The sequence below is a fragment of the Lithobates pipiens genome, unplaced genomic scaffold (genome assembly GCF_037356315.1).
Source record: "Lithobates pipiens isolate NorthernLeopardFrog02 unplaced genomic scaffold, aLitPip1_a1.2 Scaffold_8, whole genome shotgun sequence".
Taxonomy (NCBI): domain Eukaryota; kingdom Metazoa; phylum Chordata; class Amphibia; order Anura; family Ranidae; genus Lithobates; species Lithobates pipiens.
Window position 1 is genome coordinate 324,782,929 of NW_027507903.1, and position 72,089 is coordinate 324,855,017.

Below are 72,089 nucleotides of genomic sequence, written 5' to 3' on the forward strand. Positions count from 1 at the left end.
TCCGGCGTACTAAGTATTTCAGATTTTTCGAAATACTGTCCGTAGTACTCGCATTTTGGCGGACAATCCGCCCGTGTGTATGTCAGTCTGCCGTACTTTTGAAATGAGCGGACTTTTCCCGCCCGGAGAAAAGTCCGCTCATTTCGAGCGGGTATCCAGGTAGGCGGGGCCCGCGAAGGAGACGTCGCTGGCCCCGCCGCCTGGTATGGACTTAAAGGGGAACCCCAACGCCGAAAAAAATCGGCGTGGGGGTCCCCCCAAGTCCACAACAGACCCTTGTCTGAGCACGCTACCCGGCCGGCCAGGAAAGGGGGGCGAGCGAGCGCCCCCCCCCTCCTGAGCCGTACCAGGCCGCGTGCCCTCAACATGGGGGGTGCCTTGGGGAAGGGGGGGCCGCGCGGCCCCCCCACCCCAAAGCACCTTGTCCCCATGTTGACGAGGACAAGGGCCTCTTCCCGACAACCCTGGCCGTTGGTTGTCGGGGTCTGCGGGCGGGGGGCTTATCGGAATCCGGGAGCCCCCTTTAATAAGGGGGCCCCCGGATACCGGCCCCCCACCCTATGTGAATGAGTATGGGGTACAATGTACCCCTACCCATTCACCTGTAAAATAAAAGTACAAAAAAACACAACACACGAGATAAAATACTTTATTGCACAGCTCCGGGGGTCTTCCGTCTTCGGGGGTCTTCTCGCAGGACTCCTCCGCTATCTTCTTGTAGCTCTTTTGCTAGCGGAGGAGTCCGGCTTTCTTCCTCGCCGCCGGCCTCTTCTCCCGACTTCGGGGGTCTTGTCCCCCTCTTTTTGTACTTTTATTTTACAGGTGAATAAAAGTCCTGCGAGAAGACCCCCGAAGACGGAAGACCCCCGGAGCTGTGCAATAAAGTATTTTATCTCGTGTGTTGTGTTTTTTTTGTACTTTTATTTTACAGGTGAATGGGTAGGGGTACATTGTACCCCATACTAATTCACATAGGGTGGGGGGCCGGTATCCGGGGGCCCCCTTATTAAAGGGGGCTCCTGGATTCCGATAAGCCCCCCGCCCGCAGACCCCGACAACCAACGGCCAGGGTTGTCGGGAAGAGGCCCTTGTCCTCATCAACATGGGGACAAGGTGCTTTGAGGTGGGGGGGCGCGCGGCCCCCCCTTCCCCAAGGCACCCCCCATGTTGAGGGCACGCGGCCTGGTACGGTTTAGGAGGGGGGGCGCTCGCTCGCCCCCCTTTCCTGGCGGGCCAGGTAGCGTGCTCGGACAAGGGTCTGTTGTGGACTTGGGGGGGACCCCCACGCCGATTTTTTTCGGCGTTGGGGTTCCCCTTTAAGTCCATACCAGCCGGCGGGGTCAGCGACGTCTCCTTCGCGGGCCCCGCCTACCTGGAGACGCGCTGTGTGCTTCCTCCGTGTGTGTGGGCGAGTCCATTCATTTCAAAAGTAGCAGAAAAAGGGAATTGTGGGAAAAAAAAGGGTCCATACATGGAACACCATAACCATGATTTACCTTAATATCGCCCAATAAAGTGACGGACTGTCTTGATACCAAATTATATAAAAATATAAATGTTTATTATTAAATATAAATATAAAAGATTTTTTAAAGAAAAAGAAAAAACATATAAACATAAAGTTTCAATGAATACATAATATAGTTGTAACATAGACAAAAATGTGTTACGACGATATTTAGTGTCCAATTCGGTCTTTGTTTTCTACTAGTTTCGCGACTTTTCTGTCGCTTCTTCAGGAGACCTTGTTTGTCTGAAATCGAACATACCACGTCAAAAGGTTATCATAACCAACTTTAACAATGTTAACAAAATTAGCATAATTCAAAGTATTTGGTGTATTGTTTTACAGAAAAAGTTAGAGAATAGGCAGCTCACCACCATGGAAACATCAAATCGCAGAACACTTGGAGTAAGGGCAGTCCCCGCCAACCAGGCTTTGACCACCCTTTGGGGCGGACACGGGAGGTTATAAGAATCAGCTACAAAACAATAATCAGAAGTAGAAAATATTTTACCAAAAAGTTAATTATGAGTACAGAACATAACATTTGTGTCCCAGTACGAACACAGAGTCCATATACCAGTACATCCAAATGCTTTCAAACAATGCAACATAGATGAAGATGCATCGGATTGGCAGAGATAGGGACGGAGTAAAGATAGTCAAATGCAGAGGAAGATCTTGTCCTTCATCTGGTTTGCAATAGGTGCTATGCTGGTATCAAGTACGGTGGGGGATCCTGTCGTTCGCCTAGCTCACCACAGATACTGTGTTGGTGTCAGCAATATTGATCCTGATAAGGATGTATATAAATTAGCCGAATAAATATATTTTAAGTCTGGCTCTAATTGAATGGCCAAAATGAAGGGGTATATAAGAAAAAGCTAATTACCAATGGGCGGGATCCCTCTTCGTTCCAAGTCTTTTATTTAAACGACGATTCTGGCACAGAGACCGTCAGTCGTCCGTTCTGCCGCTACGAAGGGACGCCATAATGGCACACCTTTAACCTCCAACCCGGCGGCGTCAGAGACTCGGCGCAGGCGCCGAGCTATGACGTCACCGGGTCCGCCGCTCCTAATTCGCATGCGCCAACCGTGGCGGCGCGCATCAGCTTCGAGTCACCATGGGAACCATTACGTGACTCATTGCTAGACGGACCCAGTACCTCCCACCAGTGGGAGCCATCCAGGGCCGCTGGAGAGGCGCGTGCCCGCCCCTGGGAGTTTCCTCCTGCACTCCATTATCTGCATAGATGCCACATGGCTTAGACGCTGCATATTTCATTATTACAACACAGAAGTTAAATTACAGAAGGTAATAAGTGAAAAAATAAAACATTAGATCTATTTAACTGACAACAATTTATATATATTTTGTTATTCTCACCATATTGTTGAACTTGTCTGCAAGGAAATATACGGACAAGTTAAAGTTACATGAAATTATATTTGGATATAGTAGGGTACTTATGTCAGACTGGACTGTTGTCCATATAATAGAGTCATAACTAGTACCAAAAAATCGCAGCAATATCGGTAAAGTTGGGGAATCAAGCTATCCAAAACACCAGCAAAATAAGGGACAAAAATAAAAAAAAGGGGGAAAAAAGGGGAAGGAAAGAAGAAAGGAAAAGGGAAAGCAGAGGGGAAAGGGAAGATCAAAAGATCAAAATAAAAAATAAAAAAATATAAGTGGAAAATACGAGGCAGGCGAGGGAAGGGAGGGAGGGGGAAGGAAAAAGGGGGGGGGAAAGGGGGGAAAAGGAGGGAAAGAAAAAGAAAAGGTTATGGTTATTTATCTTCCATAAAGGCCCATATAGAGTTTATTTTTACTTAAGGAAATATTTATATGTTTTTGTTTCATTTAATCCAGGAGGGATTAAAGCGTCTAATCGTTCTATCCATAGGGTTTCTCGTTTTAGAATTTCCCTATCCCAGTCCCCGCCACGAGTGTCCTCGTGGATCACCTCAAGAACATAGAACTTCACCACTTGTGGCTGATATCGATGGTGAATGCCGATGTGGCGACCCACCGCAGTGAGTTTGCCACCCGATGAGTAATAGAGGTGATCCCCTATACGCTGGCGCAGCTCTCTAATGGTTTTGCCCACATAGAATGCCCCGCAGGCACAAACCATCAAGTAGACAATGCCTTTCGTATTGCAACTGGCATGGAAAGATGGAATAAGAACTTCTCCGTTTGGGAGATTATACGTTGTTCCCTCTAGAATCCAGGGACAACGTGGACAGCCACCACAAGGGTGGGTGCCACGGAGGCCTTGCCGGTTTTGTGCGGTAGTTTGATAATGACTCCTGGTGAGTTTATCACCCAGAGTGGCAGCTCTTTTAAAAACCAATTCCGGGGTCTGTCTAACATATTTACTTAAAGTATGGTGATCCGTTAATAAATGCCAGTGTTGCGATAGAATATTTCTGAGGGTATTCTGATGCGTAGAGTATTTTGTGACGATCTTAACTGTGGAGGGGTAAGCTGGTCTGGGGGGGCCATAAAGCAGGGATTCTCGTGTACGCCCGTACGCTTTATTAAATGCTTTCCTTAAGTTGGATCGTGAGTATCCTCTATTCAGGAGGCGCTCTTGTAGACCCTTAGCTTGAAAAAGGAAGTCCTGATCTGTAGTACAGTTTCTTCTTATTCGTAGATATTGGGCGTATGGTATACTACGTATTAGGGGGCGGGGATGCGAGCTTGTAGCATGTAGTAAAGTATTGCCGGCTGACGGATTTCGATATAGATCGGTAATTAGTTTGCCCGAATTATCCTTAGTGATGTTGAGATCCAAAAAGGCAATTTTTGTTAAATGATATGTGTATGTAAATGTTAAATTAAACGTATTGACATTTAATATTTTGACGAAGTCCTCCAATGCCTGGACAGTACCTGTCCAGATAATTAGGAGGTCGTCTATGAACCTATGCCAGCAGAGAATGCAGTCAAGGTAGGTTTGTAGAGATTCATCGGCGAACACCGATCGCTCCCAACCCCCCAAGTATAAATTTGCATAGGATGGTGCACAAGCTGTCCCCATCGCCACACCCTGAGTTTGTAAATAAATTTGGTCCATAAATGTGAAGAAATTTTTGCTAAGGATGAAATCTAGGAGGTGCAATACGAACTCATTTAGAGGCCAGGTGGTATGGTCTTGTTTCTTGAGGAAAGTGCTAACCGTCCGGACGCCCTGCTCGTGGGGGATGCTGGAGTATAGTGCTTCCACATCTAATGCCACGAGGAGGGCGTCCGGAGGGACTTGCACACCCTCAAGATGTCGCAGGAGATCAGTAGTGTCTTTTATGTATGAGGGTAAACTTGTTACATGAGGTATCAGATAAGAGTCAACTAGCCTACTTGCGTTCTCGGTCAAAGAGCCCATCCTCGAAACTATAGGACGCCCCGGGGGATTTTCTCTATCCTTATGTATTTTTGGGAGCGCGTAGAAAGTGGGCATACGGGGTTTAGCTGTGTTTATAAATTTCAGGGTTTCAGCATCTATCAGACCCTGCTCATGTGCCCCTATAACCAAGGCCCTAAACTCAGTTGTAAATGTCTCGACATTTAAATAGTTTATGGGGGTATACCACGCCCGGTTACATAGAATCTTTAGACACATTGACTGGTATTTGTGGTGGGTCATTAAGACTAAATTACCCCCTTTGTCTGATTTTTTTATAATGATATCGGTTTTTCTCTGCAACTTTCGTAACGCCTTCTTCTGTTTATAATTTAGGTTAGGTTGAATGTCAGGCCAGTCCTGTTTTTTTAGGGATTTTATTGCTGCAGTCAGAAAAGCCCAGATCGTGGGACATGTCATAAGATCGGGGAATGCTCGTGAACCGAGTTTGAATATGTTTCTTTGTGGCTGGGTACGTTCAATTGGGGGTTGAGACGTGGGTACAGGAGTTGACGAAGCCTCCAGAGTTGATTCATCCTCAACCTGTCCCTCGTCATACAATAACATAAGGTCGCGTAGGGCTCTAAATTCTTGCATAGAATAATGCTTTGTTCTTTCGGCTAGTTCTTTTTCTAGATTTAAGTTTCGTCTATCCTTGTCATACATAAATTTATAAGTTAAATTTCGGGCGAATAGGTATAAGTCTTTGATAGTTTCATAAATATTGATGGGTTCAGAGGGACTGAAACCAAGTCCCAATTGAAGGACTGCTTTCTCGTCTCGAGTTAGGGAATACGGAGTGAGATTTACAATATTCAAATTGTCAGTGTCTACCTGGGATTTAATCTGTGAATAACTTTCACCTAGTGAGGCAGAGGGGTTTTTAGCATAAATGCATCTAGACTCCCTCGTCGGTGTGGATCGGGTGTGGCCGGTGGAAAAAAACCACTAGGGTTTGGAAGTGAAGCCTTTGTATTGGTGTGTAATATTTTCGGAATAATATTGTGTAGGGTCGATATTTGTGTACTAGTGCTAGGACCTTGTGTGTCCGAATGCACTGGTAGAGTTGTTTTAACGGTTTTACCCGTTTTCTTGCCTTTTTTGGAGTCCTTCGTTGGATGGTCTCCACCAGTAAGTGACCTCTTGCGGGGGGGACCCGGTGCGCGTGGATTCGTATTAAGTGAAGTAACCTGTGAGGAGAGAGATGAGATTGAGGAATCAGATTCAGTATAGTCTGTAACAGTAATTATTTCTTTAGATGCTCGTGTCCGTGGAAATTTTCTTCTTATCAATTTATTACCCCATTTATAGGCATAACCTTCAGAAAAGGCAAGTTTGTCTTGAACAAACTTGCTTTGTTTTTTGACAATGATTTCCTTGTTTAAAATTTCAATACGTTCCCTGACCTCTTTCCATTTTTCCTTAAAAATAGGCGATTCCATAATCTTAGGAAATTGTTCATTGAGTCGTTCGATCTCACCGTCTAAAGAAGCCATATCTGCATGGTATTGTGCCGTTAATTTAGTCATTAATTCTACACTGCATTTAGTTAATGTATTTTCCCAATCCTTTTTAAACTCAAGGGAAGGATCCTTGATAGTGGGAAAAACTTGAATTCGAAGGCCTAGTGGGCAGATTTCTTCCCTAATGTACTGTTCGAAATACTGCGTATGCCAATGCAGATGTGACTTCTTTTTGAGCAGGCCAAACATCCTTTCCAAGAACATTTTGGTTTCATCCTCAATTTTATAATTCGATAAGCAACCTGTTTTAATAGATAACATAAATTCCGACCAATCTGAACCAAGCATGTCCATCACTTTGCTGGCTTTATGAATTCGGGCTGGATCCCCGATCTTAACCGCTACTGCGAAAAAAAGAGAGATTTTTTCAATTAGTGTCACGTTTGGTGAGATTGAAAGTATTGCTGACACCAACACAGTATCTGTGGTGAGCTAGGCGAACGACAGGATCCCCCACCGTACTTGATACCAGCATAGCACCTATTGCAAACCAGATGAAGGACAAGATCTTCCTCTGCATTTGACTATCTTTACTCCGTCCCTATCTCTGCCAATCCGATGCATCTTCATCTATGTTGCATTGTTTGAAAGCATTTGGATGTACTGGTATGTGGACTCTGTGTTCGTACTGGGACACAAATGTTATGTTCTGTACTCATAATTAACTTTTTGGTAAAATATTTTCTACTTCTGATTATTGTTTTGTAGCTGATTCTTATAACCTCCCGTGTCCGTCCCAAAGGGTGGTCAAAGCCTGGTTGGCGGGGACTGCCCTTACTCCAAGTGTTCTGCGATTTGATGTTTCCATGGTGGTGAGCTGCCTATTCTCTAACTTTTTCTGTAAAACAATACACCAAATACTTTGAATTATGCTAAATTTGTTAACATTGTTAAAGTTGGTTATGATAACCTTTTGACGTGGTATGTTCGATTTCAGACAAACAAGGTCTCCTGAAGAAGCGACAGAAAAGTCGCGAAACTAGTAGAAAACAAAGACCGAATTGGACACTAAATATCGTCGTAACACATTTTTGTCTATGTTACAACTATATTATGTATTCATTGAAACTTTATGTTTATATGTTTTTTCTTTTTCTTTAAAAAATCTTTTATATTTATATTTAATAATAAACATTTATATTTTTATATAATTTGGTATCAAGACAGTCCGTCACTTTATTGGGTGATATTAAGGTAAATCATGGTTATGGTGTTCCATGTATGGACCCTTTTTTTTCCCACAATTCCCTTTTTCTGTAGCTAATATATAAGGATGAGGATACCATATACCCTTTTGTAATTTAGGCACAACAATATAACTCATTTCAAAAGTAGGGCGGATAGTATGGCGGACTTAGTACGCCGTATTAGTCCGCTCAAAAAGTGGTGTGTGTGGTCAAGTCCGTTCATTCGAAAGTATGACGGACTGTCCGTCGGATTGTATGACGGACTAAGTAGGCCATGCAGTCCGCCCGTGTGTACGCGGCTTTAAGCAACGCAGTGTGCTTTAATGCATTACAGTGTCTTAGGCCGCGTACACACGGGCGGATTGTCTGTCCAACTTAGTCCGCTGAACCGTGTTTCAGCGGACAATCCGCTCGTGTGTGGGCTTCAGCGGACTGTCTGACGAACAAAGTCTTACGGAATTTCTGAAATTTTGTCCGTTCAAACTTGGTTTTGTCTGTCCAAACTTGGTTTCAGCGGACAGTCCGCTCGTGTGTAGGCAAGTTGCACGAACTAAGTATGGCGCATGCTCAGAAAGGATTTACACGGCCGAAGGTTGCATTGCAGTGTATAGGACGTTGTTTTTCTAGTCCCGTCGTACGTGCTGTACACGTCATCGCGCACGCTTTCAGCGGACTGTCTGCTCATCGTGTGTGGTCAAGTCCGTTCATGCAAATTTTGAACGGACTGTCTGTCGGATTGTCTGACGAACTTAGTTGGCCAGACAATCCGCCCATGTGTACGCGGCCTTAGAGCATGCTGCACTGTGCAAAATAGTACATGTTCTACTTTTCAGGTGTTTCCCGTGAGCAGAAACCATAGGACATAGGGTAAATTGCCTTATTCTTGCATTAGGGCTGCTTTGATCAACCCTGCCCAACACATCCCAGTGCTACTTGTGTGAACGAGTCCTAAGATTACCATGTTTTGTTCCAGTGGAAAGCAAAAATTATGGGGAAGGCATTGCAATGTGGTTAGATTATTGTGACATCATCATCATAATAAGCATGGGTATAAAGAACCAACATTTTCTAACCAAAATTGTCTCTTTCATCTCGGGACTAAGGCATCTTTTAACTCATCCAATAAAAAAGCAAAAAAAAAAAAAAAAAAAGCTAGGGGAATAATGTAGTGAAAGAGTTAATAAAAGTAATGGGTTTAAAATTCACACAGAACACTATTTTATAAAAAAAAAAAATGGCTAAAAATGTAGCCTTCATTCATAAAATAAGGAAGAGCGGGACTGACCTGTCACATTCAAAATGAAGCACTGCACTGGGAGATCTGTTCAATCAATTGAATCAATAGGGGTCTGCTATGCATGTGACAACTCTCCTCTACCCTCAGGTATCGGGAGCATCTGATAAAGTCCAGGTACAGCTGTCACATAGACAGCAGAGTCCTGTTGATTGTTCTCCCAGTGTAAAAAGTCAGCAGGACTGATCTATATTTTGACAGATTAGTCTTGCAGAGTGCAGGAGTTAGCCAGAGAGCAAAAGTATGCCAGCCTCCCACCCAAGTGGCACCATCTCCATCACAGCGCTCAGAGTGGATGCCTCTCCTGCCTGTGTGTTAGCCTGATTCTGGTTGTCAAGCAAGGTAAAAATGATTGAGAGAATTTCCCTTCAGCATTATAGAGCGTTTAAACTGTTGACGTTGGTATTTTTCATGAAAAAAAACAAAGAATAATTTTAACTTTTTATTAAAAAATGCCATTTGAAATTGTAGTTCACCAAAGCATGAAAATATTAATAGAATCAATAGCAGCCTGAAGCAGTCTTGTCTGCGGAAAATTCAGACTTGGCATTATGTATCACATACAAACTCGCTTTGTTTTAGAAAGTTTGTTTTGGCCTCTCAGTGGTGTTATACAGCATGTTCTGTGAAGATGGATGGATGGATTAATAGACAGAGGGCAAATACTGTCTTCCGGTGGTTGCATAGTGTTCTGGAGATATACTATATATATATAAATTCTGAAACTGTCTGCATTTAAATGTCAACATTTGGTCAAATGTCAAGCTTGATCTCAATATGTCTAGTTTTGCTTACATGATTGTTGTTCTTTTGTCTGCTAGGACCATGTAATTATTCTCTGTGATAGGTTAAAGTCGAAGCATACAGAATTTGACCATGTAAATTTTACTGCACTTAGAGTACTTAGTGGGGGAAAAAAACAGTCTCTGAGTGAATATACAGTACAGTGGTGTGAAAAAGTGTTTGCCCCCTTCCTCATTTCCTGTTCCTTTGCATGTTTGTCACACTTAAGAGTTTCGGAACATCAAACCAATTTAAACAATAGTCAAGGACAACACAAGTAAACACAAAATGCAATTAGTAAATGAAGGTGTTTATTATTAACCAGTTGCCGACCGCCGCACGCCGATGTACGTCGGTACAATGGCACGGGCAGGCATAAGGACATACATGTACGTCCCTTGCCTCCCGCGGGTCGGGGGCCCGATCGGGCCCCCGCCCGGTGCCTGCGGCGGTCGGTATTCGTTCGGGAGCGATCCCGGACGAGGGGACGGCCATTCATTCATGGCCACCCCCTCGCGATCGCTCCCGACGAATAGAAATCCCCGGTGACATCACTTCCTCTCCTGTAATGTAAACACAGGAGAGGAAGTGATGTATTCTCTCCTCCGTGTCGGTATTTTTCGTTCCGACACGGAGGAGAGCGGATCAGTAAGTTGCACCAACACTCACACACACAGTAGAACATGCCAGGCACACTCACACCCCCCCTTTACCCCCCGATCACCCCCCCAATTACCCCTGCCCCCCAGTCACAGTGACACCAATGTCATTTTTTTTTTTTTTTTTGCATTGGTGTCATTTGTGACTGTAATAACTGTTAGGGCAGTTAGAGTTAGCCCCCTTTAGTTCTAATGTACCCCCCTAACCCCCCCAATAAAGGTTTAACCCCGTGATCACCCCCCGTCGCCAGTGTCACTAAGGCTGGGTTCACATTGCAGCGGTTTATGAGAACGAATGTGATTCGCACCGCACTGCAGTGCAAATCACATCCGATCTCTGTGCGATTCGAGTTCAGCCATTCGCCGCACCCGCCGCACCCGCCATACCCGCCGCACCCGCCGCAAATTCGCACGGGACCCTTTTTTTGGCCCGCAGCAGAATCGGATCGCATGGGTGTTCACACCATGCGATCCGAGTTTGCAGATCGCACTGCGATATGCGAACTGATCTGGGGGTGTCAGTAACATTTCACTGACACTCCCAGCAGTTCGCATAGGGCAGTGTGAACTGCCGCCGGGAGGCATGCGATGCGGGAACCCGCCGCGGATTCGCGGCGTTTCCGCATCGCTCCAGTGTGAACCCAGCCTAATAAGCGATCATTTTTCTGATCGCCGTATTAGTGTCACAGGTGACGCTAGTTAGGCAGGTAGGTATTTAGGTTCGCCGCAGCTTTTTATAGCGCCAGGGACCCCCATATACTACCGCATAAAGCCCCCTGATTGCCCCCTAGTTAACCCTTTCACCAGTGATCACCATATAACTGTTGCAGGTGACGCTGGTTGGTTAGTTATTTTTTTATAGTTTCAGGGCACCCGCCATTTATTACCTAATAAAGGTTTAACCCCCTGATCACCCGGCGGGTGTCATTTGTGACTAATAACTGTTAGGGCAGTTAGGGTTAGCCCCCTTTAGTTCTAAGGTACCCCCCTAACCCCCCCAATAAAGGTTTAACCCCGTGATCACCCCCCGTCGCCAGTGTCACTAAGGCTGGGTTCACATTGCAGCGGTTTATGAGAACGGATGTGATTCACACCGCACTGCAGTGCAAATCACATCCGATCTCTGTGCGATTCGAGTTCAGCCATTCACCGCACCCGCCGCAAATTCGCACGGGACCCTTTTTTTGGCCCGCAGCAGAATCGGATCGCATGGGTGTTCACACCATGCGATCCGAGTTTGCAGATCGCACTGCGATATGCGAACTGATCTGGGGGTGTCAGTAACATTTCACTGACACTCCCAGCAGTTCGCATAGGGCAGTGTGAACTGCCGCCGGGAGGCATGCGATGCGGGAACCCGCCGCGCATTCGTGGCGTTCCCGCATCGCTCCAGTGTGAACCCAGCCTAATAAGCGATCGTTTTTCTGATCGCTGTATTAGTGTCACAGGTGACGCTAGTTAGGCAGGTAGGTATTTAGGTTCGCTGCAGCTTTTTATAGCGCCAGGGACCCCCATATACTACCGCATAAAGCCCCCTAATTGCCCCCTAGTTAACCCTTTCACCAGTGATCACCATATAACTGTTACAGGTGACGCTGGTTGGTTAGTTATTTTTTTATAGTTTCAGGGCACCCGCCATTTATTACCTAGTCTCACTAGTGTACCCCTAAATTTAGGGGTGTCTACTTTCCAAAATAGGGTCATTTGGGGGGGTTTGTGCCATCTTGGCATTTTATGGCCTTCAAAACTGTAACGCCCTTAGAAAGCCTGAAGGCGGTGCTTGGTTTTCGGGGCCCCGTACGCGGCTAGGCTCCCAAAAAGTCCCACATATGTGGTATCCCCATACTCAGGAGAAGCAGCAGAATTTATTTTGGGGTGTCATTTCACATATGCCCATGGCATGCGTGAGCAATATATCATTTAGTGACAACTTTGTGAAAAAAAAAAAAAGTTTGTAATTTTCCCGCAACTTGTGGCAAAATATAAAATATTCCATGGACTCAACATGCCTCTCAGCAAATAGCTTGGGGTGTCTACTTTCTAAAATGGGGTCATTTGTGGGGGTTTTGTGCCATCTTGGCATTTTATGGCCTTCAAAACTGTAATAGGTAGTGAGGAGTGAAATCAAAAAATTACGCCCTTAGAAAGCCTGAAGGCGGTGCTTGGTTTTCGGGGCCCCGTACGCGGCTAGGCTCCCAAAAAGTCCCACATATGTGGTATCCCCGTACTCAGGAGAAGCAGCAGAATTTATTTTGGGGTGTCATTTCACATATGCCCATGGCATGCATGAGCAATATATCATTTAGTGACAACTTTGTTAAAAAAAAAAAAAAAAAAAAAAAGTTTGTAATTTTCCCGCAACTTGTGGCAAAATATAAAATATTCCATGAACTCAACATGCCTCTCAGCAAATAGCTTGGGGTGTCTACTTTCTAAAATGGGGTCATTTGTGGGGGTTTTGTGCCATCTTGGCATTTTATGGCCTTCAAAACTGTAATAGGTAGTGAGAAGTGAACTCAAAAATTTACGCCCTTAGAAAGCCTGAAGGCGGTGCTTGGTTTTCGGGGCCCCGTACGCGGCTAGGCTCCCAAAAAGTCCCACATATGTGGTATCCCCATACTCAGGAGAAGCAGCAGAATTTATTTTGGGGTGTCATTTCACATACGCCCATAGCATGTGTGAGCAATATATCATTTAGTGACAACTTTGTGTAAAAAAAAAAAAAAAATTTTTTTTTTGTCATTATTCAATCGCTTGAGGCAAAAAAATAAAATATTCAATGGGCTCAACATGCCTCTTATCAATTTCCTTAGGGGGTCTACTTTCCAAAATGGGGTCATTTGGGGGGGTTTTGTACTGCCCTGCCATTTTAGCACCTCAAGAAATGAGATAGGCAGTCGTAAACTAAAAGCTGCGTAAATTCCAGAAAACGTACCTTAGTTTGTAGATGTGACAACTTTTGCGCAAACCAATAAATATACAATTATTGACTTTTTTTTTACCAAAGACATGTGGCTGAATACATTTTGGCCTAAATGTATGACTAAAATTGAGTTTATTGGATTTTTCTAATAACAAAAAGTAGAAAATATCATTTTTTTTCAAAATTTGCGGTCTTTTTACGTTTATATCGCAAAAAATAAAAATCGCAGAGGCAATCAAATACCATCAAAAGAAAGCTCTATTTGTGGGAAGAAAAGGACGCAAATTTTGTTTGGGTACAACATTGCATGACCGCGCAATTACCAGTTAAAGCAGCGCAGTGCCAAAGTGTAAAAAGACCTCTGGTCATTTACCAGCAAAATGGTCCGGTCTGAAAGTGGTTAAAGGTGAAAAAAAATCCAAACCATCATGGCCCTGTGTGAAAAAGTGATTGCCCCCTAAACCTAATAACTGGTTGAGCCACCCTTAGCAGCAACAACTGCAACCAAGCGTTTGCGATAACGTGCAACGAGGCTTTTACAGCGTCCTGGAGGAATTTTGGCCCACTCATCTTTGCAGAATTGTCCTAATTCAGTTACATTAGAGGGTTTTCGAGCATGAACGGCCTTTTTAAGGTCATACCACAACATCTCAATAGGATTCAGGTCAGGACTTTGGCTAGGCCACTCCAAAGTCTTCACCTTGTTTTTCTTCAGCCATTCGGTGGTGGACTTGCTGGTGTGTTTAGGATCATTGTCCTGCTGCAGAACCCAAGTTAGTTTCAGCTTGAGTACACGAACAGATGGTCGGACATTCTCCTTCAGGATCTCTTGGTAGACAGCAGAATTCATAGTTCCTTTTATCACGGCAAGTCTTCCAGGTCCTGAAGCAGCAAAACAGCCCCAGACCATCACACTACCACCACCATATTTTACTGTTGGTATAATGTTCTTTTTATGAAATGCAGTGTTCCTTATACGCCAGATATACTTGGACACACACCTTCCAAAGAGTTCCACTTTTGTCTCATCGGTCCACAGAATGTTGTCCCAAAAGTCTTGGGGATCATCAAGATGTGTTGTGGAGAAATTGAGACGAGCTTTGATGTTCTTTTTGCTCAGCAGTGGTTTTCTCCTTGGAACTCTGCCATGCAGGCCATTTTTGCCCAGTCTTTTCCTGATTGTGGAGGCATGAACGCTGACCTTAACTGAGGCAAGTGAGGCCTGCAGTTCCTTGGACGTTGTTGTGGGGTCTTTTGTGACCTCTTGAATGAGTCGTCGCTGCGCTCTTGGGGTAATTTTGGGTGGCCGGCCACTCCTGGGAAGGTTCACCACTGCTCCATGTCTTCGCCATTTGTGGATAATGGCTCTCACTGTGGTTCGCTGGATTCCCAAAGCTTTGGAAATTGCTTTATAACCCTTTCCAGACTGATAGATCTCAATTACTTTCTTTCTCAATTGTTCCTGAATTTCTTTGGGTCTCGGCATGATGTGTATCTTTTAAGGATCTTCTGGTGGACCTTACTGTGTCAAGCAGCTCCTATTTAAGTGATGCCTTGATTGTGAACAGGTGTGGCAATAATCAGGCCTGGGTGTGGCTAGAGAAATTGAACTCAGGTGTGGACAGCCACAGTTATAGTATGTTTTAACAAGGGGGGCAATCACTTTTTCACACAGGGCCATGATGGTTTGGATTTTTTTTCACCTTTAATAATAAACACCTTCATTTACAAATTGCATTTTGTGTTTACTTGTGTTGTCCTTGACTATTGTTTAAATTGGTTTGATGTTCCGAAACACTTAAGTGTGACAAACATGCAAAGGAACAGGAAATGAGGAAGGGGGCAAACACTTTTTCACACCACTGTATATATACAATCTCAGCAATTACTTTTTCATTAACCCCTTACCGCCTTCCCTGGCCCTTCCAGAGGATCTAAATGCCAGGAAGCGGAGGTGGGCTTTCAGATCCCTTGTGATTGGAACACCTCATAGGAATGATGGCAGGTGGATCTTAATGTTGCGCATCTAGCGCAAATAAGAATCGAGAGGTTGACAAAGATATGTGGAATTGCACCCCAAAATATATTCCGCTACTTCTCCCGAGTATGGGGATACCACATGTGTGGGACTTTTTGGGAGTCTAGTCGCGCACGGCACCCCGAAAACCAATCACCACCTTCAGGATTTCTAAGGGTGCAAATTTTTGATTTCACTCCTCACTACCTATCACAGTTTCGAAGGCCATAAAATGCCAAAATAGCACAAAACCCCCCAAAATGACCCCATTTTGGAAAGTAGACACCCCAAGCTATTTACTGAGAGGCATGTTGAGACCACTACGGGAGGTTTATGCTTTGCGTGTGGGTGTTAGCGGTACTGGCACTAACCTAGCGATGCCTGGGGCGACGCAGACCCTGACCCTAAAACCTAATTGATATCACCCACCGGGTGATCAGGGGGTTAAACCTTTATTGGGTAATAAATGGTGGGTGCCCTGATGCTATAAAAAGCAAACTAACCAGAGTCACCCGTAACACTTATACGGTGATCAGTGGTGAAAGGGTTAACTAGGGGCAATCAGGGGGTTCAAATTTTTATTAGGTAGTATATGGGGGTCCCTGTCGCTATATAAAAACCTGACGGGGAACCTAAATAACTAACTGGCTAACCAGCGTCACCAGTGACACTTATACTGTGATCGCTGGTGAAAGGGTTAACTAGGGGCAATCAGGGGGTTAAAACCATTATTGGGTAGTATATGGGGGTACCTAATGCTATAAAAACCTGGCGGTGAACCTAAAAAAAAAACTAGCTACCTTGCGACACTAGCGACACTAATGCAGCGATCAGAAAAATGATCGCTTAGTGACACTGGCAAAAGGGGGTGAAAGGGTTAACTAGGGGCAATCAGGGGGTTAAAACCATTATTGGGTAGTATATCGGGGTACCTAGCGATATAAAAACCTGGCGGTGAACCTAAAAAAATAACTAGCTACCTAGCGACAGTAGCGACACTAATGCAGCGATCAGAAAAATTATCGCTTAGTGACACTGGCAAAAGGGGGTGAAAGGGTTAACTAGGGGCAATCAGGGGGTTAAAACCATTATTGGGTAGTATATCGGGGTACCTAGCGATATAAAAACCTGGCGGTGAACCTAAAAAAATAACTAGCTACCTAGCGACAGTAGCGACACTAATGCAGCGATCAGAAAAATGATCGCTTAGTGACACTGGCAAAAGGGGGTGAAAGGGTTAACTCTAGGGGCAATCAGGGGGTTAAATCTTTATTGGGGGTGATAGGGGGCTACCCTGGACCTAACACTAACTTCCCTGACAGTTTTTACTGTTACAACTGACACTGAATGCAGTGATCAGTAAAGAAATGATCAATGCAATCAGTGACACTGTGACTGGGGGGGGGGGGGGCAGGGCGGGGGGGGATCGGGGGGGGGGGGTTGTGTGCCTGTGTGTACCTACATGTCAGTGTAGTGTTGGTGCACACTTACTTTTAGTCTTCTCCTCGTAGTCCGGTCAAAAAGACCGCCCCGAGGAGAATGACATCACTTCCTCCTTCCTGTGTAAACAATACACAGTGGGAGGAAGCTTCTCATTGGCCAGGAGCAATCCAGAGGGGGTGGCCAGAAACCAACGGCCATCCCCTCATCACGGATCGCTCCTGGAGCGAACCAGACCGCCGTATCCAGCGGGAGGGGGTCCGATCGGACCCCCCACCCGCTGAAAGGCAGACACGTACATCTACGTGCTTGTGCCTGCCTGTGCCATTGTAATGACGTACAATGGCAATACGGCGGTCCTTAAGTGGTTAAAAGAGTATTGTGCGAAATATTTCTAGTTTAGGTAAACAATCTACTTTTTTGGCTAAAACATCACAGCTATATCTATGTCTATAATATACTATACTATATATAATATTTATCATATATATATGTATCAATATTTATCATGACCTTCTTTCAGTTACTTCATTTAAAGTAGAAGAAAGTGTTCATGATATAAGCATGAGGTTTGGGCCTGTAGAAGTTTTTCGTATAAGGTTCAAAATACTAACCATCCACAATTCTGCCCCCAGCTACATCACTAGCCTAGTCTCAAAATACCAACCTAATCATCCCCTTTGTTCCTCCCAAGACCTCCTGCTCTCTAGCTCCCTCATCACCTCCTCTCATACTCCCCTCCAGGACTTCTCCTGAGCCTCTCCCATCCTCTGGAATTCCCTACCCCAATATGTCAGACTCTATCCAAATCTGTCCACTTTTAGGCGATCCCTGAAAATGTTTTTCTTCAGAGAAGCATATCCTGCCTCCACCAACAACTGTAGTTTAATTTTCTTCATCAGCTCATCCCACACAGTTTTTACCCTTTTGTATTACTTGGCCCTCCCTTCTAGATTGTATGCTCTAACTAGCAGGGCCCAATGATTCCTCCTTTATTGAATTGTATTGTAATTGTACTGTCTGCCCTAACAATTATACTGCCTGAGCAAACTGTTGGCGCTATATAAATCCTGTATAATAATAATAATAATAACACTGTGTCTTTATTTGGAAGAAGAAGGAAAAAAGTACTGAGATAAGTAAGGGAAGATAGAACCCAAGGTGCGGGTGCATAGAATAGTGGATGTTTTATATACAAATGCAGATCTACTGACTTAACTCAGTTGTTTCACCTATGCTGAAGTCTTCATCTGCCTCACTAGTGGAAAGCAAAGATGTGTGAGATTTTAGTATTGGACTTCTATCCTTCCTCTCTGGAAGTGATAGGTGCTTTGCCTAGTTCATGCATTTTATCTGACAAAACAGCTTCACTTGTTCTTGCAAAGATGTCAATTAATTCATTATTAATTGTATGTACAAAGTCTCTGGCAGACCAAGGAATGGAGATAAGTAAAATTTTACATAATATATTTTCATGCCACTTTTCTACTGGCCACTGCTTGATACACTATTATGAACTTGCCTTTTACATTGATTGGTTATTTCATTCTAATCAGAGCTTGCATGCTTACACTCTTCTCTGCCACTACCAGTGCTGCGTCTCTCTATTAGCGCTAGTATCCATCAGATTTGGTGACCAACAGGTAGATGTACAGTATTAGTCTGGCTAGAATAGAACCATGGACCCTTGGGTTAAAGTTTGCATCACAAATAGTCCAATGTTTTGAAAGGGCCCTTAACATATGAGAAGCATATGTAATTTTTGTGGAGACCGAGTGCTAAAAGAGGACATTGTCTGGATGTACTGAGAGCCACGGCCATGTGCTTATCTGCTGCTGTGTGGAGGCTCAAGCAGCAGAGACCAAAAAGCTGCAGGTATGCTGTGGACTGTGAGTTATCCTATGTGCCAAAGACTGACTGCAAAAATCTACAGTGACAGAGAGATTTATGGCAACAACATAAGGATTATTCAGAAGCAGTGGCCTATCTGCCACCAAAGCCATCCATGAACGGACTGCACCTGGCAAATTTTCAGAGCACTGGTGTGGTGAATAACCTATGGGCCACCACCTTTTGTTGTTTAATTGCCATTTGCTTATCCTGTGAGTGGTCCTGCCAAGTGGGACAAAATTGTTTCACTTTGCTCTGTGGAATACAAATGTTCTGATCGGAGAATGACTATTCCATCTAGAGAGTTAAAGGGCCCCAACATCAAAAGGGAGTAGTTAATATGTTATTGGCTCGTGGTTTAGGTAGAGCCTTTTCATTAATATATAGGACATTCTCCATTAAGACTGCTTTCATATTATGCTAACATTTACACTGATAGAAGAAATGCTTAGATTCAAATTCACTAATGTTCTAATGCTGAGCAATACTTTATTTGTGTAAGGGAACTTCCCTTTTAAGACTTTTGGGTGTTTATTAAAGCCCATTCCACAGTTCCAGGTGTGTCTGTATCTGTCAGGCCCAGGTACAAGATGGGTCATCACTAGGCCGGGCAAGAGGACTCCAGACAAATCAATTGATTCCACAGAGGGTGGCACTAGACAGCACTTAAGGAAACAAGGAAAATGTTGCAATTACCGACCAGACATTTAGAGCAACAATCAAAAAAATAAACAGATTACATGATAGATACACATATACACATAAAGAGAAAGACCCCGGCAATATAATTGATAAAAAATGATAATAAAATTGAAGGAATAAATGATGAAGATGATAAAAATGATAAGCACCAGCCAGAGGCGGCTCTATAATTAGTCAACTTAGGCGGTCGCATAAGGCCTCGCACGCACAAGGGCCTCGCAGCCACCTAATTTGCCTATGCTCAATCACTGATGTGGAGGCCGGCGGCTTAGCCTACCCTCGCTGGTACTCTGTGGCCCAGGGGCTGACTGACAAATTGGGTACTGCCCAATAAATAGTGGCCTCATCATGGAGAGTCCCTGTGTGGTGGCAGCAGGGACTGTAGAGTCCTCTAGGTGGCAGCAGCGGCTGGATTACAGCACCTGACTTCATGTGCCATTTCTACAAGGCGTGTGCGTGCGGCATGTCCATGTGGGACCCGCAGCTGGGCTGCTCCTTCAGCCTGCGCCGCTCACCCGACCTCTCCGCACCTGCCTCCAGCTGAGCTGCCCTATGACTGAAGATGAAGGAGCTCCGCCTCCAATCTCTGGATACTGCCTGGTCGACAAGAGAGAATGTGAGTGCCCGTGCAGCCTCCCTGTGTGCCTGGATAAGGGGAGCAGTGAGCGGCTGCATTTAGACAAATTGATCTTTCCATATTCCTCCTGCAGCCACTGAATGTCTGCAGGAGGGAGAGGAGAAGTGAGCATTTATCGGAAAAATCAATTCCTCTATTTGCAGCCGCCCACACTCCTTCTATTGAACTTCTTCTGCACCCCCGTGCTCCCTGACCCCTCCTTGTGCTCACTGGCTCTGCCCCCTTCTCTCCGGCCCCCAGTGTGCTCCCTGGCTCCGCCCCCTGCTCGCCAGCCCCTCATTGTGCTCCCTGGCTCTGCCCCCTGCTCTCTGGCCCCTCCTTGTGTTCTCCACCCCCCTGCTCTCCAGCACCCCTGCTCCCAACTCCCATTCATTCTGACTCCCCTCCTTCTCTCAAGCTCCCCTCAGCGCTCTCAAGCCCCCACCCCTCTTGTGCTCTCCACCTTCCCCAGTGCTCTCTGCCCCCACCCCCCTAATGCTCTCCAGCTCCTCCCTGCTCTTTGCCCACCAGTGCTCTCAGCTGCCACCCACCCAGTGCACTCAGCTCCTCCCTGCTCTTTGCCCCCCCCAGTGCTCTCTGCCCCCACCCACCCAGTGCTCTCTGCCCCCACCCCCTCAGTGCTCTCCAGCTCCTCCCTCCTTTTTGCCCTTCCCAGTGCTCTCTGGCTCCTCCCTGCTCTTTGCCCCATGCTCTCACAGACTGGGACATGGGGCACAGGAGGGGCTGCAAACAGGGACATGGCTAGGGATCTTTCTCACCCCCCTTTCCCTCACCCCCCTCTTTCTCACCTCCTCCTATCTTCCTCTCCCCCTCGCTTCCGTACTCCACCTCCCTCCCTTCCTCTCTCTCTCTCTCTCTCTTGCTCCTTCCCCCTCTTTTTCTCTCTCTCTCTCTCTCTCCATCCTCCCTCTTTTTGTTACCCTCCTTTCTCTCACTCAGTTCTCTCTATCACCACACTCCTCTCTCTCACCCCTTCCCACCGCTCCCTCCCTTTCCTCTCCTACCTCTCCCTCTCTCTGCCCCTCTCTCTCTCCACCCTCTCCCTCTCTCTTTGTCTCCCTCTCTCTCTCTTCCTCTCTCTTTCTCTCCCCCTCTCTCTCTTCCCCCTCTCCCTCTCTTTCCCCTCTCCCTCTCTTTCCCCCTCTCTCTTTCTCCCCCCTCTCCCCCTCTTTCTCCCCTCTCTCCCTCCCCCCTCTCTCTTTACACCCCCCTCTCTCTGTGCTATGCTGGGATCCCCCACTCCCTTTCCTCCCAAGGCATGGGAAATTCTTCGAGGGGTGGGTCCCAGATGTTTTATTGACTGCATATGTCTGATGGGTTAGGAGGGTGCCCTGGAAGTGGTGCTGATGAACTATTTGTTAGATCTGTGCATCTTTCTGTAGCCATTATGGGCGTGAGTGGGGCCTCATGTGGAAGTTTCGCCTAAGGCCTCACAAAACCTATAGCCGCTTCTGGCACTAGCGGCAGCTCCCTAGGGAGCAAAGCAATTACTCTGAAATACAAATGGAAATGAGACAAGGTGCGCCAATCTAAGTGCAGTATCAATAACAACTTTAATGGGAATATTTAAAAGGTGGCCAAATGGCTACTTACAATTTCTCAATGAGAATTAGGCATGTAGACATATGTATAATGTCCATTATGGAAATCTGCAGCTGTTCACAGTGGAGCGTTCCAGCGATGTTGAGAAAGACTGTCCAGATGGTGATGGAAAAGGTAAGGCGGTCTGTGGTCTTTAGCTGGTGCCGGTGAGAACGCTGTTGTTGGAGGTACAGAGGGACTAAGAGGTGCATCTGTAAATGAGGATTCCATTCAGGAACACAATGGCTCTCTGCACACCCTTACAGTCAAGGTGAAATCCCAGGAATCCTGAATAGAGGGCATTGAGAACCAGAATCGCTGGAATAATCATTTGGGTGGTCGGTTTACCAGAGGGGGGCTAAGGGCCAGGATCCAGCGGCCTTCACAGAGCACTTACTGTGCATGCTCCTTCTTCAGGTGCCATTTTCTTATTTCTTTGAAGTGAAGCAAGCTCACAGGTACAGCCAACCAAAGGCCTGCCATTTGCTCTGGCACACACCATCATCTTTTTTCTGCTGAACTTCCGTGATCTTGACATGGTGCTGTGAGAGGCACAGAAACTGGAGGTGTTGCACTATGAGAACACCAAACTTATGCTATTTTCCAATTATTGGTGGAAACATAGAGGCTCCGTAGAACATTGGACCACATCAAAACCCTACTTTGCAATCAGGGAATAAAGTACAGCATGTTATTTCCTGCCCACCTAAGAATGGAGGATGGTGAGTCTAGCTGTTATTTCACTTGACCTGAGGATGCCTCACAATGGCTTCAGACTTTGCCATGTGCCCGCTCATCGGGCCTGCATGCTTGCGTATCACTGTTATTTCAGTTGGAACTGTATCTTTGTTATCTCTCCCTCTTTTTTATGTCACATGCTGTATAAATACAGCTTAGCCTCTTGCTCCTTCCACTGTGCCTTGATTGATTATATGGACTAGGGGTGACCTTGCAATTGGGCACCTGTTTTATAACACTTGTGAAAAAAAAATAGTTTTATAATCAATATATATGAGTGAATATCCTTTACAATCACACCGTAAAAATCTTGTACATATGTGCATATATCAAAAATTATGAATATTGCAATAAATAACAAATAATTCAAAAAGTGAGACCATTCAATAAACCACCAGTAAATACTAGTTATATAGATGCAGGAAAGCACTAGTAAGAATTTCCAAAAGTCCCAAAGATTATAAAAATAGTTTGTGCAGGAGATGTGTGACCATTAATGAAGATCTTCCCAGTGCGCGTGACAAATACTGATAATGCCCTCACCAGACACCCTGCCCCTGCAGGGGTAGTATCGCCTCCACAGTGTGAGCCCATGTGTGATGGTTCTCTGGGGGGTTCATTTGTCATCCGCTGGGAGCAATTCACTTAAGTTCTCAATAGAAAAGAGGAGTATCCATAGTGTGAACCGTTTCCATAAAAAAATCTTTATTAAATAAGTAAGTTGTACTCACATTTATACAAATATAAAAAACGCCAAAGCATACAAATGTCTGCTAGCCGCTACAGCTGATTCTGGAGAGTGTGCGTCCTGTGGCCATTCCCTACGTGTTTCGTCACAACGACGTCATCTGGAGCTCCAAAGGAAGATTCTTTGCCAGTACCGCCACCTGTAAGAATGAGGCTTACCAGAATGTGCAGACTTGAAAAGGCATATATAAATTATGATATAGCGCTCTTATAAAATATAAACAACATATAAAAAAAAATTTTTAGAGTTCAATTCAGTAATTAGCGACTTCCAATGAGATATCCTTAGATATAGTAATCAGATTCAAACGTAGAAAAGGGAAGGATCATATTCCATTTCATATGTAAAAGTGGGGGGAACCGTCACCAACACCAAAAATCACTGACTCTTACCATCAGTCTGCAAATATAAGCGCATGTAATGAATCAAAGAAGATCTTCTATGCCGACTTCCCTTCATCTACAAGAATGTAATCCTCTCAGAGAAAATCATCCAAGAACTCTTATTCCTGCTTAGTTAACACTTCACTTCCCAGGAATTCCTCTGGTTGTTAAGTTTCAGACAAATAATTCTCCCAATAACCATAGAAAATATAAGAAGAGTGGTCTCATTGCGCAGATTTAATGATAGGTCAAAAACCTTTTATTAAATAAAATGATGTTCAACTCACATTTATGATGAGATAAAAAGGCATCAAATAACATTCAGCAGCAAATAAAGATAGAATGAAGACCACTCCTGTACTCCTTCTAGTGTCACAAGTCCCAAATACGCCCGACGTTTCGCCACCAACGTGCGTCCTCAGGGGCATGACTGTGACAATAGAGAGAGAGCTATAAATACAGGTAATACCAATCTATTAATTAGTAAATTACCTTAATGCAGGTGTCATTGTGTGGCTGTAATGAGCAGCTCAATTCAAATGTCCCCATTCCCGCCATATTGTGACTGTGTTAAACCACAAACAAACAAGAAAAAAGTTCAGAGGAACTACATCCGGTCCACCGTGCGCCTCAAAACCCTGGAATTTCCGGTTTCAAGATGCGCTCCAGCGGCTGGAAGCAACTAAACCCTCCGCAAAAATTCCCATTTAAATACGCTAGTAATCCACTGTGCTCCGAGGTCGCCCTACACAAAAAAACGAGGCCCAACCAAGCGAACATCCAAGGGGACCGAGCTACCGATACCCGCCCCACGGATAAGGGGGGGGGGGGAATTGTCATTCTAGACAAAGAAGCTTATAGGGCAGAGATGGCACAACTTCTGGCCGATACAGCCACTTACTCTTTGCTAAAAGGGAACCCTATAATACAATATAGAAAGGACCTGATTGAAATTGTCGATAGGGGTCATTTGAATGGTATTATTTCGAAAAAAGAAAAAGCGTTTTTAATTCCGGTTGTGCCACGCACACCGGTTATCTACTATCTCCCTAAGATCCATAAGGATCCGGTTTGCCCCCCTGGAAGGCCGATAGTCAGTGGAATTGATTCGGTTACTTCCAGGGTGGTCAAATATGTAGATAATTTTTTGCAGCCCTTAGTGATCAATACCCCATCGTATCTTAGGGATTCTAAGCAGGTCATAAATCTGTTGAAAGATATTTGTTGGGATGATGCCTTTATTTTTGCGACAGCGGATGTATCATCCCTATATACAATTATCTCACATGAACATGGGATGGAGGCTGTCGAGTATTTTCTACAACATGATACCTTGCATCCACAACAGATTGATTTTATTATGAGACTTCTTAAATATGCTATGGAAAAAAATTATTTTTGGTACGATGGTTCATATTATGTCCAAAAAAGAGGTGTTGCCATGGGGGCCAAATTTGCCCCTAGTATGGCCAATCTATTTATGGCCAAATGGGAGGAGGATGTCATATATCGGGAGGCCAAACCTGAGTTGGTCCTGTGGAAACGATATATTGATGACATCCTCCTCCTATGGAAAGGCAGTTTACAGTCCCTGAGTGATTTTATTCAGGGGCTGAATAGAAACAACAGGGGCATAATATTGACCTTTGAAGCTAGTAGCAAGGAAATTCACTTTTTGGATTTGAGCATTAGGGTGATTGATAAGAAGATTGTTACTAAGACCTTTTTCAAAGAAACTGACCGTAACGGGTTTATTAATGTTAACAGCTGCCATCATAAGATCTGGTTGGATTCTATCCCGAAAAGTCAGTTTCTGCGATTAAGGCGTAATTGCACCGAAGTTGATGATTTTATTAAAGAAGCGATTATTTTGAGGGCCTGTTTTATTGAAAAGGGGTATCAGGAGAAAGCCCTTGAAAAAGCTTTTCTTTCGGCCCTATATAGAGATAGGGAGGAGTTGCTCGGGACTAGAGAGAAGATCGAGGATAATTCCTTCAGATTCTCGTTTGTCACGGGTTATTCAAATCAATATTATGACATCAAAACTATAATGTCTAAATACTGGAATGTGCTTAAAGGCGATAAAATTCTTAGCTCTTTGCTACCTGAACGTCCTAAAGTCGTTTATCGGGGAGTGCCCCCTTTACGACTACAACTGGCCCCTAATGTCATCAGTCCACCGAAGAAGACTTCCTTTTTTCAAAATATGGGTGTTTTTTTTCCATGTAGGAAGTGCCCTGTGTGTAAATTGAATTCCCTTACATGCAGGAGAGCTGAAACGTTCCAATCAACTTCTACATTAGAAACGTTTCAGATAAAGCCGTTTATTACTTGCTCCTCCAAATACGTAGTTTATTTGATACAGTGTCCTTGCTCGAAACAGTACATTGGGAGGACCAAACGACAACTACATATTAGGCTGGAAGAACATATAGCCAATATAAAGAAGGGATTCCCGAAACACAGTCTATCAAAACATTTTGCCCTCAAGCATGATAAAAACCCGCAAGGTACCATTTTTATGGGCATTGACAGATTTCAAGGGCACTGGAGGGGCAGTAATATGGTACGTGAAATTTCACGTCTTGAAACAAAATGGATTTATCAGGCCCAGTGTTATGCCCCATTTGGCATGAATGTCGAGTGGGATGTGAATGCATTCATCAGTAACAACTAATGGTGTTATTTTTCATGATTCAATTTATTATTTTTTTTTATTATTGTTACTATTTTTATTATAAATGTTTTTTTCATTTTTAATTTTTATTATCAGTATCTTATGTACATGGATACCACTCCTTTGCTCCTTTATGGTGATCACGGTTTCTTCCCCATATAGTTATACTTGGTCCTTGGGTGGACAGTTGTATAACATAATGAATTCTATGGTATTGAGTGATTAGTTTTCTTTTTTTGATGCCATTGTTTTTATACACATATATTTTTATTAAAGAAAAAATATATAAATTTTTTTTTATATATTAAATGATAAAAAAAAAATATTTTTCTTTTTGTTTCATAAGAAATGTATTTTCTGCTGTTCTATATTTATATTTTTGGCTTTAATTGTTGCTTGCTCTCCCATCATGATTATTAGCAACTTTTTTTGGCGTTTTTTGATTAAAGTGCCATAAAGTATCTTTATATGTTCTACTCTTGTTAAAGGTTTTGGTGATTACTATTTGCGCTATTGTGTGAATGTGTGTGTTTCCATCTCCAATATATATCCCTGTCTTTTGGTCTTGTCCTTATGGTGAGAGCTTTATTTTAAGTCGCTGGTATGTACACTGGCGCTGTGGCTTTTATTAAGCAAGTTTATGGTGGGAGGTCTGTTCCTATGTTGTTGGTCTCCCTATGACCAACGGGAAATACGTAATCTGTACGGTGGTTCCGGGAGCTGGAGCGCATGTTTATACTGGAAGTGTTATGTCGTGAGACGCATATCACTTCCGGGTTTACCAGGCGGCCGTGTGGGTCGGGTATCGGTAGCTCGGTCCCCTTGGATGTTCGCTTGGTTGGGCCTCGTTTTTTTGTGTAGGGCGACCTCGGAGCGCAGTGGATTACTAGCGTATTTAAATGGGAATTTTTGCGGAGGGTTTAGTTGCTTCCGGCCGCTGGAGCACATCTTGAAACCAGAAGTTCCGGAGTTTTGTGGCGCATGGCGGACCGGATGTAGTTCCTCTGAACTTTTTTCTTGTTTGTTTGTGGTTTAACACAGTCACAATATGGCGGGAATGCGGACATTTGAATTGAGCTGCTCATTACAGCCACACAATGACACCTGCATTAAGGTAATTTACTAATTAATAGATTGGTATTACCTGTATTTATAGCTCTCTCTCTATTGTCACAGTCATGCCCCTGAGGACGCACGTTGGTGGCGAAACGTCGGGCATATTTGGGACTTGTGACACTAGAAGGAGTACAGGAGTGGTCTTCATTCTATCTTTATTTGCTGCTGAATGTTACTTGATGCCTTTTTATCTCATCATAAATGTGAGTTGAACATCATTTTATTTAATAAAAGGTTTTTGACCTATCATTAAATCTGCGCAATGAGACCACTCTTCTTATATTTTCTATGGTTATTGGGAGAATTATTTGTCTGAAACTTAACAACCAGAGGAATTCCTGGGAAGTGAAGTGTTAACTAAGCAGGAATAAGAGTTCTTGGATGATTTTCTCTGAGAGGATTACATTCTTGTAGATGATGGGAAGTCGGCATAGAAGATCTTCTTTGATTCATTACATGCACTTATATTTGCAGACTGATGGTAAGAGTCAGTGATTTTTGGTGTTGGTGACGGTTCCCCCCACTTTTACATATGAAATGGAATATGATCCTTCCCTTTTCTACGTTTGAATCTGATTACTATAGCTAAGGATATCTCATTGGAAGTCGCTAGTTACTGAATTGAACTCTAAAAAAAATTTTTTTATATGTTGTTTATATTTTATAAGAGCGCTATATCATAATTTTTTGTTTTATATAGTTTCTTTTTACGCTTTTAGCGCAACAAATTTTATTTATATTTTTTGAAAAGGCATATGCCTCACAAGTCGCAATGAGCTTTAAAATGGTTGTGGCAGGTCTCTACTTCTGACGGATCTCCAATACTTCCCTCAATATGGTGCTTGTACAGTCATAGGAGGTAGGAAGGCAAAATGATAGGCAGGAGCGTATTCATATATAAAAAATCATATGGAAACTCGCATAGTGTAATATCATTAACCACTTCCCGACCAGCGCACGACGATGTACGTCGACAGAATGGCACGGGCAGGCATATTGGCGTACAGGTACGTCCAATATTCAATGCCGCCCTGCCATCGGGAGCGCACCGCCGGCGGCGCGCTCCCGCGCTGGTCGGGACCCCCTGAGTCCGGTCGCGGGACCCGCGGACTCGATCGCCGTGGGCATCCCCGCGACCGTCTCACGGAGCGGCCGAATGGAGGAAATGTGGAGTAAACAGCATTTTTCCATTCTGCCTAGCAACTAGTGACGCTGATCTCTGCTCCATGTGATTGGAGCAGAGATCAGTGTTCACTAAATGAAAGCCCAACCCCCCCACAGTTAGTAACACACCCCTAGGAACACTTAACCCCTACACTGCCACCCACTGGTTAACCCCTTCACTGCCAGTGTCATTTACACAGGAATCACTGCATTTATATAGCAGTGATTACTGTATAAATGACAATGGTCCCAAAAATGTGTCAAAAATGTCCGATGGGTCCCCCGCAATGTCGCAGTCACAATAAAAATCGTTGATCGCCGCCATTACTAGTAAAAAAAAAAATTATAAAAAATTATTAATAAAAATGCTATAAAACTATCCCTATTTTGTAAACGCTATAACTTTTGCGCAAACCAATCAATAATCGCTTATTGCGATTTTTTTTACCAAAAATATGTAGAAGAATACGTATCGACCTAAACTGAGGGAAAAAATTTTTTTTATATATTTTTTGGGGATATTTATTATAACAAAAAGTAAAAAATAATGTGTTTTTTTCAAAATTGTCGCTCTATTTTTGTTTATAGCGCAAAAAATAAAAACCGCAGGGGTGATCAAATACCACCAAAAGAAAGCTCTATTTGTGGGAAAAAAAGGACGTCAATTTTGTTTGGGAGCCACGTCGCACGACTGCGCAATTGTCAGTTAAAGCGACGCAGTGCCGAATCGCAAAAAGTGGTCTGGTCTTTGACCAGCAAAATGGTCCGGTCTGCAAGTGGTTAAAGGGTATTTAATAGTACTAAAGGAGATTAAAAACGCTCACATTTGTGAAGACAAAAATAGGCCTTTTCTAATAAATCGCAAAAAGAGCGTGATGCGGTAGGTAGGTCCCGGGTTCTCCATGTGCCCTGAGCAATCGTGGGAGCCCGGCGGGCACTCGCATCGGCTCGGGGAGCGAGCGGGGGGGTGGCGTGCAAGTGCCCCCTAGTGGCTGTTTATGTTCGCGACGTAGCATAACAGCGATTCGCGCAGCCGAGCCATGCTGCCGCAGTACAACTGCGGCGACTGATCGGCTAGCGGTTAAATAAAAAATGTGTCAGCATATTTATATATAGTTAATATACTGTATATCCCATGGACAGTGACTTCACATTAGCTACAAGAGCTAACAGAGCTGCACCAGCTAACAAAAATGTATATGATTATATGAGTAAGACATTTGTAAAGAGGCACATCACTGAAAATGTAAAATTATTTAAAGTTGATCTTTTGCTGAACTTCCTCTCTATATGAATTGAAAATGACCTCTGAGCTGTACAAACAAGGTCCCATGGAATTCTGGTTCTGGGCCATGTCACTTGAAACCAGCATGTTAATTCACATAACCTGCAACAGCTCTGCATTGTGTGTACCAACATAAGCATAGACTTTATTTATTTTGCTCGATACGCTATTGACATATGAACCTGGTGCAGGCCACTCCAGATCTAGGATGGGGGGTTCAAAAGCACAGTGACTTTTGCATCTGAGAGTTGGTGCACTACTGCAAAAGTCCCACAAGTGAGAATTGGTTACAAACAAATTAGAAAGACATTTACAATCATCACGTTTTTGCAAGGCACATTTACAAGTCAAGAAGGCGCATAGAATGCAGAGAAGTTGAATATAAGCCATATTCTTCAGCACAGTGAACTTTAGGTCCATCAGTGAAAGAACGAATTTTAAGTGGTTTATGAATTTCTACAGCCAATCCGTAATCCGCCTTGGCATAAAGGCACTCTTGAACAAATTAAAAGTTAAGGTGAACCTTATCAGTAGTTACAAAATTATAAATTATATAATAGTGTTATATAATTGTATTAATTACACACTGATACAGTGGTGTGAAAAAGTGTTTGCCCCCTTCCTCATTTCCTGTTCCTTTGCATGTTTGTCACACTTAAGTGTTTCGGAACATCAAACCAATTTAAACAATAGTCAAGGACAACACAAGTAAACACAAAATGCAATTTGTAAATGAAGGTGTTTATTATTAAAGGTGAAAAAAAATCCAAACCATCATGGCCCTGTGTGAAAAAGTGATTGCCCCCTAAACCTAATAACTGGTTGGCCACCCTTAGCAGCAACAACTGCAACCAAGCATTTGCGATAACGTGCAATGAGGCTTTTACAGCGTCCTGGAGGAATTTTGGCCCACTCATCTTTGCAGAATTGTCCTAATTCAGTTACATTAGAGGGTTTTCGAGCATGAACGGCCTTTTTAAGGTCATACCACAACATCTCAATAGGATTCAGGTCAGGACTTTGGCTAGGCCACTCCAAAGTCTTCATTTTGTTTTTCTTCAGCCATTCGGTGGTGGACTTGCTGGTGTGTTTAGGATCATTGTCCTGCTGCAGAACCCAAGTTCGTTTCAGCTTGAGTCAGGGGCGGATCCAGAGTCTAATCTCGGGAGGGGCACTGCTATAAAATATGTTTTTTGGGGGGCAATTTATATGGGAAATGGCTGGTATTGGCGCTTCAATCATTACGGCACCATGGTTGTTATGGTGTCAGGATGATTGAAGCACATTATTTCTATTAATACATTGTAATATAAAATTAAATGGTTCAACTCACCATAATGCAGAATCAGTGGGAGCCCTGAGGATGTCACTTGCCATGTCGCCTGCCACCAAATGTGGATTGTCACTTGTCACCAAATGCGGATTGTTACTTGCCACGTCACCTGCCACACATTGCGGATTGTCACTTGCCACGTAGCCTGCCACACATTGCAGATTGCCACTTGCCATGTCACCTGCCATACATTGCGGATTGTCACTTGCCACGTCGCCTGCCACCAGATGCGGATTGCCACGTAGCCTGCCACACATTGCGGATTGCCACTTGCCACGTCACCTGACCCACATTGCGGATTGCCACTTGCCACGTCACCTGCCACACATTGGGGATTGTCACTTGCCACGTCACCTGCCACACATTGCGGATTGTGACTTGCCACGTCACCTGCCACACATTGCGGATTGTCACTTGCCACGTCGCCTGCCACCAGATGCGGATTGCCACGTAGCCTGCCACACATTGCGGATTGCCACTTGCCACGTCACCTGCCACACATTGCGGATTGTCACTTGCCAAGTTGCCTGGCCCACATTGCGGATTGCCACTTGCCACGTCACCTGCCACACATTGGGGATTGTCACTTGCCACGTCACCTGCCACACATTGCGGATTGTCACTTGCCACGTTGCCTGCCACACATTGCGGATTGCCACTTGCCACGTCACCTGCCACACATTGCGGATTGTCACTTGCCACGTTGCCTGCCACACATTGCGGATTGCCACTTGCCACGTCACCTGCCACACATTGCGGATTGTCACTTGCCACGTTGCCTGCAACATATTGCGGATTGCCACGTAGCCTGCCACACATTGCGGATTGTCACTTGCCACGTCACCTGCCACACATTGCGGATTGTCACTTGCCACGTCAACTGCCACACATTATGGATTGTCACTTGCCACGTCACCTGCCACACATTGCGGATTGCCACTTGCCACGTAGCCTGCCACACATTGCGGATTGTCACCTACTGGTGGTCTTTTGTTGGGTTACAGAGTGAACATAGGCAGCAGAGAGATGATGCAATCTCTCTGCTGCACACAGCTTCCTACACAGTGAGGGTGGAACTGGAGGGATGCAGGGCAGTGAGAGATGATGTCATCTCCCTGCTCCCCTGCCTGCTGGCTTCTTGATTGGCCAGCAGCCCTCCTAAGCCGCCCAGCTGCCCCCCCCCCCCCCCTCACCCGTCCACTCAGCGCGGGTACCCGCGGAACCGGCCGCGCGGGTACCCGCGGAACCGGCCGCGATTGGACCCGCGGAACCGGCCCGCGGGTACCCGCGGAACCGGCCGCGATTGGAGCCGCGGAACCGGCCGCGGGTACCCGCGGAACCGGCCGCGATTGGACCCGCGGAACCGGCCCGCGGGTACCCGCGGAACCGGCCGCGATTGGACCCGCGGAACCGGCCGTTCTGTCATCAGCTGGCGGTATTCTCGGAGGGGGCAATTGACCCGTTGCCCCCCCCCTGGATCCGCCCCTGGCTTGAGTACACGAACAGATGGTCGGACATTCTCCTTCAGGATCTCTTGGTAGACAGCAGAATTCATAGTTCCTTTTATCACGGCAAGTCTTCCAGGTCCTGAAGCAGCAAAACAGCCCCAGACCATCACACTACCACCATCATATTTTACTGTTGGTATAATGTTCTTTTTATGAAATGCAGTGTTCCTTATACGCCAGATATACTTGGACACACACCTTCCAAAGAGTTCCACTTTTGTCTCATCGGTCCACAGAATGTTGTCCCAAAAGTCTTGGGGATCATCAAGATGTGTTGTGGAGAAATTGAGACGAGCTTTGATGTTCTTTTTGCTCAGCAGTGGTTTTCTCCTTGGAACTCTGCCATGCAGGCCATTTTTGCCCAGTCTTTTCCTGATGGTGGAGGCATGAACGCTGACCTTAACTGAGGCAAGTGAGGCCTGCAGTTCCTTGGACGTTGTTGTGGGGTCTTTTGTGACCTCTTGGATGAGTCGTCGCTGCGCTCTTGGGGTAATTTTGGGCGGCCGGCCACTCCTGGGAAGGTTCACCACTGTTCCATGTCTTCGCCATTTGTGGATAATGGCTCTCACTGTGGTTCGCTGGATTCCCAAAGCTTTGGAAATGGCTTTATAACCCTTTCCAGACTGATAGATCTCAATTACTTTCTTTCTCAATTGTTCCTGAATTTCTTTGGGTCTCGGCATGATGTGTAGCTTTTAAGGATCTTCTGGTGGACCTTACTGTGTCAAGCAGCTCCTATTTAAGTGATGCCTTGATTGTGAACAGGTGTGGCAATAATCAGGCCTGGGTGTGGCTAGAGAAATTGAACTCAGGTGTGGACAACCACAGTTATAGTATGTTTTAACAAGGGGGGCAATCACTTTTTCACACAGGGCCATGATGGTTTGGATTTTTTTTCACCTTTAATAATAAACACCTTCATTTACAAATTGCATTTTGTGTTTACTTGTGTTGTCCTTGACTATTGTTTAAATTGGTTTGATGTTCCGAAACACTTAAGTGTGACAAACATGCAAAGGAACAGGAAATGAGGAAGGGGGCAAACACTTTTTCACACCACTGTACTTCCACAAATATAGCATTAACGTTTTCCTATCACATCCAAAATGCTGAGCCACCCAAAACTGTGCTAAAAAAATAAATAACAAGTTGGCTGCACTATAGACACTATAAGGTGACCTTACATATTTTAACTATGCTACCCCAATGTCCTATTTTATAGCCATGGTGATCAGTAAGCTACTTAAAATGCGCCATCACTCAAGCTTGGTGAATAGCTGCTTAGCTTAGCACTGTATTATGGCAGTAGAAGGACTGTCATATGTCCCATCCCCCCATACCCAGAAGTACAGTAGTTTTGTGGCACATACAGCAGAATAGGAGGGCAGAGAAGAGACTGGAAGGTAAATTATTTCTTCTTACTTTGTCTACTGTGTAGAAAACCCATTATTACTCCTATTAGAAGCAACCTACAGGTTTGCTTTAAATCAGAACTAATTGAGGCTGAGGGTTCTGCAATAGCTTATAGCACTAAAACTCTTTTTGTGTGTTGTAGTTTCATAATGATAAAATATTTGAGAGGGGGCAATTTAAAAAGTTCAGTTCAACACCTCCTATTTGTCTTTTGCTCATTAGTGTTCTCTTTCTGAATAGAAGACGCTTCACCTTTTGTTGTTACATCAGCGCATATGTGTTAAAAAAAAATTCCGTGGCTCTACACTTAGAAAGGTATGACAAACAAAGGGTTATTGTTAGATTATTTTTTTCACTTTGAGTATTCTGTACCATCTTCAAGAAAAGCAATCCATCAGAGGATGATTTTTTTGAAAGGTCTATTGTATTGTACATGATAGTGACTTTACCATGTCCCAGAAGCCTTGTTAAAGCTGTTCATCTGTCAAAGGTAAATTACTCAAAATATATGAACATTTTCATATTACTCTAGAAAAATGTGTGCACGAAAAAGACATTGCTCACGCACATCTGACACTACAAACTTTCAGTCACAAAAATAGCTATTCTTATAATGTGGCACTCACAATATGAATATTAAATATTCTGTGTAATCCCAAAAACATTGCTGTCTGTGGTATTGTTTCCCTGGAAAAGGCATTGCAGTTCCCTTGTATAATCCATGGGATTAAAAAATGTAATACCATTTAAAGGCACTCCAAGGGGATTAACAGTCATATAACAATAGATCATCCATGTCACAAAAAAAAGCATGACATTTCATGGTCATCCACAAGTCGTTATATATTATTTATTTTATCAGTAAGTAAAAGTGTAATGCTGCATTTCCTTTTTGTGTAACAAATAATCATGAGATTGCCGTGTAAATTTTAAGAGCTACCAATTTGGAGAAAAAAAAAAATAGTACTTGTAAGGTGGCTGTCTGTAAGAAATTGTGTTAATTCTCCACAAGTTGCATATGGTCTTGGGATCTTATGCACCCAGTATACAGAGCACCTGGACTTTTTCTTAGTTAAGAGCCACGTTCTTCTTACCCTGGAATTAAATCTCGCCTTCACCTTTAAAACTCAAATCCAGAAGCCTCTATAGGCCACACACACTAGACTGTTGAATGGGAAATGAAAGATGGTTAAGGCTTAGGCCTGAGTTGGGCAGGACAGTTTTAGGTTTAGAATTTGTATTCACAATGTACAGTTCCTATTACTGCATAATAAAAAAAATGCCTTAGATCAGCTCTTTTTGGTGTGATCCAAAAGTACAATGGTGTGTCTCCTTCAGCTGGAATTACAATGGATCTTTAATTTAAATGCCACAACTTTTCCTGGCCTAAATGAGGCAATCAACTACAGGCCCTTCTTAGCCCTTGTACACACAGTCGGAGATTCAGACGGAATGTGTCCTATCGGACCGTTTTGTCGGATAATCCGACTGTGTGTGGTATGCATCGGACTGTTTCCATCGGAATATCCGTCGGACCCAATTTTCCAACTTGCTGGAAATATTTTCCGACAAACTGGTCCGATCGGACATACTCCGATCATGTGTAGCCTACTCCGACGGACAAGATGCCACGCATGCTCACATTCAAATTCCGACACGGAAGCACTTGTTCAGGTAAAACTACTGCTCGTAAGCGATATAGCACATTCGCCACGCTGCAATGTAAAAAATTAATTCATGATGCGCATTCTCTTGTTCTTTACAATGCTGCAAGAACGAACTTCTTTTGATGCTCATAGTCACACACACTTCTCCCGAACGTACTTCATTACTCTTTTTTTCACCATTTCAGCAATACAATTTTATTTAGTGTCACATCTACACAATTTTAGATTTTGTTTATTCTTTTTTGGATTTTTTTTTTAATTCCTAAAAATCTCCTTTAAAGACAGTTTGCTCATTTCTCCTTTTTTTGGGGGGTGTTTTTTGTGTGTAAACTTACCACAACAACATTATTGTATTTTTGATATTTTGTTTTTCTTTTTTAATCTACAGGAAGTTGTTTATTGTTGGTACCCCTTGCAATTCATTTCACTTTGTTTTTTTTAAATGTACCTGCCTGCTCACAAATAAACTGGCCTTTTTGAAGGAAAACACATACACAAGTATTTGATCAAACAAAAAAAAACGTTATTTTGGTCGCAATAAAATAAAAAGAGGAACGCAGCGCTGGAGAAACTTGTTACTTTGGTGCAGTCTTTGGCCCCCAGGGCAGACATGAACAAATTAGAATATAAAAAATTGGTGGCCTGAGGAGTACATATCTCAGGGAGAGAAGTCTGGTCCCAAACTCCTAGAGAACAGGAAATTCAGATGTCCCCAGGATGTGGTTCTTCAAGAGGCTGCATCTTCTGGCAGACCAGACTGAACCCAGGCCATCACTCTCTCGTCTTCCTTAGGCACTTCCCTCCAGGCATCTTTTGAGGCTGTGGCTGGGCTCCTGTAGTTGGGGCAGGAGGAGAAGGAGGGCGTTGGTCGACCTCCTGGCTGCCACTTGCCACAGCCTCCCCCCGACTGAGATCTTCCTGTGTATGAAGGGGACATAGTTTTAGTTTTTTGCTCATCAATCACACCATTTTGTGCTCCTGGCTTTTGCAAATTGAATGTTACCAAATAGAACAGACTATCATTCTGAGCCCAGCATTTTTCTTTCCCGTCCCAATCATTTTTGGTCACTACTGTCTCTTGATATGTAAACCACTTTGATAAATCACAACTTACTGATCAATAAGAACATCTAGTTAACATCATTAAATGTAACACAAGAAATATGTTCAACAATGCTATACCTGTCTCAAGCTGGGCCCCACCACATGTTGCTGCCTGGAAGGCTCAGGTTGGACGTTGGAAGCCTCAGCTGGGGGTGAAGGATGCCTTGAAGGAAGACTGGAGAGTGGTGGCCTGAGTGGTGGCCTGGGTACCCCCTGGTCTACCAGAAAATGCAGCCTCTCAAAGTAACCATCCTGGGGTAATAAACGGCATCTAGATCTCCTGCTCTCAAGAACTCCAGGTGCTTCTTTCTCTCCCTGAGATATGTAATCCTCATGGCCCCAATTTTCCTATTCAGCTAGGCCATGTCTGCCATGGGGACCATGATCCGCACCAAAGAAAGCAGTTTCTCCGGCATGCGTTCCTCTTTGTTATGTCGGCATAAAACTCGTTGTGGAACTGCCACAGGCAGGGCATCTCCTTGTAGAGTTCGAGGAATAGCCCCATAAAATTTGGGTTTTTGAATGGATCCATATTGTCTGCAAGACACAACACAAGACAAACCCTCAAATACTAATAATGCCATTAAAAACCCTCCTAATCTTGTCCCAACATCGGCCTAGATAGAAGCAGTCTAGTCTAGTGATGCACCAAGTTAAATTTTTTACCTTTGTTTGCACGTTCGTCGCATCCGCGCCTCACTCTCTTCCCAGATTGTACGGACGATACACGTGTGTTTTGCGTTTTATATACAGTGCGCATGCGTGAAACTACGCCCACCCCTGACGTTCTTTCTAGACTATTCCCCGCCCCTTCGCTTCTGGCGCAGTGGCGAGAGCACTTGGCGGAGGGAACACAGGTGCGCACTAATAATAGTTCCACTAACGAGGAGGAGGGTGAGGAAAGCACGGAGCCTGAAACGTCCCGATCCAGGAAGACAAGATTTAAGGCCTCAAATATGTCTTTTGGAGAGATGTTGGAGATGGTCGACATATTGAACAGGACCGACTATGATGGGAAGTATGGACCTTACCCAAACCCAAATATCAGAAAGGCCAAGATCATGTCTAAAGTTGTGAAGAGTCTTCATAAGAATTTTGGGGTACGCCGATCCAAGGATCAACTGAGAAAACGCTGGTCAGACCTGAAACTGAGGGAGCACAAGCAGTACCTAAGGATTAAGCGTGTTCTTAAAAAAAGTAAGTAGTTGTCGTGAGTTCATATGATTATTCTTGCTTGCATACTGCTCCATGTGCTTTTATTTCATGTTGTGCATTTTAAAATGGCCACTTTCAAGTTCATGGTTTCATTCGTTCGTAAGAAACATCATTCTGCAGGGAAGTATTCCAGCTTAACAAAGTGTCCCCAATAATGTTCTCACCTTGTAACTCGGCCAAAAAACACAATTGTACAACACTTCCAAGCAATGTTTCAGATTCTTATTTCTGCCCTCTGTGTGCTAATTATTCTTTGTTTACATTCTCATAGGGGAGAGAAGACTCAGCAAGTATGAGGACACCAGGGACCACACCCCTCCCAAAGAAGGGCAACTTCCAAAAGTAGAAACAGAGGAGCAGGAGGAGGAAGGAGAGATCGTGGAGGTTGGGCAAATTGTCACCACAACAGGTGAGTGTCGGAGAACACAGCTTCCGGTAAGCTCATCAATGTACGTCACCATATTTTTATTACATGGTGTGTTTTTTTGCTTTGTTTTGTAGGTGATGTGGAAGAAGATTCCCATTTTACCAGCAAAACATCAATGATGTTAAAAATAAAATGAAGAATATCATTGATGTTTTGGGGAGAGTGTGAAACACACAAAACTAGATAGGGTTTTATTTTTGATATTTTAAACAAAAAATTTTGTATTTCTCGAAATTACAAATTTGGAAGATGCACAGAGTGTGTAAACATGCACTATCTCCCATCATGGGGGATCAATGTACGTGTTTTGTGTAAAGTGTCTGAGATGAAGGGGTTGCAGCCCCAAAGCATGTACATTGATCCCTCATAATGGGAGATAGAACATGTTGAGACACTGTGTGCATCTTCCAAATTTGGATTTTTCAAGGGTCACACCCCATGTGATGAAGGCAATATCAGCCCAGTTTGTACATACTCATGTCTGATATTGTCTTCACTTTTCAAAGTTGAACTTTGTAAGTTCCTATGTTCTGTATTTTACGGTTTGATACATGCCTGTTTACACAAAAACAACAAGTAAACAAAATTTGGATTAAACTCTGTTTTTGATACACACAATTTCTTGGTTTGTTGTAAAAACCTTTTCGAAACGCACATGTGAATGTGCTTGTATTAAAAAGTTAAATTTTCAACAATGTAGGGCTTCCTTTTTCATTGCGCCAAAAATGTATTTGTAGTACAATTTTAGTTTGTGCTGAGAAGGAGTGTGATTTACTAAAGGCAACTCCACTTTGCACTCCAAGTGCAGTTTCAGATGTACTTTTGCAGTGCACTTGTAGTGCATAGTGGATGTGCCTTTAGTAAAAAACACCCACAGTGAGGTGTACATTTGGACAATCATGCCATTTTCCTGCCATGGTGCAGAAAATGAGCACGATTTTGGTCAGTAATGCACTACATACATTAGTTACCCAAAAAAAAGGTGCGTGTGTAGCAGACCCACAACATAATAAGAGAAAAAAGGAAGAGAAAATCTGCGCTACAGTGTATAATAAACTAAATTATGTGATGCAGCAATTCTAATATATACCCAAAGTGTAATATACGTGTAAAAAAAGAAAAAAAAGAGAACTGCGCAATCCCTAATATTTCTATTAGGATATAAGCCACTCCACCTTAAAAAAAGTGTTCCTTGTGGTCTATGATTCTAACAAACAAATCTTATGACTAAATGAACCATAAAACATTGCTTATAACTAATGAAATAAACATATATATTACCCCTCATAGGTTGTGAACCAAAAAGAAAGAAATATACAATTCTAAGGCCGCGTACACACGCGGGGACTGTTCGCCCAACTTTGTCCGTCAAACAGTTTCGGCAAACAGTCCGCTCAAAATTAGCATGGACGGACATGGCCACACACGACGGACGAACAGTTTGCTGAAACCGTGCGCGATGACGTGAACGGCACGTACGACGGGACGAAAAATACGACGTCCTATACACTGCATTATAACTTTCGGCGTGAAAATCCTTTCTGAGCATGCGCGCAACTTTGTTTGACGAACAAGCCTACACACGAGCGGACTGTTCGCTGAAACAAGGTTTCAGCGGACAGTTTTTCGGAAATTCCGAAAAACCTTGTCCGTCAAACTGTCCGCTGAAACTGTCCGCTGAAAGCCCACACACGAGCGGACTGTCCGCCCAAACACTGTTCAGCGGACAAAGTTGGGCGAACAGTCCGCCCGTGTGTACGCGGCCTTAATCAAAATGTGCCAAAAATTCAGAAAAGGGAAACATGTAAAGTAAAATCCAACAGTACTAATAATAAATGTGATAACATAAAGTCCATTGAGAGTCCAACTGAAGAAACACCCCGTGTGTAAGGGATCTGTTCAATCCTAAACCTTTCAGTCAGCGTAAAGTAAAACCAGGTGCACCTCCACCAGACAAGTAATAATAGCCCCTTACCAGATGCCCCAGTAAGGAGCACTTTATCGCAAAACAGGTCTGAAGATAGGTCAAACTTGAGCCATCTGAGTGGAACACTTTAACGTAAAACAGATTAGGGGATACGCCAGTCATGAACCATCCAGCAGGGGAGAAACGCTGTTTGAAGCAGGACTCAGATGTGTACCATTGTAGAATCAAAGAAGGTCCACCATAGGGAGGAAAGGATACTCCAGATAGTGTAAAATCATTTATTAAAATGCAAATGTAAAAAAAGAGATGCACTTACAAACATGAAAGAACATCGGGCATATCATCAAATTAGGCAAGCGTCGGCCGATCGCGGACTCCAATCGATAACCCTTCTGGTACCAGTTCACATGAGGCAAATAAGCGTGTCACGCCACCCAACGCATTTCGTGAAAAATTCACGTCGTCTGGGGTATGGGTGACACGCCATATTGCCTCCATTATATAGTAAATGCTGGTACAAGCCACCTCCTCCGTTGTGTGAGAGCCTATTCCACTTCCGGGGTCATCCCGGAAGTGTGGCATGCGAGTCTTAAATCCCAACCTAAAAACATCAATCCTACCCTTAAACAAGATGATAAACATCAGGTGAATACACCGGAGAAACAAGCTGCTAAGTGTATTATCCTAATAGTGTAAGGGTAGTGACATTAATAACGGACAGACCACCTCCTCCCGTGCCCATAGCGGGGGGCCAAGCCTCGCTTTCGCATCCAATGGAGTACGAGGTCAGGGGGCCAGGGCGGCAGAAGTGACGCTCTCGTGTCCAATGGCGTGCAAGATCAGGGGGCCAGGGCGGCGGAAGTGATGCATATCCATGCAATCACCCGCCCCTCTCTGGTCCACCACTGAAAAGCGACGCCCCTTAGAGCGGCGTGACAACACGCCGTACGTAACGAGCGGATGACAACACGCCGTACGCAACGAGCGGATGGACAGCGCACGTCACCCCCTACAAGGAAGTATGTGCGCTCCATCTAGTGCCATGTCTCGTTTTCGTTACAGGGTTGTCATGGCTACGGACATCCATAACAAATAAGACTTCCTCCAAACCACGAAAGGGAAAGAATAAAATCAACAAATATACCTCAACTAAAATTAAAGGGGAGGAGGGGACTTGTCCAAACACACAATTAAAACAAATTAAAATAGTAAATAACAGTTGATAATCAAAATGGATAAAACATAAAAGGCACTTTGTAACAAATGCCTAACTCGTTATGTGATTAAGCACTTCCTGATATTATAATAGCAATATTAACTGGATTGCGAAGTTCACCCACAGCTATGAGTGAGGGGGGCATACACAGCTATATTATGCATACCCTAATTCCCGTCAAAAAACCTGGACAACCCAAACTCAAAGTGTTAATAGGGGCTAAAAAGTCTCAGTGCATTATGAGAAAAAAGATATTTCTCTTTTATAATGAAAAGAATCAGAGCTACAAAAAAGACCATCAAACGCTACAATAGAGTAGAGAAATCCACAGGTATCCAGACCCCACAATGCCTGATTGGAAAGTCATGAACACTTTACGTATAAGCCAAAAACATTGGCAGGAACATCCCATTAAGCATTATTAATAAATGCATTAACGTCTGTGTTCATACCATAAGGGGTGTAAGTTTTTAGTCTATGGATCCACGACATCTCTAACCGTGAGATCTCTCTGACCAAAGCTCCCCCCCTCCAATGGGGTTTGTACTTATCAATCCCCATGTACAGAGTATTGGACGGGTCCCTTTCATGTTTTTCGTCATAATGTCTAGAAAGGGGATGTTTATCGAAACCCCGTTTAATGTTGGCGATATGCTCATTCAATCTGACCTTGAGGGCCCTCTTGGTTCTCCCCACGTACTGAAGCCCACAAGGACATTGGATGAGATAAACTGCTTCTGAAGAGCATGTGATGAACGGCTCCACTATATATCTCCTCTGGGTACTAGTGGAGACAAATTCAAGGATTTTAGAATTTTTATTCCTATTGTAGGAGCACACTTGACAATTCCTGCATCTATAAAACCCTTTAAGGTTCTGAAAAAAGCATCTGTCTTTCACAGGGGGGTTCTGCACACTAGGGGCAATCATACTGCCTAATGTAGAGACTCCTTTGAAAATCACTCTAGGGACTTCCGGTAGGATGGTTCCTAGAGTTTGGTCGGTGGTCAAAATATGCCAGTGTCTACGGATAAGCTGTTTAACCTTCTGATGTTGCATCGAGAAGGTGGTAACGAAGGGTAATAAAAACTGATTCGCATCATCCTTACTCTCCCTGTCAGCCAGCAGGCTAGATCTGTCTCTATTTCGTGCTTTTGTATAAGCCTCGGATAACAGATCTGCCGCATACCCTTTTTCCAAAAAACGCTGAGATAGTAATTTAGCTTGCTCATCAAACTCGATGGTATCAGAACAGTTTCTCCTTAGGCGTAGATATTGTCCCAAAGGGACCGACCTTAACCAAGAGTCCAGGTGACAGCTGCCCATAGGAATATAGGAATTCCTATCTGTGGATTTGAAGAAGGTGGAGGTAATAAAACTATCACCATTGACCTTGATGTTTAGATCTAAAAAGTTCACCCCTTCCTTGCTGGCTTCATAGCTAAATTTGATGCCTCTCGTGTTGTTATTTAACCCTTCCATAAAGGCATGGAGCTCCCGTTCATCACCACAACATAATAAGATTATCTGAAGAAGAGACTGTCCCCTCATCTCGCTCTGAACTTGGGTTTGCACTGTTGGTGAAAAAGGCACAACTTGAAAACAACTGGCAAAGTGGGAGGCCACAGTCTGCCATTCCTGTGGCGTTGAAGGACACTGGGTAGTGAAAAGTAATTTGACAAATCAACATTGCAAGCAGATTAGACACCAACATGTTTGGTCAAAATTAGTATAACATTTTGGGAACTGAGTATTTAAAGCCTAAAGTATAAGGTCCCCTTATGAGTCATCACCCCCCCCCCCCCCCCCATCTGATGGGCCCTTGCTAAAAAATGAGGGGGGATGTTTAGGACAGGTAACCCTCTCCACTTGATTGAGAGCTGAATGTCTAAATAATGTGTGATACTTTGGGAAGCCCCTCCTTAGTTACACTTTTGGCAGCCCACCGCACAGGTAAGAAGTGTCATAATACCAAAAAGAAACCAAAATGGAAGCACATTTTGACATTCTGCTATTACATATCAAGATAATTAATAGGTTAAAAAAAAAAAAGCATTTGAAAGTATTGAGGCAGGCCCTTGCACTACATGATTAGGTGAATTCATCCATAAATGTGATCATCAAAAAGGTAGGTATAGTGTGTATTGGGTTTGGTCAAGTCATCAGATAGAGGATTGCTATCAGCTGAGCTAGCAGTTGGGGGAGGGGGGTTACTAATGAGTTTGGCACAACCCCAAAAAATTCAAAAGCGTCACTCTGCATAAATTGAAGCATACACATCACATTTTTAGACATTTTAGGGGGTGTTTAGGGAAAAGCAATACTATGGAGCTGACAAAAGACATTGCTAAGTGACTAGACTATAGTTTGATGGGCCAAGAAGAGCATGGTGGGGAATAGGGATGGCCGAACTGTTCGCCCGGTGGTCGGTTCGCGGCGAATTTTCGGCTGTTCGCGGTCTGCCCGATCGGCGGACTATTGCCGCTGTTCGCCCGGCAGACTTACGTGTTTACTGTGTAAAAGAACTTTGACATATGATGACACATCCATCATGTGGTACAGGACAGCCAATTGAGACATTACAGCACATGGACACTTGGACATTCCCCCTAATTAATAAATAGACCCGATCCGGCGGCTATTTTACATTCTTTCTACTGTCACTATAGGGAGAGGTTGCTGTGTGGAGCAGGGAGAGACTGCAGTGACACAAATCGCTAGCTATTAGGTCCACAAAAGTTCTTTTAAGGACTGGTATGGTATAGGTGTAGTTCAGGATATAGGTTTGAGGCACTGCTATTCAATCATTGTTGCAGCAGATTGTCTTTTCTCAGTGCAGATAGGGACAGGACGCTGTGTGCAGCAGGGACAGTCAGTTTAATCATTAACTGTTACTATTAGGTCCAAAAAGGTCCTTTTCAGGACTGGTATGGTGTAGTAGTACAGGATATAGCTTTGAGTGCAGTGCTATTCAAGTTATTGTTGCAGCAGCCTGTGTTTTGTCAGTTTAAATAGGGACAGACAGGAAGCTGTGTGTAGCAGTGAGGGACAGTCAGTTTAATCATTAGCTGTTACTATTAGGTCCACAAAGGTCTTTTTCAGGACTGGTATGGTAATAGGGTTGTACACGTATAATATTCTTTCTTCCAAATATAGAAAGAATATTATACTTGACTGCTGCCCTTCTGCTGCAGTAGTCCTTTATGAGTATAGGGACTGAGGTACAGTCTGCTAATCACAACCTACTAGTTCCACAAAGGTCCTTCTAAGGACTGGTAAGGTATAGCGTACTAGAGTATATAGGGTTGAGTGAGGTACAGTCTGCTAATCCTTAAGGACTGGTATAGGTCCACAATATATAGGGTTGAGGTGCACTACTGCTGACTGCTGCCCTATTCTGCAGCAGTCCTTTATCAGTATAAGGACTGAGGTACAGTCTGCTAATCACAACCTACTAGTTTCACAAAGGTCCTTCTAAGGACTGGTAAGGTATAGTGTACTAGAGTACATAGGGTTGAGTGAGGTACAGTCTGCTAATCACAACCTACTAGTTCCACAAAGGTCCTTCTAAGGACTGGTAAGGTATAGCTTACTAGATTATATAGGGTTGAGTGAGGTACAGTCTGCTAATCCTTAAGGACTGGTATAGGTCCACAATATATAGGGTTGAGGTGCACTACTGCTGACTGCTGCCCTATCCTGCAGCAGTCCTTTATCAGTATAGGGACTGAGGTACAGTCTGCTAATCACAACCTACTAGTTCCACAAAGGTCCTTCTAATGACTGGTAAGGTATAGCGTACTAGAGTATATAGGGCTGAGTGAGGTACAGTCTGCTAATCCTTAAGAAATGGTATAGGTCCACAATATATAGGGTTGAGGTGCACTACTGCTGACTGCTGCCCTATTCTGCAGCAGTCCTTTATCAGTATAGGGACTGAGGTACAGTCTGCTAATCACAACCTACTAGTTCCACAAAGGTCCTTCTAAGGACTGGTAAGGTATAGTGTACTACAGTATATAGGGTTGAGTGAGATACAGTCTGCTAATCACAACCTACTAGTTCCACAAAGGTCCTTAAGGACTGGTATAGGTGTACTATTTGGTGTGCAGTATATAGTTGTGTAATACACGTATAAAATACTTGCACATATAGAAAGCATAGTATAGTGTGTTTCTACTGTGCAGAATTGTGACTGCTGAGTGGTTCTGCAGCGATACTACAAAGAGTGACAAACGCAATCCAAAAAAATAGGATTGTAACTGGTGTGATAGACCAGTGGCCCCCAAAAACAACAGATTGAAGCGGGGTATTATATACCTTCTTCCACATACATACTGCACTTCTGTAGAGAGTTTTGTCACAGGGTCATTTAAAAAATGTCAGGCAGAGGAAGATGCAGGCCCTTCCGCAGGGGGGGTAGGGGTAGGGCAGGAGCAACAGGCTTGAGCCAAAGTGGGAAATTGCAGAAGGTGCGTGCGATTACATCAAAGGCAGCACCAGAATTGGTTGAGTGGCTCACTCAGCCTTACTCTTCTGCACCCTCTGCTATGTGCACCCCCAAAGACACTACCACCAACAACACCACCACCACCACCACCACATACCTTCCGCTTGAGTCACAGGAATTATTTTCCGATCCATATCAAGACATTTCTGATGCGCAGCCACTCTTGGCATTGGATCAGGAAGAAGAGGTAGCAACAACCACCACTCAGCAGTCTGACGACAGTACCCAGATCAGCCCAAGGTTGGTCCCCGGTGTTGCTGCCTACTACGAGATCTCTACTTATAGTGGTGGGGAAGGTGACATCGATGATGACGTGTCTAGTGATGTCACGTGGGTGCCCACAAGAGAGGAAGAGGAGGGGAGTTTAGAGTGAGATATGGACCATCAGATAGGGAGGAGAAGCAGGAATAACTTACATTGCACAGGAGGGACAAAGCAGACTGCTAATGTATCAGGAGCGAGTCATCGACCATGTACGGTCACATCTGGCGCTCCCAGGACGCCGACACATGGCTCCGCAGTGTGGGCTTTTTTTAACGTGTCCGCTGCTGGCAATAGTGTTGCCATCAGCAGTCTTTGCAGTCAACGCATTAGTCGCGGTAAGCCCAACACTCACCTAGGGACGACCGCCTTAAGAAGGTACATGAGCTGCCATCACCGAGCCCAGTGGGAGCAACGGAACACAAAAAGCCACACTCCAGGCTCTCACCGTCCAGCCTCGTCTTCTACTTCTCCTTCTCCTCTTTCCTCACAATTGTCTTCCACTCCACCTTCCATCATGCCAAGCTCACGTTTTTCTGCAAAAAGGCAGGCTTCCGTGGGCCTAATGTTCGAGCATAAAAAAATGATGACGCCAGATAACCCTCTTGCCCAACGGTTGACGGCTGGCTTGTCAGAACTGATAGCCCGCCAACTACTGCCATATAAACTGGTGGACTCGGAGGCCTTTCGAAAATTTGTGGCCATTGGAACACCACAATGGAAGGTCCCAGGAAGGAAGTATTTCTCAGAGAAGGGCATCCCAGAGCTATATGGCCATGTTCAGCGGCAAGTGAATGTATCTCTGGCACACAGTGTCGGTGCCAAGATACATCTGACCACAGACACGTGGTCTAGCAAACACGGGCAGGGAAGGTATATCACTTTTACTGCCCACTGGGTGAACCTTCTGACGGCCGTCAAGCATGTGCTGTCAAAATAGCTCAGTCTGTACCGGACTCTATTTGGTTATCGGTGTTGTGTCAAACCACCAATTCGTCAAAATCTCCAATTACTAAGGTTTTGAATAAACCAGAAGTGACAGGGTTGGAGCTTCTGATGGGTTGGAAAAATTGACAGAACACTGGCCGGGGAGCCGTTTTTCACGGGATGTTAGAGTGTTAGCCCTTGTACACACAGTTGGAGATTCTGACGGAATGTGTCCGATTGGACCGTTTTGTCGGATATTCCGACTGTGTGTGGTCTACATTGGACTGTTTCCGTCTGAGTATTCGACGGACCAACTTTTCCAACTTGTTGGTAACATTTTCCGACAAAATGCTCCGATCGGACATACTCCGATCATGTGTAGAGAATTCCGATCGGACAAAGTGCCACTCATGCTCAGATCAAATTCCTACACCAAAGCTATTGGCTACTAGCGTGAACGTAGTCCCGTTGTAACAAAATAACGTAATCACATTGGATTTTCCGACAACTTTGTCCGACCGTGTGTATGCAACAGTTTCGGACAAAAATCCGTCAGACAAAATCCGACAGATTTGGTTGTCGGAATCTCCGAGCGTGTGTACAAGAGCTTAGAGTGTGGAGTGACCACTGGGGCGGCTAATCAAGCTGTCATTCAGCTCTTCCCCCTCTCTTTCTTGGTCATGAATTGGCTCTCTGATTACTACATATAGACAGTCACACTGCTGGGCTGTCTATCTGCCCTCTGACCATACAACCATTTATACAGATGCATTCTGAAACTCCAGGTGAGAACTCTATTTGCTGTTTTAATGCTAACAACAGCCAAACTTATTGCTTTTTTACCAGTCATCAATCTAATAATTTCATACCGTTTTTATCTGACTTGTTACAGTTTTTGAAGGCATGACCCTGGGATAGATCCCTCTCCTTTGACCTGTTTGTCTATACACTGACCTATATTTCTTTGAACATATAATTACCAATTCAATAAATATATCATGACCAATTTATGGCGTCCAAATGTATGGCTTAACTACTTCTGCCCGCCATATAGAAATATGATGTGCGCAAAGTGGTTTTATTATCCTGACTGGACGTCATATGACATCCTGCAGGATAAGCCACTAGCGCGTGGTGATCGGTGGCGTGGTGTGTCAGACACACTGCATCTCCGATTCCAGTAAAGAGCCTCTGATTACCATGTGACTAGCTGTGTCCAATCACAGCTGATCACAGTGTAAACAGGAAGAGCCGCATATCTGCTTTACCTCCCCTTGCACTGACAGACAGGCGCAAGTAGAGGGGAACCGATCATCTGCTCTCCTGACGGGGGGGGGGGGGTCTTCGCTGATAATCTGTGCATTGAGGATACCCACTTCAGACCACAAGGTATGCACACTGGATACCAACCAGGTAAGCCCACCAGGGATGCCAATCAGTGCCCATTAGGGTGGCACTCTGTGCCCATCAGTGATTGCCTGTCAGTGCCTCCTGATCAGTGCTGCCCATCAGTGTCATCTATCAGTGCCACCCATCAGTGACCATCAGTGCCCATTAGTGTCCATCAGTGCCACCTATATGTGCCTACCAGTGCCACCTATCAATGCCCATCAGTGCTGCATATCAGTACCACCTATCAGTGCCCACCCGTGCTGCTTATCAGTGCCACCCTTTCAGTGCCCATAAGTGCCTCATCTTCAGTTTCCATCAGTGCCACTTCATCAGTGCCAATCAGTACTGCCTTGTCAGTGTCCTTCAGTGCAGCCTCATCAGTGCCCGTCAGTGAAGAAGAAAACGTACTTGTTTACAAAGTTTTGTAACAGAAACAAAGAGAAACCTTTTTTTTTCAAAATTGTTTTATTTGTAGCACAAAAAATAAAAACCCCAGTGCTGATCAAATACCACCAAAAGATATCTCTATTTGCGGGAAAAAATAAATAAAAATTTTGTTTGGGCACAGTGTTGTATGACCACGCAATTGTCATTCAAAGTGTGACAGCGCTGAAAGCTGGGCAGGAAGGGGGAAAGTGCCCAGCAATGAAGTGGTTAAATATACAGGTATGTCTCTTGATATTTACACCCGCCCCCCTACTTTTTTTGGAAATATACCCCTATCCAAGAAAAGATATCTTGTTTTATATCCATTTCTGTGTTCACAGATGATGCAACACAATTTGAATGCTATTTAACACAGCACTTCCTAATTTCCGGTGACCGTGTAACAAAATAAATTCAGATGCTGCTGGCTCTGCAGGGATGCTTCAGATCCAGGTACTTACCACTCTACTCTTTCACCCCTATTTATGATACTGTCCCATTCATTTGGTCAAATAGTGTGAATTTTTGTTTCTTCCTTTTATTAGTAAACACATAAATACTCCCTTTGTAGAGAACCATGTGACCCCAGTGGATCACTGGCTGGACACTGGTTCTGATGATCCTTGGTGATATTTACAAGACAATATGCAGATAATCTTTAATCTTGGTTATTATTTCTAGATGTACTCACTGTTCAAAAGGTATTGATATATATATATATATATATATATATATATATATATATATATATATATACACAAAAACATTTTGAGAAAAACACAGTAATATGTTTTGTATACCATTCTAATGTGATTTTTTTCTGCTATAGAAGGCAATCTTCTCTCTTTAATGTTTATGCACCCCTGAAGAACAAACTCTATTTTGAAACGCGTTGGGTGTTCTCCATCTTCACCTTCTGTTTGGTGATTCCTTTCTGAGTACACTGTATCTAGAAAATCATCTAACCTATTTTTAATATGTATTGTTATTTTGTAAATTTTTGTAATAAAAAAGATTTTGTAAACTTTTAAAATCCTTTCAAAGATACTTTCTATTCACTCAAACATGACCCATTGCCGCTAAAGTCCAATTATGAGGGTTTTTTCCATGTATATATCCTAGGGATGTTGGCATGCTATCAGCTACTATCTCCATTTTGAATGGTGAGTCAATTATCTACACTCTATCTCCTGTAGAGCCTGGGAAAATTCTGCTCTTTTCCCACCTGCTGACAATCTCCCAATATAGTTCAAAAGCTTTTGATCACCACAGCCCAGTTTCTCCTATGGACTACAGTTCCCAGAGTGCATTGCTGCCTGATTCAATATATTGAACTCTTCCTGCTCAGTAGCTCCCTCTTTTCACTGAAACAGCTGTTAACCAATTCAGTACAGCAGGGTAGCAGCTAAAGAGATCAGCTATAGCCAGTATTTCTCTCACTCTCTATTCTTAGACAAGAACCTGGCTACACACATTGCATATAGTGGTATTTTTTTATTATATGTCTACGTATGTACCTTGGTATTTCTCTCTGTATTTTGTTATAAACAATCATTTTTGGAGACAACGTTCTATGTATCATCTTTGATTATCTGTTGAAGTGTGAATTTTCTACTGAATATATCTACTTTTGTGGAGATGTTTGTGCAGTTTCTTTTTTTTGTTTTTTTTTTAGATAAAAGAGGTATATATTATATACTATATGCCAGTAATTCCATGCCTGAAAATTGGTTTTTCTGTGTTAACTAAACAGGGCCCTTCCCCCTCAGGAGATTCTTATGCCGCATACACACGATCTGAATTCTCGTTGGAAAAAGCTCTGATGGTTTTCCCGATGGAATTCCAATGGAATTCGGCTCAAGCTGTCTTGCCTACACACGGTCACACCAAATTCTGCTAATTTATAACGCAGTGGCGTACAACACGTATGACACGACTAGAAAAAGGAGGTGCAATAGCCAGTAGCCAATAACTTCTGTCTCGTAGTTGAATCTGAGCATGCGTGATTTTTGGCATTTCGGAATCGCATACACACGATCAAATTTACCGATAGAAAGTTTTTCCGTCGGGAAAATTGAGAACATGCTATACATTTTTGGCTGGCGGGAATTCGGACAGCTAAATTGCGATGGAGCATACACATGGTCGCATTTTCTGATGAAAAGCTCTCATCAGTCTTTTTCTGTCCGGAATTCCAATCATGTGTACGCAGCATCACTCCAGAGACAGTATGTGTATGGACAGACATCATTCTGTGTCAACGCCTGACAGAGAGGCACTTTGATCAGACCATTGTCTAATGGGCCACTGTCGTGCACAGTGAGAGACAGCGTTTGAATAGGCAGACAGCCTGTACAGCCCAAACTGGCCTACTCAATAGCAAGGAAGATAAAAGCATTACATTGCTTTATGTTTTATGTGATGGCAAGAAACCTTTCTGTAAAGGAACTAGTCTTTTGCACCCTAAAAATACAACTTGTTGAGTGGACTGAGTCCTTGAAGCTGTGCACTTGGGACCTAAACTCACATATGGTAGAGAATGCAAATGGCAGATTTGAATGGTACCCCAGTGATTAGGGCACATTGATGAAACATGTCTGGGTGTGATTACGTGGCAACCATCAGGAGTATTTAAATATATAGTATATACACTTCCTAAATCATGCGCAATGTAAAATATACTATATTGACAGCGCTCAATATAATCTCACAGAAAATAGGAGAATAATAGTTCATAGGCTCCAGAGATTTCAACAGGGTGTAAAGTCCTCAAGGTGCGGATAGAAACAATCAACTCAAATGTTCATAAGGAAAAATAAGAGAAGATCCATCTCCAAGCCATTCACCAAAACGCCAGTGTGAACAAAGCTCCACGCACGGTGACACTCCTTATGGTAATGCACTTACCAAAATTCTAAAGAATCTAGGCACATCAGATAATAACTGGTTCCTGGGATTCCTCGATAATACACCTCAAATCCAAAGACTCTCCACCCCGCATCAATTCACATATAAGAAAGATCAGAAACACGATCCATAGTGCACACTGATTTTAATGGATAAAATTCTTCCACAATCTTTAAAAACATACGTACACAATCCAGCTATATCATGTCACATATTCTGTCATTCGCAGAGGTCACTGTTTGTCTCACTGCAGTCCAGATTCCTAGGCTGGTAAATGATCTCGGAAGCAGTGGCGGATCCCGGGAAGCGAACAAACACTCTTTCTGTGATGACGTACGGCTGCTCGGTCATGCCCATACGCGTTTCGTCACTACGTCTTCATCTGTGGGCGTGGCTGGGCAGCGCAGCTCATACTTTATATATACGGAGCGAAAGGCGAGCAGGGCAGCGGGACACTCCTCCGACCCGCCCCCACTCCTCCCGCTATACTCAAAGCCCTTGTACACACGGTCGGACATTTCAACAACCAAATCCGTCGGATATTGACCGACGGATTTTGTCTGACGGATTGTGTCCGAAACTGTTGCATACACACGGTCGGACAAAGTTGTCGGAAAATCTGATTTTACATAACGTGATGCCATTATTTTGTTACGATGGGACTACGTTCAGGCTAGTAGCCAATAGCTTTGGTCTAGGAATTCGATCTGAGCATGCGTGGCACCTTGTCCGTCGGAGTAGGCTACACATGATCGGAGTATGTCTGATCGGACCAGTTTGTCGGAAAATATTTCCAGCAAGTTGGAAAATTTGGTCCGACGGATATTCAGACGGAAACAGTCCGATGCATACCACACACAGTCGGATTATCCGACAAAACGGTCCGATAGGACACATTCCGACGGATTCTCCGACTGTGTGTACAAGGGCAAAGACTGGACGTGTCTGATTATGCTTACTACCCTCCCACTCGGCCGATATATCCTATCGTGCCAAGGTTGAGGGACACAGACACGCCTGGCTTATCAGTCATCCATCATCAGCAAAAATACTCAGGGCCATCAGCACACAAACTGTACTGATCATCCCGTTGCTGATTATGGAAACCACAATTCAGGCACCTTAATACATTAAGCGGCAGACGGCTTTCACTTCCCTACCCTCTGTCACTACTTGACATACCAGAGAGCAGATGGACAGTCAAGAAACATAGCATTGTTATCTTACTCTAGTAATTACTAAATTAAAACCGCCGATCTGCGTGCATCTTATCTCACATGACAATTATAATTCAGAAGCAATATATATATATATATATATATATATATATATATATATATATGTACTTATTCATTAGAAAAGATCATACAGCAATTAAAATAAAAAAGGTAAAAATTATAAATACAGTGAAAGTCATATTTCACAATATTTATATAACACCAATACATATAATCAACCGGGGATATTGGTGGCAGCAGCATTTCCCCTGAACATAGGCATATGGTTCCTCCTTATTTCTATAGAGAAAACACAAGACTAAGTATGATTCCGATCCCAATTAAAATACAAAGTGCTGACCTCAAATTTCTAATGGGACAGGACCTTTCTATTCCTACTCCTACCGTTTTATACCTTTTATATTATTATTCCTCTGTTACCAGCGCCCCCTACACATGAAACCTATACTGCACCATAAGAATAATTATAAATAAAGCCAGCTCAGAATTCAAAATACAATTGTTTTGGAGTGCTAACACGCGCCAACGCCTATTGCATAAAAGCACTGTGTTCATCGCCATACTACTGCATCCACCGACATCCCACAATCACTAACAAAAAATTTAAAACATTAAGTAAACACAACAACAAATGAGTAGGTGCCCCTTATCTTAAAGGGGCCTAGGACCCTTCCCCAGTAGCTACAAATTCAAAGAGGATAAAGCTACGATTAGTAGACAACCAAAAATAATAAAAATTTGTAAATAAAATAAAAAATCACACAGAATTGAAAATAACTTGCCGTCTTTAGACCCAAAAAACCTTAACGAAAGGGAAAGAGACAGGGAGGATCTGAGTGGCATCATCAGTAATCACTGATGAAACAGTTCAAGTCCACCTCTATATTCAAACCCTGGGGGCTCAAAGTATTAGTCCGAAAAATCCATTCGGTTTCTCGTTTCGATATTTCTCGGACAAGGTTACTCCCCCTCCAAGAGGGGAATATCCTGTCTATACCCCAAAACTTTAAACCGGTAGGGTCCCTATTATGTTTAAATCTAAAATGTAAAGAGACACTATGGTCTCTATAACCTATGGAAATATTGTAAATGTGTTCTGATACTCTTTTACACAGCTTTCTTTTGGTTCGGCCAATATACATGAGCCCACATGGGCACTGAAGAACATATACAACATGTGTCGTTATACATGTAATAAACTGCTCTATTCTAAACGTTTGTCCATTTCCTGTAGAGGTAAATTGATCAATACCCCTCAGGTGGGTATGTATTGACTTGCAAGCTTTATACCTCCGCAACTCAAAAAAAAACAGCCTTATCCCAAAACATACGTGGCCTGGACGGAGGGTCCAAAACTTTCTTAACGATTTTGTCTCCAAACAAAGGATTTCGTCTGTATATAAACCTTGGTTTCTGTGGGATAATCTCCTTAAGGGTACGATCCAATTTTAGAATGTCCCAATGTTTTTGGACAATCCCCTCCACCACCTTATATTGTCCATGTAGGGTGCTAATAAAGCCCCATTCATGGTTCGTTCCAACATCTCTCTCCTTAGGATGTAAACACATCTCTTGAGTCGACTCCATCACCTTATATAAATCCCGATCAAGGGATTCAAAAGGGGTATCCTTTCTCTAAAAATTTGTCCTTAACCAATAATGCTTGTGACAGGTAATCCTCATCAGAGGTACAGTTCCTGCGAATACGAAGGAACTGTCCCTTAGGAATGCCACGTAGCCATAATGGATGATGGCCACTCTGGATTGGAATATAACTATTCCTGTCTGTTGGCTTAAAGAAAACTTTGGTTGATAAATGAGTACCCTCCCTCATTACTGTTACATCCAGAAAATGGATTGTATCCTTACTTCAGTGGAATTCTAATTTGATGTTATTATTATTTTCATTCAAACTATCTGCAAATACTTTTAACGTTTCTTCTGTCCCTTGCCAAATGAAAAATAAATCGTCTATGTACCTCTGATAAAAAAGTAGTTCTCGTCTCGGGGAGGAAAAAATACGTATGTCCTCCCATTGGCTCATGAACAAGTACGCAAGACTCTGCGCGAACTTCGCGCCCATCGCGACCCCTCTATTCTGGTTGTAAAATTTGCCATCGAACCAAAAATAATTCCTTCGTGGGGTCCTTTTCCAACTGTGTAAAAGTCAGTTGGTCCGAAAGCATATTACTGAGTTGAGTGTGATAGAACTGTTTATCTAGGACTACCACACCCCCCCCCCTTTGTCTGCGGGGTGGACTATTATATCCTTCCTTTCCTCTAGGGCTTTAATCCCTTCTCTAATATGTTTAGGACAAAGGTTTTTCTTAAGTGGGAGATTATTCAAATCCCTTAGAACCAACTGTTTGAAAACCTCCACTTGGTAATTAGATGACACAGGGGGATTAAATAATGATTTATTTCGAAGCCCACTGTTTACTCCCACTGTTTCAGTATTTCTATTATTTTTCATCATACTGCTATTAGAAAGCATATATTTTTTAATATTAACCTTCCGCACATATTTTTGCACATCAATATAGATGTCAAATGTATTCATGGGTTGACGGACTGTGCATTTAAGACCAGCATTCAGGATATTCTTTTCTTTCTGGGAGAGAGTTACTTGACTCAGATTATAAATCCCAGTCATTCCATCTCCCTTCTTCTTTTTTTGCTGCAGCAGTCTTCCGGCTCTACAGCCCCTTTTAGAATAGGTTTTACCTGTCTGATCGGGCTGGGTGGCATTCCCCAATCTGGGGGTTGCCTCCAACCTTGGTTGTTCTGTGATATTTGAGGGTTGAAAGAATGGCCCCTCCATGGGCGGCCTCCCCTTGGTCTCCCTCTCCACTGTCCCCTTCCTCCTCTCCATAAAAAAGGAGGTCCCTGCATGTTTTGGGGGGATGATGTATTAACTAGTGGGGTAAAACGATTATGTGTGTTAATATTATACACATCTTGCCTATTATATGTTTGATGTCCATCCCTATAATCCCTATTGCTGTTGGAATTATTGGGATTAGGATATTTTGACCCCTATTATTCAGGGGTTTCTTACCAGGGAGGCTCACTTTCTTTGGAACTGCCCCTTCCGACGGCCTTAAATCCCTAACAGGAACAGATACTCTATTTGATTGAGGTTGAGTTCCTGTAATGACACCTGTCATCCCCTCTTGTGTGGACCTTATACCACCTTCTTGCCAACTATACACTGTGTGGTTTCTAAAATCATTCATATCTCGCTTAAATTTCTTTATTTTCTTTTTTTGCGTTTCCCTATCTACTTTCTCTAACTTCTTCTGAATCTCATTATTAAAGGTAGCGATTTGAGGTGTATCTTTTACTGGTTCTAATATTTGTTGTAGATCTGAAACTCTTTTTTCTAAAATTGCCATTTTTCTCCTTTTACGTTCAAGTACCAATTGTTGTAATTTATACCCCACGCCATTAAAAAAATCTAGCCACTCTGACATTGAATTCACATCATCAAGGCCATCCTGAGGTGAAATATCCCACCTCAGACTTCTCATAATTAATTTATACTTGAGATACTATACGAACGTACTAATGTCCCACTAGGTCCGAACTTGTTTCTCAAGTGTATTGGCCAGTACTGATAATGTTTCAGAAAAATCATTATCGTCGGACATTTCTCCTTCACAAGAAAAGACCGCTTCTAAATCAGTTTGTCGATCCTTCAAAAAATTGACAGCCTCCATGTTCGCTATTGGTAAAAAACTATGTATCTAATATAAATATTACTGAAAAATATTCTCAAACAATATTCACCACTGATCCCAGCGCTCAGAATAGGTTGTCAACTTATAAGCAGCTATCATAAAAAATTATATAGCATTTAAATATATAGTATATACACTTCCTAAATCATGCGCAATGTAAAATATACTATATTTACAGCGCTCAATATAATCTCACAGAAAATAGGAGAATAATAGTTCATAGGCTCCAGAGATTCCAACAGGGTGTAAAGTCCTCAAGTTGCGGATAGAAACAATCAACTCAAATGTTCATAAGGAAAGAGAAGAGAAGATCCATCTCCAACTGAAAAGGCAGCAGTTGAAGTGCTAGCAATTTAGCCAAGCTAGCATTCAACCGCTGGGCATGTGGATGGCTGGGAGTGAACTTCTTTCGCCGGTCCAGCAGCTGGGGCAGGGACATTTGCCTGCTATAATCGGACATGGGTGTACAGCTAGCAGAGTGCCCGGAAGCTGTGACACACCTAATTCTACACCTTCATTCCTCTCAGAGCAGGTTTCAGAGAGGACTGAGGGTCTAGTGGGGTTGGAGATGCCAGCTGATGAGGAGCAAGGAGAGGTCCGCTTTGTTCTTTGGTGTGGGTCTTTGAGGTACGCTTGCCAACGAGCTGCATGGCAGGTCAACATATGTCTGGTCAAGCATGTGGTGCCCAAGCGGCTGATGTTTTGGCCACGCGAGATACGCTTGAGACATATGTTGCAAATAGCAGCGGTGCGATCTGATGCACTCGTCTCAAAAAAGGCCCACACCAAAGAACTTTTAGAATAACGCGCAGAGGCAGCGCCCTGCACAGGCGGAGCTCTGCGGTGTGATTCAGTCGGTGTGCTGCCCCTAAGCTGGCCCCCGGAGGGCATCCTGCCTCGTTGGACATGTGCCTCCTCCTCCTCCTCCTCTTCCTCTCTCCTTCCAGGCACCCACGTGGAGTCAGTCCCCTTATCATCCCCTCCCTCTTCATCGCTGTAGCAAACCTGGCAGTATGCTGCAGCTTGTGGAACATGACTGCCAGATTGCTGTCCTTCTTTAGCATCCCCTCTTTCTGCGCTCACGCTACTGCCTTCCTCTAGCTGAGTATCATCATCAGAGCCCACAAAACACTGGGCATCCTCCTGGAGCATGTACCCAACACTGTGCTCAAAGAGTTCAGGAGACTCCTCAGGAGGACATGGTGGGTCTAAGGAAGGAGTCACTGATGATGACATTGAGAGGAGGGAAGACGATGCGTTGGCAGCTGCTTTGCTAGTACCCTGAGACTGGGTGAGAGAGGATGAGGAGGATGACGAGGGCTTGGTCATCCACTCTACCAAGTCATTGGCATGTTGTGGTTCAACATGTCCAGCTGCCGAAAAGAAGGACAAGCGTGTCCCATGGCCACGTGCTGATGACAATGCACCGCGTCCACGACCAGCACTGTTGTCTCTAGACACAGAGCCTGCTTGCCCTCTTTTATCGGCTCGCGCCTGTCTGCCTCACCTTGCTGGCCTTCCAGACATGGTAATGGCCTGAAGGGAGTTGGGTAAAACAGCAGTGTAATGGAGTCACACAACACCCACTAACTCCTGCAGATGCCTTTATTATAGAACACCAGAGATAAAGGGGTATGCTGTAATTAAGTCACACAACACCCACTAAGCCCTGCAGATGCCTCTATTAGAGAACAGCAATAAAGGGTAGATACAGGTGTATATTGTGCTGGAGGCACAAAAAACCCACTAACTCCTGCAGATGCCTTGTTTCTAGAACACCAGAGATAAAGGGGTATATACAGATGTATACTGTGCTGTGCTGGAGGCACACACAACTTCCAATAACTCCTGCAGATGGCAAGTGGGCTCAAATAGAGAAGAGCTATGTAGGTGGATATAGCGGTGTGTACTGGGTACAGAGCACGCAGACAGCATGCACAAGCTCCTAACACTACTGGGTACAGAGCACGCAGACAGCACGCACTATCTCCTAACACTACTGACTGCAAGCTCTATTATAAAAGATAGATCACTACTACTAGCTATATAGGTGAGGTGAATATAGCAGTGTATACTGCGGTCAGGGCACGCAGACAATAACCAGAGAACACCAGAGATAAAGGGGTATATACAGATGTATACTGTGCTGTGCTGGAGGCACACACAACTTCCAATAACTCCTGCAGATGGCAAGTGGGCTCAAATAGAGAACAGCTATGTAGGTGGATATAGCAGTATGTACTGGGTACAGAGCACGCAGACAGCACGCACTATCTCCTAACATTACTGGGTACAGAGCACGCAGACAGCACGCACTATCTCCTAACACTACTGACTCACCTATATAGCTAGTGATCTATCTTTAATAATAGAGCTTGCAGTCAGTAGTGTTAGGAGATAGTGCGTGCTGTCTGCGTGCTCTGTACCCAGTACATACCGCTATATCCACCTACATAGCTGTTCTCTATTTGAGCCCACTTGCCATCTGCAGGAGTTATTGGAAGTTGTGTGTGCCTCCAGCACAGCACAGTATACATCTGTATATACCCTTTTATCTCTGGTGTTCTATAATAAAGGCATCTGCAGGAGTTAGTGGGTGTTGTGTGCCTCCAGCACAATATACACTACCCAACTGCTGTTTTACCCAACTCCCTTCAGGCCATTAACATGTCTGGAAGGCCAGCAAGGAGAGGCAGACAGGTGCAAGCCGATAAAAGAGGGCAAGCAGGCTCTGTGTCTAGAGACAACAGTGCTGGTCGTGGACGCGGTGCATTGTCATCAGCACGTGGCCATGGGACATGCTTGTCCTTCTTTTCGGCAGCTGGACATGTTGAACCGCAACATGCCAATGACTTAGTAGAGTGGATGACCAAGCCCTCTTCATCCTCCTCATCCTCTCTCACCCAGTCTCAGGGTAGTAGCAAAGCAGCTGCCAACGCATCGTCTTCCCTCCTCTCAATGTCATCATCAGTGACTCCTTCCCTAGACCCACCACGTCCTCCTGAGGAGTCTCCTGAACTCTTTGAGCACAGTGTTGGGTACATGCTCCAGGAGGATGCCCAGTGTTTTGTGGGCTCTGATGACGACACTCAGCTAGAGGAAGGCAGTAGCGTGAGCGCAGAGAGAGGGGATGCTCAAGAAGGACAGCAATCTGGCAGTCATGTTCCACAAGCTGCAGCATACTGCCAGGTTTGCTACAGCGATGAAGAGGGAGGGGATGATGAGGGCACTGACTCCACGTGGGTGCCTGGAAGGAGGGAGGAGGAGGAGGCACATGTCCAACGAGGCAGGGCCAGCTTAGGGGCAGCACACCGACTGAATCACACCGCAGAGCTCCGCCTGTGCAGAGCGCTGCCTCTGCGCGTTATTCTAAAAGTTCTTTGGTGTGGGCCTTTTTTGAGATGAGTGCATCAGATCGCACCGCTGCTATTTGCAACATATGTCTCAAGCGTATCTCACGTGGCCAAAACATCAGCCGCTTGGGCACCACATGCTTGACCAGACATATGTTGACCTGCCATGCAGCTCGTTGGCAAGCGTACCTCAAAGACCCACACCAAAGAACAAAGCGGACCTCTCCTTGCTCCTCATCAGCTGGCATCTCCAACCCCACTAGACCTTCAGTCCTCTCTGAAACCTGCTCTGAGAGGAATGAAGGTGTAGAATTAGGTATGTCACAGTCAAGTGCTTCCGGGAACTCTGCTAGCGGTACACCCACGTCCGATTATAGCAGGCAAATGTCCCTCCCCAGCTGCTGGACCGGCGGAAGAAGTTCACTCCCAGCCATCCACATGCCCAGCGGTTGAATGCTAGCTTGGCTAAATTGCTAGCACTTCAACTGCTGCCTTTTCAGTTGGTAGACTCGGCCCCCTTCCGTGAGTTTGTACAATGTGCGGTTCCTCAGTGGCAGGTCCCCAAGTTGCCTCGCTGGACAGGGCGGTCAGTGGTAAGGTGCATATTACCGCTGACTCATGGTCCAGCAGGCATGGACAGGGACGTTACCTGTCTTTCACGGCCCATTGGGTCACTCTTCTGGCAGCTGGGAAGGATGCAGGACAAGGTGCAGTAGTGTTGGAGGTTGTTCCGCCACCACGCCTCCAAAATGCTACTATTGGTTGTGACACACCTCTCTCCTCCACCCCCTCCTCTTCTTCTTCCTCCATGGCCTCTTCCAGTGCTCTGTCCTCAGAACCAGCGGTGCTCCGTAGGCGTTCCAGGGGCTACGCAAGTACGCAGGCAAAACGATGCCATGCCGTGCTTGCGCTGGTTTGTTTGGGGGACAGGAGCCACACTGGGGCGGATGTTTTGTCAGCTCTGCAGGGGCAGGCCGAGAGGTGGTTGACGCCACGCCAGCTTAAGCCAGGAATGGTGGTTTGCGACAATGGCACCAACCTCCTCTCCGCCCTCCGACAGGGACAACTGACCCATGTGCCCTGTGTAGCTCACGTCCTTAACCTGGTGGTGCAGCGGTTCTTGGGCAGGTACCCCGGCTTACAGGATGTCCTGAAGCAGGCCAGGAAAGTCTGTGTGCATTTCCGCCGATCATTTAATGCCTGTGCTCGGCTGGCTGAGCTCCAAAAGGAGTTGAACCTGCCCAAGAACCGCCTTATATGTGACATGCCCACCAGATGGAACTCAACATTGGCCATGCTGCAGCGGCTGCACACGCAGCAGAGGGCCATCAATGAGTACCTGTGCGACTACGGCACCAGGACAGGGTCAGGGGAGCTCGGTTTTTTCTCACCATGCCAGTGGGGCATGATCAGGCGGCCACACGCATGTTCTGAGTATATAGGGCCTGGGAGCCACACGCATTTCCTTTTTTTAATATGGGTACAGGGTTCCTCTTAATATGCGTACAAGACCCAAATAGGCTGGTAATGGGCAGGGAGGGCTACCTATGCCATTTTTCTCAATGATTTTCAACCATATTGCAGGAACCAGATATAACATTAAAACCGCAAGCAGTTTTAAATGGTGTTATTTACGTTTAATGTCATTTTGTGCAGGGACTGTTCTAAACACGGGAAAGACGTGGCACTTCACAGGCATACTACAGACACCCCCCAGGCACCATATTTAAAGGAATATTTCACTTTTTTTTTCACTTTAATCGTCATTAAAATCAGTGCTCCCGCCAAAACGGCCATTTTTAAAAACATTTTAGGCATTGACCCATGTCCCCTGGGGCAGGAGCCAGGTCCCCAAACCCTTTTTAGGACAGTATCTTGCATATTAGCCGTTAAAATTAGCACTTTTCATTTCGAACGTTCGAGTCCCATAGACTTCAATGGGGTTCTAACGTTCGTTCGAATTCGGGGTCCGTTTGAAAGTTCTGGTGCGAACCAAACCGGGGGTGTTCGGCTCATCCCTACCCACTAACTGCTTCAGACGCCAACACACTACACTAGGACGCCGTGCTGGCGGCCTTATATAGTGTGGGGCGTGTACTACACAGCCTGAGCTATGATTGGCCACAGGCATCCTGCCTGTGGCCAATCATGGCTCTCCTCGCTGCTGGCGCTGTGATTGGCCAAGCATGCAGGGTCACAGTGCATGCTTGGCCAATCATGAGCCAGCAATGCACTGCGATGACACAGTGCATTGTGGGCCGTGAGCGTCACACGAATTTGGCGTGAAGGGCCCATAACGTTCAGAATTTGCCGAACGGGCGAACAGCCGATGTTCGAGTCGAACATATGTTCGACTCGAACACGAAGCTCATCCCTACTAATCACTAACAAAAAAATTAAAACAATAAGTAAAAACAACAACAAATGAGTAGGTGCCCCTTATCTTAAAGGGGCCTAGGACCCTTCCCCAGTAGCTACAAATTAAAAGAGGATAAAGCTACGATTAGTAGACAACCAAAAATAATAAAAATTAGTAAATAAAATAAAAATAAAAATCACACAGAATTGAAAATAACTTGCCGTCTTTAGACCCAAAACCTCAACGAAAGGGGTGGAGACAGGGAGCATCTGAGCGGAATCATCAGTAATCACTGATGAAACCGTTCAAGTCCACCTCTATATTTAAACCCTGGGGGCTCAAAGTATTAGTCCGAAAAATCCATTCGGTTTCTTGTTTCGATATTTCTCGGACAAGGTTACTCCCCCTCCAAGAAGGGAATATCCTGTCTATACCCCAAAACTTTAAACCGGTAGGGTCCCTATTATGTTTAAGTCTAAAATGTAAAGAGACACTATGGTCTCTATAACCTATGGAAATATTGTAAATGTGTTCTGATACTCTTTTACACAGCTTTCTTTTGGTTCGGCCAATATACATGAGCCCACATGGGCACTAAAGAACATATACGACACGTGTCGTTATACATGTAATAAACTGCTCTATTCTAAACGTTTGTCCATTTCCTGTAGAAGTAAATTGATCAATACCCCCCAGGTGGGTATGTATTGACTTGCAAGCTTTACACCTCCGGCACGCAAAAAAAACAGCCTTATCCTGAAACATACGTGGCCTGGACGGAGGGTCCAAAACTTTCTTAACGATTTTGTCTCCAAACAAAGGATTTCGTCTGTATATAAACCTTGGTTTCTGTGGGATAATCTCCTTAAGGGTACGATCCAATTTTAGAATGTCCCAATGTTTTTGGACAATCCCCTCCACCACCTTATATTGTCCATGTAGGGTGCTAATAAAGCCCCATTCATGGTTCGTTCCAACATCTCTCTCCTTAGGATGTAAACACATCTCTTGAGTCGACTCCATCACCTTATATAAATCCCGATCAAGGGATTCAAAAGGGGTATCCTTTCTCTAAAAATTTGTCCTTAACCAATAATGCTTGTGACAGGTAATCCTCATCAGAGGTACAGTTCCTGCGAATACGAAGGAACTGTCCCTTAGGAATGCCACGTAGCCATAATGGATGATGGCCACTCTGGATTGGAATATAGCTATTCCTGTCTGTTGGCTTAAAGAAAACTTTGGTTGATAAATGAGTACCCTCCCTCATTACTGTTACATCCAGAAAATGGATTGTATCCTTATTTCAGTGGAATTCTAATTTGATGTTATTATTATTTTCATTCAAACTATCTGCAAATACTTTTAACGTTTCTTCTGTCCCTTGCCAAATGAAAAATAAATTGTCTATGTACCTCTGAAAAAAAGTAGTTCTCGTCTCGGGGAGGAAAAAATATGTCTGTCCTCCCATTGGCTCATGAACAAGTTCGCAAGACTTGGCGCAAACTTCGCGCCCATCGCCACCCCTCTATTCTGGCTGTAAAATTTGCCATCGAACCAAAAATAGTTGTGCGAGAGACAGAACTCTAGAACCATTTGCAAAAACTTTTTCTGGGCAAAAGGAAGATCGTCTCTCTGAGAGAATGCCCAATTTAGAGCCAACAGGGCATCCTCATGCTGAATAATTGTATAAAGCGACGAAACGTCTGCTGTTACTAAAAAGATTTCCGAATCTTCCAAAAATTCCACCTTACGCAACAACTGCAGAAAGCTGGTGGTATCTCTCAAATAAGCTTGTGTCTTCACAACGCTCATTTGAAGAAAATGGTCTAAATATTGGCCTACTCTAGATGTTACGGAATTTATTCCGTTTACAATTGGCCTGGCCGGAGGTTCTGTTATACTCTTATGAATTTTAGGTAATGTGTATATATTAGGGATCCCACTATAACTCGGGGTCAAAAATAGCTTTTCTTTTTTCATTAAGATTTGTCTATAATATCCAAAGTCAACTAGATTCACCAAGTCCTTTCGATATTCCTTTGTGGGGTCCTTTTCCAACTGTGTAAAAGTCAGTTGGTCCGAAAGCATATTACTGAGTTGAGTGTGATAGAACTGTTTATCTAGGACTACCACATCAGGAGTATTTAATGTTCGGATTTACCGGCCATTGAGTGTGCAGTGCTTTTGGAGTGGAGAAGAGTGTTAGAAGAGCGAGCAAAGTGGAGGGTGAGACTTATAAACTGTTTCCCGGTCCCCCGAGACCGCACTACTGCGAGCTCCCCACTTTGGAAAGTTTATGTTGAAGTGCCTTTGTTTGTTGTAAAGGATGTAAGTGCAATAATTGGAGATTCTGTGTGCTGATTTAGTAAATAGTTTTACTATACTTCACTATTGGAAGCACTTTTTATCTTTACATGTGGAGTGCAAACTGTCTAATGAACACCTTTGGAGTAGTTTGGTACGCTTGGGGGTCATTAACCACTTCAGCCCCGGCGTATAGTCATATGACGCCCGCAGATGGGTTCTCCCATCCTGTGTGAGCGTCATATAACGTCCTCTGATTCCCGCCCGTCTAGGGAACATATTAACCCCTGCAGCGCCCCCTAGTGTTAACCCCTTCCCAGCCAGTTACTTTTACACAGTAATCAGTGCAATTTTATAGCACCGATCGCTGTGTAAATGTGAATGGCCCCAAAAATGTATCAAAAGTGTCTGATGTGTCCATCATAATGTCGCAGTCATGAAAAAAATTGCAGATCGCCGCCATTACTGGTAAAAAAAAAAAAAATGCCATAAATCTATCCCCTATTTTGTAGATGATATAACTTTTGCACAAACCAATCAATAATCGCTAATTGCGATTTTTTTTTTACCAAAAATATGTAGAAGAATACGTATCGGTCTAAACTGAGGAAAAAATTATTTTTTTTTTAATGGGATATTTATTATAACAAAAAATATTGTGTTTTTTTTCAAAATTGAAGCTATTTTTTGTTTATAGCGCAAAAAATAAAAACCACAGAGGTGATCAATTACCACCAAAAGAAAGCTTTATTTGTGGGGGAAAAAAGACGTCAATTTTGTTTGGGTGTAACTTCGCACGACCGCACAATTGTCAGTTAAAGCGACACAGTGCCAAATCGCAAAAAGTGCTCTGGTAAGGAAGGGGGTCAAATCCTCCGGGGCTGAAGTGGTTAAAGTGGATGTAAACCCACTCTCATCAATTCTAAACTACTGCCATAGTGGTGATCTATAAGGATATACATGCCTCCTGCATGTATCCATTATCTGTCAAATGTCCCCCCTTTAGACTCTGTGGGTGGATCTGTTGTTCAGCACTCGGTGGGCGGAGTCATGATGTCAGCAGACTCCCCTCCCACCTCTACACTCCCCTTGGCCAGAGCATGCAGGAGAGGCAGAGCGCGTTCTGGGTAAAATCAGAGCACGCTCACGGCCCCCTGTCACATCTTCACAGTCTCCAGTGATAGTGGGGGATGACCGGTGCGATTGGAAAGCTGTAAGCACCGATCTCCCCTGCATGGCTTTTCATTATCTATTTCACTCCCTCCCGCGGCTTTCATCTGAAAAGCCATGCAGGGCAGGAATCCGCCCCCCTCCATGTGTCCAAAACATCCCCCCTGTGTCTTGCCCCTCCTCCGCCCCCCCTCATCCCCCGCAGCTGGCTTCCCTCCCCTCTCCTCTCCCGCGGGCTGTGAGGGGGGAGGGGGCGCGCGGGGAACCTGTCAGGATGGAGAGTGGAGAAAGGGGCTGGTATGTCAATTACCAGCCCCTTTCTTTTCTGAATGGGACACAGAGCATTCGTTACTGATCGCTCTGTGTCCTGTGATAACTGAGCGGATTAACCTATGTGTTACTCTGCTCAGTGTATGAATGGAGAGGAGCCACTGTCTCCCTTCCATTCACCTTCTGTGCAGAGAAAGGACTGGGGTATCTGTATTCTCTGTCTCAAATGGGAGATGTTTGGGGTTTCTGTTTAGACCCCTGACATGTCACCAAAGCCCCCAACAAAATTGTAAAAAAAAAATATCTATTTAAAAAAATGAAATTGTAAAAAAACAACAACAACCGTCCACTGCCACCGATCACTGCCCCGCTGACACCATCCACTGCCCCACTGACACCATCCACTGCCCCACTGACACTGTCCACTGCCCCACTGACACCGTCTACTGCCCCACTGACACCGTCTACTGCCCCCAATCACTGCCCCACTGACATCGTCCACTGACCCACTGACCCACTCACACCGTCCACTGCCCCACTCACACCGTCCACTGCCCCACTCACAGGGACCATTACCCCACTGACAACGACCACTGACACCCACCACTACACCACTGACACCGACCCCTGACCCTCTGACACCGACCACCCCCTTTCCCAAAAGCACTGTGAAAAAATATATTTAAAAAATAAAACCCCACCCTCCCATCATTGTTAGAATAGTGACACAAATAAATAAAAAAATAAAATAAAAAAAATGAAATTGTAAAAATGTATAAAAAAACAAAACAAAAAAACACTGGTACCAAAAAACCTTTTGAAAATGAAAAATAAAAAAATTATCTGACACTGTCCTGCATGTACTACCCACCACTGTACACTCCACATCCCTGTGATTTGCACCATATTGCTGTTTATTTAAGTTACTTATACAGCGCCATCAATTTATGCAGTGCTTTACATATACATTGTACATTCACATCAGTCCCTACCCTCAAGGGGCTTACAATCTAAGGTCCCTAACTTACATTCATACATACTAGGGACAATTTAGACAGGATCCAATTAACCTACCAGCATGTCTTTGGAGTGTGGGAGGAAACCGGAGTACCTGGAGGAAACCCACGCAGGCACAGGGAAAACATGCAAACTCCAGGCAGGTAGTGTCGTGGTTGGGATTCGAACCAATGACCCTTCTTATTGCTAGGCGAAAGTGCTACCCACTACACCACTGTGCCACCCATCGGATGTGATGTGGGAATCTGCAGTGGATTCGCAGGGTTCCTGAATCGCAGCCTGGGTGGGAGCAGTTCTGGTGACATTTGTAGGCTGTATACTTTGAGGCTCACTTCACACTGGTTCGATGCGGGAACCCTGAAATTCCACTGCGGGTTCCCACATCGCTACTGACTCGCACGGCAGTTCACACTGCCATATGCAAACTGCTGGGGAGCGTAATACAATGTTAACGACACCCCCATTTCAGCTCGCATATCACACTACGAACTGACAGTTAGGACATGAATTGGATCGCATAGGTGTGAACACCCATGAGATTCTGGTGCAGACCAAAAAAATGGTACTGTGCGACTTTGGTCGGAATGCGGTGCAATATCACCCATACTATCTGTATGGCTGAAATCGCACTGCACGGACATCGCATGTGATTTGCACTGCAGTGTGAACTGGCCCTAAGCTCATTCAGCCTTACTGGGTGTAATTATGAAAAGTGAGAAATCCACCCCTCCCCCACATAACAAATCCTGGTGATGGAAAGGAATGTTGCAACTGTGATCAGGTGACTTCAGACACTGCACTATAACAATCATCAGATCACTGGATGTTCTACTCTGCCCAGCTCTGACTACATACATCTCCCCTAAATCACTTGTCACTGCAGCCTACAGGAGGATCACATCCCATGATGAGAAACATCCAGTCAAAACACAGTAAAAGCAGCCAATCCTGAGAGAGCTGGAGGGGAGGGGAGGGGAGGGGGATGTGAGTTGTGAACTTTTTACACAAGATGTGCCTGTCTCAGGCTAGTGCATGAGATATGTAAATAACCTGTCACTCACAGCAAGGGGGAGGATTTGACAAAGTTTTGAAGACTTTGTCAAGATTTCTTTAACTGAACAATAAAAGAGGAGCGCCGCTGGTTCCGAGGACAAAACACAGGAAGATGCCATGGAGGAAGAAGAAGGGGAGGGGGTGAAGGAGAGAGGTGTGTCACACTCACTAGTAGTAGCATTTTGGAGGCGTGGTGGAGGAACAACCTCCAAAACGACTGCACCTTGTCCTGTATCCATCCCAGCTGCCAGCTGTCACCCAATGCTCCATGAAAGATAGATAACGTCCCTGTCCATGCCTGCCGGACCATGAGTCAGCGGTAATATGCACTTTACCGCTTACCGCCCTGTCCAGCGAGGCATGGACATTGCCTTCCACATGCCGTTAGAGAGACAGAATCGCCTTCCATGAGAAAAAGTGGCATTTGGGAACCTGCCACTGAGGAACCGCACATTGCACAAACTCACGGAAGGGGACAGAGTCTACCAACTGAAAAGGCAGCAGTTGATGTGCTAGCAATTTAGCCAACCTAGCATTCAACCGCTGGGCATGCGGATGGCTGGGAGTGAACTTCTTTCGATGGTGCAGCAGCTGGGGCAGGGAAATTTGCCTGGTACAATCGGACGTCGGTGTACCGCTAGCAGATTGTCCACAAGTACTTGGTTGTGACACACCTAATTCAGCACCTTCATTCCTCTCAGTGCAGGTTTCAGAGAGGACTAAAGGTATAGTGGGGTTTAGAGATCCCAGCTGATGAGGAGAGGTCCACTTTGTTCTTTGGTGTGGGTCTTTTAGGTACGCTTGCCAACGACCTGCATGGCAGGTCGACATATGTCTGGTCAAGCATGTGGTGCCCAAGCGGCTGATGTTTTGGCCATGTGAGATACGCTAGAGAAATATGAGGCAGCGCCCTGCACAGGCGGAGCTCTGCGGTGTGAGGCAGTCATCCTCCTGATCCTCCCTCCTATCAGGCACCCACATGGAGTCAGTGACCTCATCATCCCCTCCCTCCTCATCACTGGAGCAAACCTGGCGGTATGCTTCAGCTGGGGGAACATAACTGCCAGATTGCTGTCCTTCTTGGACATCCCCTCTCTCTGGGCTCACGTTACTGCCTTCCTCTAGCTGGGTATCATCATCAGAGCCTTCAAAACACTGGGCATCCTCATGGGGCATGTACCCAACACTGTGCTCAAACAGTTTGGGGGACTCCTCAGGAGGACATGGTGGGGCTAGGGAAGAAGTGACTGATGCCATTGAGACAAGGGAAGAGGCCGTGTTGGCATCCGCTTTGCCAGTACCCTGAGCCTGGGTGAGAGAGGATGAGGAGGATGAAGACGGCTTGGTCATCCACTCTACCAAGTCTTCAGCATGTTGCGGCTCAACACGTCCAGCTGACGAAAATAAGGACAAGCGTGTCCCATTGCTGATGAGGATACACTGTGTCCACGACCAGCACTATTGTCTCTAGACACAGAGCCTGTTTGCCCTCTTTTATTGACTCGTGACTGTCTGCCTCTCCTTGTTGGCCTTCCAGATATACTAATGGCCTGCAGAGATGTAGCTACACAAAGATGGGATGTATATACTGATTATACTGCAGCTAGCAGAATCAACTGCCTTCCTGTAGTATTATTACTATGAGAACACCAGCAATTGAGGTAGCTTTAAGTGCACACTGTGCAGATGACACAGTACACTGACTGCAATTACTGCAGCTGCCTGCGGTATAGGTTCAGCAGAACACCAGCAATAAGGGTAGCTCTAAGTGCACACTGTGCAGATGACACAGTACACCAACTGTAATTACTGCAGCTGCCTGCGGATAGGATCAGCAGAACACCAGCAATTGAGGTAGCTTTAGGCGTACACTGTGCAGATGACACAATACACCGACTGTAATTACTGCAGCTGCCTGCCTGTGGTATAGGATCAGAAGAACACCAGCAATTTGGGTAGCTTTAGGTGTACACTGTGCAGGTGGCACAATGCACTGACTGTAATTGCTACAGCTGTCTGAAGTATAGGACCAGCAGAACACTAGCAATTGGGGTAGGTTTAGGTGTACACTGTGCAGGTAGCACAATACACCGACTGTAATTGCTGCAGCAGCTGCCTGCGGTATAGGACCAGAAGAACACCAGCAATTGGGGTAGCTTTAGCTGTACACTGTGCAGGTGGCACAATACACTGACTGTAATTGCTACAGCTGCCTGTGGTATAGGACCAGCAGAACACCAGCAATTGCGGTAGCTTTAGGTGTACACTGTGCAGGTGGCGCAATACACCGACTGTAATTGCTGCAGCAGCTGCCTGTGGTATAGGATCAGAAGAACACCAGCAACTGGGGTAGCTTTTGGTGTACACTGTGCAGGTGGCACAATATACTGACTGTAATTGCAAACGCTTCAAATAAAATTCAAAGACACTGTCTCTCCGTCTGTCTCTCTCTCTCTGCCAACGCAACACACTACGCAAGGCCACCCGCAGGCGGCCTTATATAGTGTGGGGCATGTACTAAACCCCCTGAGCCATAATTGGCCAAAGATACCCTGGCTTTGGCCAATTACAGCTCGCTGTACAGATGGCGCTGTGTTTGGCCAAGCATGTGGGTCATAGTGCATGCTTGGCCAATCATCAGCTAGCAATGCACTGCGATGCCGCCGTGAACTATGGGCCGTGACGCGCCATTTTCGAACTTGGCGCGAACGGCCCATAATGTTCGGAATTCGCTGAACGGGCGAACAGGCGATGTTTGAGTCGACATGGGTTTGACTCGAACACGAAGCTCATCCCTACTCCTGAGGGGGGAGGGCCCTGTTTAGTTCACACAGAAAAAGTTAGGGCTTCATAACCAATTTTCAGGCATGGAATTACTGGCATATAGTATATAATATATACATCTTTAATCTAAAAAAAAAAACCTGCATAAAGGATTTTTACAGATGGCTCCACAAAAGTAGATATATTCAGTAGAAGATTCACACTTTAACAGATAATCAAAGATGATACATAGAACTTTGTCTCCTATAATTATTGTTTATAACAAAATGAAGAGATAAATACCAAGGTACATACACATAATAAAAAAAAAATACCTCCACCTTCTTCCCTGGCTGCTTCCGAAACAATGGCCACAAACGCTCGCCACACACCCGTTCATTTACACTTCGCTGATGTTATGCAAGAAAATCCCAGTCAGTAGAGCTCTTGCACCGACTCCAGGCCCACTAACCACACTGAGAGGCAATCCCGACTTCCCCCCTGGAAATTCACCTAACTTCCTCAGGCAGGAATGGCCCTTTGAGGATGTTCTTGCCTCCCACTTTTACCCAGAGGGTAGAATCGCTTCCATAGATACTCTTAGAAACCTCTTGAGGACCTCGTCCTTCTCGTTCTGGACGTACAGACAAGTTAGCCACTTTTTATCCACCCATGCCGCCCCAGACAGCTGGACGAGATGACTCACTCCATTTGAGGACCTCTGCAACCGTAAGACGCCTCAAAAACATTTCATCTCCTTCTTGTATGCTCTTCTCCTCGAACCTGGCGACTTGACCCTCTCTCCATCGCAATCCTCCTGGAACAGAGACCTGACGACTTCTTTAACTCCAGGGGAATGGACCAGGGTCCATGAATACGCACATGGTGGCTCATTGAACGTCGCCATCCAGGAGAATGGCTATAAA